General features: G+C 36.6%; 5 protein-coding genes across 7 annotated transcripts; 2 read left to right on the top strand and 3 right to left on the bottom strand.

Annotated features, from left to right (window-relative positions):
- Window positions 1-28,436: 28,436 nt before the first annotated feature.
- On the bottom strand, window positions 28,437-29,814 carry LOC138875742 (uncharacterized). Its single transcript, XM_070154608.1, has 2 exons — window positions 29,063-29,814; window positions 28,437-28,962 (listed from the first exon to the last, which is right to left on the bottom strand). The coding sequence occupies exons 1-2, from the start codon at window positions 29,812-29,814 to the stop codon at window positions 28,437-28,439; spliced, it is 1,278 nt and encodes a 425-aa protein (XP_070010709.1).
- A 5,005-nt stretch (window positions 29,815-34,819) lies between these two features.
- LOC104217072 (GDP-mannose 3,5-epimerase 1-like) lies at window positions 34,820-37,901 on the top strand. Of its 2 annotated transcripts, none has more exons than XM_009767228.2 (7): window positions 34,820-34,910; window positions 35,717-36,127; window positions 36,296-36,389; window positions 36,481-36,610; window positions 36,705-36,837; window positions 37,210-37,417; window positions 37,501-37,901. In XM_009767228.2, exons 2-7 carry the CDS (start codon window positions 35,718-35,720, stop codon window positions 37,654-37,656), a joined length of 1,131 nt encoding a protein of 376 aa, XP_009765530.1. In that variant the 5' UTR covers window positions 34,820-34,910; window position 35,717; the 3' UTR covers window positions 37,657-37,901. The 2 variants fall into 2 exon arrangements, with proteins under 2 accessions (XP_009765530.1, XP_009765531.1); XM_009767229.2 differs by having other exon boundaries at window positions 34,829-34,916.
- An 8,042-nt stretch (window positions 37,902-45,943) lies between these two features.
- Window positions 45,944-51,203, bottom strand: LOC104217073 (uncharacterized). Of its 2 annotated transcripts, none has more exons than XM_009767230.2 (4): window positions 50,816-51,203; window positions 49,418-49,612; window positions 47,380-47,561; window positions 45,944-46,426 (listed from the first exon to the last, which is right to left on the bottom strand). In XM_009767230.2, exons 1-4 carry the CDS (start codon window positions 51,105-51,107, stop codon window positions 46,109-46,111), a joined length of 987 nt encoding a protein of 328 aa, XP_009765532.1. In that variant the 5' UTR covers window positions 51,108-51,203; the 3' UTR covers window positions 45,944-46,108. The 2 variants fall into 2 exon arrangements, with proteins under 2 accessions (XP_009765532.1, XP_009765533.1); XM_009767231.2 differs by having other exon boundaries at window positions 49,418-49,507.
- A 12,070-nt stretch (window positions 51,204-63,273) lies between these two features.
- On the top strand, window positions 63,274-65,904 carry LOC104217074 (uncharacterized). Its single transcript, XM_009767232.2, has 3 exons — window positions 63,274-63,393; window positions 65,299-65,581; window positions 65,672-65,904. Exons 2-3 carry the CDS (start codon window positions 65,310-65,312, stop codon window positions 65,673-65,675), a joined length of 276 nt encoding a protein of 91 aa, XP_009765534.1. The 5' UTR covers window positions 63,274-63,393; window positions 65,299-65,309; the 3' UTR covers window positions 65,676-65,904.
- A 190-nt stretch (window positions 65,905-66,094) lies between these two features.
- Window positions 66,095-68,575, bottom strand: LOC104217075 (ammonium transporter 2 member 4-like). The gene is made up of 3 exons (XM_009767233.2): window positions 67,988-68,575; window positions 66,821-67,106; window positions 66,095-66,651 (listed from the first exon to the last, which is right to left on the bottom strand). The coding sequence occupies exons 1-3, from the start codon at window positions 68,573-68,575 to the stop codon at window positions 66,095-66,097; spliced, it is 1,431 nt and encodes a 476-aa protein (XP_009765535.1).
- Window positions 68,576-72,089: the final 3,514 nt, after the last annotated feature.

Raw genomic sequence — 72,089 nt, 5'->3', positions numbered from 1 at the left:
TTTTCTCATCCTCATTCTCCAGGTGGACGCCTGACTTCTTCAATTCTTTACCAGGTATTTCCTGACACAAATATTGCATTTGCCCCTGTTTTAAATCAAAGAAAATTTCGTTAGTTTAAAGCAGGGTGGTTAGCTGGGGTATTCTTGCCGATGGTGAGGTTTCTCTTCGTCTCTCTTTTATTGCCTTGGAATGGTTGAAAAAGACTTTTTTGTCTTTGTAATTGATCTTTGGACTATAGGATTTCCCTCTGTATGTTTTCCTTCAAATCCTTTTAACTGTAATCATATGTCCCTTCTGACTTTGCTGATCCACTTTTGATTTCACTTTTCTTACACCAATATCTTTTTATCTCCCGCCTTTCATGGCCGTATTTTGCATCATGTAACCTTGAATCTTGGTAGTATACCTTGACATTCCTTCTTATTTGTTTGGAATAAAACTTATCTCAAAGCTTTTAGAAAAGTAAGATTATTAGTGACGAAACACGCTGATTTCGACAATTATAGAATGAAAAGAAAAATCCAAGTTTGGATGACTGTTGGAGAAAGAATAAAAACTTATCTGATTGGAGTTACTGGCACCAATGATCAGGGTATGCATTTCGGATTAATCAACCCAGTCTTTTAATCAATCTCCTTTCAATTGTCTCATTTTTGTTTTTGCCAAAATTTCCATAACCCAACTTCATTTTTCATTTCACAGACCTGTTGGACTTGCAACGTCTCAAAATTTCCATAATCCAACTTCATTTTTCATTTCACAGACCTGTTGGACTTGCAATATCTCAAAGAGTTTTCACCGATAAACCTTCCTCATTTGTTCATTTCTCACTTCCTTTTCGCCTTATGGTGCCTACGAAGGTTTTCACCAATAAGACTCTCTCATTTTTACTTTTCTCTCAACTTCCGTCGCCTTATGGTGCCCGTGTGGGTTTTCACCTATAAGACTCTCTCATTTTTACTTTCTTTTCTTGTTTGTACCAGAGTGTTATGAACCATCTTCATTTGCTTGACTCAGCATTTTTCTAAGATTGGTCGAAAGGTCTTTCTGGTATGGGGTTAGAAATGGAAAAGGTATTAAAAGCTAAACAGTTCTGGTATGGGTTTAAAATTACAACTCTTGGAATCTTTTTCTTATTTCCAATACAATTCTTGCCCCAGTTTCTTGATTGGGTCGCTTGATGTTTCTTTTCGTGCATATTATGTATATTGTGCACCCTATGACCGAGCCGTGAGGCGCCTACGTATCCTTCTTTGAGGAATCAGGTCAAACGTAGTTCACTAAATAATAGTGATGTTTTTTTTTATTATTTTATTTGATTTTCATTGCTTCCAAGAGGGGGTAGGAAAGAAACAAGTATGGCTCAAAGGGGGGAAACAAAGGGTATAGTGTTTGGATAGCAGAATAAATTGCCTTTGTCATTCCAATCTTCGAAATAATGCTAAATACAAACATTCAAAAATTTTATGCATAATATCTCTTTACCGCGTCAGAATTGATCGCCATATCTATGCATTTGCCTTCAATATCTTTTAAACATAGTGCACCATTCGATAATACTCTGGTCACAATGAATGGTCCTTGCCAATTCGGGGCAAATTTGCCTTTTGCCTCGACCTGATGTGGAAGAATACGTTTCAGCACATGCTGACCTACTTCAAACTTCCGGGGACGCACCTTTTTGTTGTATGCTCTTTCTATTCTTCTTTGATATAATTGACCATGACATACTGCAGCCAATCGTTTTTCATCAATCAAGTTTAACTGTTCCAGACGGGTTTTGACCCATTCATCATCATCAATCTTTGCTTCGGCGATGATCCGAAGGGAAGGAATCTCAACTTCTGCAGGAATTACTGCTTCAGTGCCATATACCAACAAATAAGGAGTTGCTCCTACTGAAGTGCGAACAGTAGTGCGGTATCCCAATAATGCAAATGGTAATTTTTCATGCCATTGTTTTGAACCTTCTACCATTTTCCGAAGTATCTTCTTTATGTTTTTGTTGGCTGCTTCTACTGCTCCATTCGCCTTGGGCCGATATGGGGTAGAGTTACGATGTGTAATCTTAAACTGTTGACATACTTCCTTCATTAAGTTGCTGTTAAGATTAGCACCGTTATCTGTGATGATCACCTTCGGGATTCCGAATCGACATATGATATTTGAGTGGACAAAATCGACCACAGCTTTCTTGGTCACTGATTTGAATGTCTTGGCCTCAACCCATTTGGTAAAATAATCAATAGCTACCAGAATGAACCTGTGCCCATTGGATGCTGCCGGCTCAATTGGTCCAATCACATCCATGCCCCAGGCAACGAAGGGCCATGGTGCCGACATTGTGTGCAACTCGGATGGTGGAGAATGAATCAAATCTCCGTGTATTTGGCATTGATGACACTTGCGCACAAAACCGATACAATCTCGCTCCATGGTAAGCCAATAGTAACCGGCTCGGAGGATTTTCTTTGCCAACACATATCCACTCATGTGGGGTCCGCAAACTCCTGAATGTACTTCAGACATGACAGTTGTAGCTTGTCTGGCATCTATGCATCTTAATAATCCAAGATCTGGTGTTCTTTTATACAAAACTCCTCCGCTTAAGAAGAATCCATTTGCCAATCGCCTAATGGTCCTCTTTTGATCTCCTGTGGCTTGTGCGGGATATATCCCCATTCTGATATACTCCTTGATGTCGTGGAACCATGGTTCACCATCAAATTCTTCTTCAACCATATTGCAATAAGCGTGCTGATCGTGGACTTGAATATGTATTGGATCTACATAAGCTTTGTCCGGATGGTGCAACATTGATGCCAGGGTAGCCAATGCATCGGCAACCTCATTATGGATTCTTGGAATATGTTGGAATTCCACTGATTGAAACCGCTGACAAAGATCATGTAGACATTGTCGGTATGGTATGAGCTTCAAGTCTCGGGTTTCCCATTCTCCTTGAATTTGATGTACCAAAAGATCTGAATCTCCCATGACTAAGATTTCTCGGATACCCATGTCTGCGGCTAGCCTTAACCCCAAAATGCAAGCTTCATATTCAGCCATATTATTGGTGCAATAAAATCGCAATTGAGCCGTAACAGGATAGTGATGCCCTGTTTCAGAAATGATTACAGCTCCTATCCCGACTCCTTTCATGTTAGCGGCTCCATCAAAGAAAAGTTTCCATCCAGGCTTTTCAATTCGCCCCACCTCGTCGATATGCATTGTTTCTTCATCAGGAAAATAAGTTTTCAACGGCTCATATTCCTCATCGACCGGGTTTTCGGCTAAATGATCGGCCAGTGCTTGAGCCTTCATTGTAGTTCGAGTCACATAGATGATGTCGAATTCTGTGAGCAATATCTGCCACTTTGCAAGTCTTCCCATTGGCATAGGCTTTTGAAAAATGTATTTCAATGGATCCAACCGAGAAATGAGGTAAGTAGTGTAGGATGACAAATAGTGTTTCAATTTTTGAGCTACCCATGTTAGGGCGCAACATGTCTTTTCCAGATGAGTATACTTAACCTCATAAGCTGTGAACTTCTTGCTAAGGTAGTAGATGGCCTGTTCTTTTCTGCCAGTGAGGTCATGTTGCCCCAATACACAACCAAATGAATTTTCCAAAACCGTCAAGTAAAGAATCAAAGGTCTTCCTGGCTCTGGCGGGACCAACACGGGTGGGTTTGATAAGTACCCTTTTATTTTATCGAACGCTTCCTGACACTCATCGGTCCATTTGACTGCAGCATCCTTTTTTAACAATTTGAAAATTGGCTCGCAGGTTGTTGTGAGCTGAGCAATAAACCTGCTGATGTAATTTAACCTTCCCAACAAACTCATTACTTCAGTTTTGTTTCTTGGAGGTGGCAGTTCTTGGATGGCTTTGATCTTTGATGGGTCTAGCTCGATGCCTCGTCGACTGACTATGAATCCCAGCAACTTTCCAGATGGAACTCCAAATGCGCACTTGGCAGGGTTAAGCTTGAGGTTGTACCTGCGAAGTCTTAAGAAGAACTTCCTCAAATCCCCAACGTGGTTGGCCTGATGCTTTGATTTTATAATCACATCGTCCACGTATACCTCAATCTCCTTGTGTATCATATCATGAAACACTGTGGTCATTGCTCTCATATAGGTTGCTCCGGCGTTCTTTAAACCGAATGGCATTACTCGGTAGCAATAAGTTCCCCATGGTGTGATGAATGCCGTCTTTTCTGCATCTTCTTCATCCATTAGAATTTGATGATACCCGGCATAACAATCCACGAAAGACCATATATCATGCTTGGCACAATTGTCGATCAAAATATGGATATTGGGTAATGGGAAATTATCCTTTGGACTTGCTTTGTTGAGATTGCGATAGTCGACGCATACTCTAATTTTGCCGTCTTTCTTTGGTACAGGAACGATATTAGCCAACCAAACAGGATATCGAGTGACTCGAATGACCTTTGCTTCCAATTGTTTGGTGATTTCTTCCTTAATTCTCACACTCATGTCAGGCTTGAATTTTCTCAGCCTCTGCTTGACAGGAGGCACCGTTGGATTGGTGGGCAATTTGTGAACCACTAAATCAGTGATCAGGCCTGGCATGTCGTCATACGACCATGCAAAAACATCTTTGAATTCTATGAGTGCTTTAATTAACTCCTCTCGGATCTTTGGCTCAAGATGGACACTTATTTTAGTTTCCCGGACATTACTCGTGTCCCCTATATTGATGTCCTCGGTATCACTCAAGTTAGGTTTGATTTTTTCCTCAAAGTGAATTAACTCTTTACTAATCTCTTCAAAAACCTCATCTTCATCATATTCTGATTCATAATCACAATATATTTCTTGAATTAATATTTCGGAACCAGATTGATTTTTAAGACTGGGCTGAGGATTCCTCATGCATGAAGAAAAAGAAAAGAAAACTATCAGGAATGATAATAATAAAAGGGAAACTGCTTTTTATTGGATGATGAAAGATAACAAGGTTTTGCACACTTCAAACAAACTGTAAGATAAGCTTTGGGATTACAACCCTGAAGTAACCCAAACAAACTGAAAGAAAATCAAAATAAACTACCAAGACTCCTTTCGAATGGGGAGAGGAGTGGCTTTCCAATTATTAAGCTTTGTTTCTGGCCCAACGAATTGAACTTCTGCGTTGCTACACCCTTCTCCGCTTTCCAACATATTCACATCATCAAACAATTTCTCGAATCTTTCAATTAATTCTTTTTTAGGAATTGTTGTTGTCGGGCGATTTTTAGCACCGGTCTTGACAAAAGACTTTGACAAATGTGGGACTGGTTTCGGAAGAACCCATGCTTGGTGTTTCAACTTCCTGGCCCTTATCACGTCATTGGCAGTGGGTATGAACCCTAAACCGAATGTTCCCCAGTTCTCGGGGAGAGATACTGGTTGTATAATTCCTTGTAAAGATAAGCCCAGACCTTTGCCGGGTATAAAGCCATTCTTTAACATTTCATAAGCTACCATGACTGATGCAGAGGATATCTTTGGATTCGGAAGGTATTTCCCCTCTGGAATTTTCTCTATCGACACTGTGTCGGACACTTGGTATACCCATGGTTCTTGGTCATTTTCTGTTCCCTTGACCGGTACAATGGTACTGCTGTGAGCATTTAAACTTTCTTCTCCATGCACGACTATTTCTTGATGATCCCATTCAAACTTGACAGCCTGATGTAGTGTTGACGGGACTGCTTTAGCAGCATGGATCCATGGTCGACCCAACAACAAGTTGTAAGAAACAGTTATGTCCAACACTTGGAATTCCATTGTGAATTCAACTGGCCCTATTGTTAGTTCCAACACTATGTCGCCAAATGAATCTCTGCTTCCACCGTCAAACCCCCGTACGCAGATACTATTCTTCTGGATCCTCTCCTCTTTAATTTTTAATTTGTTTAAAGTGGAGAGAGGGCATATGTTTGCACTTGACCCATTGTCAACCAATACCCGGGTTACTACGGAGTTTTCACATTTCACGGTGAGGTAAAGAGCTCTGTTGTGCTCGGTACCTTCCACAGGTAATTCATCATCAGCAAATGTAATTCTGTTTGTCTCAAAGATTCTGTTGGCTATTTTTCCCAAATGATTTACAGAGATCTTTTCAGGAACATGAGCCTCATTCAGGATTTTCATCAAAGCCAGACGGTGCTCCTCTGAATGGATCAGTAATGACAACAATGAAATTTGAGCGGGGGTCTTCTTTAATTGATCCACAACAGAATAATCATGGAGTTTCATTTTTCTTAAAAACTCCTCCGCCTCTTCTTCCGTCACAGCTCTCTTTGTTGGCGTTGGATTATTTTTAGTTTTTCTTAACTCTTCGGGAGTAAAACATCTTCCCGAACGAGTCAAGCCTTGCACCTCACACACTTCTTCCTTGATTTCTTTTCCCTTGTACATTACAGTCACCCGTTCGTAGTTCCATGGGATGGCTTTGTTGTTGATGACCGGCAGCTGGATTACAGGTGCAATAATAACCCGATCTGTACGGGCTCCTTCCACGAATACAATGGGTTTGTTAGCAACCCCTGGTACTATCACTTTCGGCCTTTCTTGTTTTGCGGCAACTTTGCTCGATGATCCCTCATCGACTATCATAGATGGTTCATCACCATTTTTGTTCTGCTTAGACACCGGCTTCTCCTCCATTAACTGCTTATCTGGCTTGGTTTCATGAGACTTGATCATCATGACAGTTTGTGACGGCTTCTTTGTCTCCCCATCAACTTGTATGATTTCTATCATATTAGCCTCTTGATGGGCTGGCATTGGATTTCTATTGATATTTGGGGCTTCGGGGGTTTGAACCTCGATTTTATTAGTATCAATCAGCTCTTGTATTGTATTTTTCAAATGCCAGCATTTCTCCGTATCATGGCCTGGTGCACCGGAGCAATATTCACAGCTAATGGTGTAATCCAGATTCTTTGGAGGAGGATTGGGTAGTTTGGATTGTATTGGTCTCAGCATGTCTAGCTGTCTCAGCCTGTGGAACAGACTAGTGTAAGACTCTCCCAATGGAGTGTAAGTTTTCTTTTTCTGTTCCCTTTCTCCCCTGAATGCTGGCCTAGGCCTGAAACCTGGTCCGGGATAGGCTCGTGGGTAAGTATTTGGTGTGACAGGAGCACGCCAATTGGTGTGAACAGGTGGCTGATTGTATGCTTGAGCATGGTTAATGGAAAAATGAGGCTCTGAAGGTGATAGTAGTGTTGGGATGAATCATGGTGGTAAGCTGATTGGCGAGGTCGTTGTTGATTATAGTAAAGCGGTGAATCTCTGGGTCCCGGCCAAATTCCTGAATCAACTACTACTGCTTCCTCCCTCTTCTTTCTTCCGATTCCTCCTACCCCGCCTTGAATAGCTTGAGTAGTTGCCTTAATTGCTGAATAGCTCATGATTTTATTTGTCTTGAGGCCTTCTTCCACCATACCTCCCATCTTCACTACTTCGTTGAATGATTTCCCAACTGCTGAAACCAAATGGGCATAGTAAGTCGGTTCCAAGGCTTGGAGGAAGTAGTCTACCATTTCGCTCTCCTTCATAGGAGGATCCACTCTTGCTGCCTGTTCTCTCCACCGAAAACCATACTCTCTGAAACTTTCATTGTGTTTCTTCTCAAATTTTGTCAAAGATAATCGATCTGGGATGATTTCCAGATTGTATTGGAAATGGTATGCGAATGCCTGTGCCAGGTCATCCCAGGTGTACCATCTCCCATGGTCCTGGCGTGTATACCACTCCAAAGCTGATCCGCTTAAACTTTGACTGAAGTAAGCCATCAATAATTCATCCTTTCCCCCAGCTCCTCGCATCTTGCTACAGAAACCCCTTAAGTGGGCTACTGGGTCGCCGTGCCCGCTGTATAGGTCAAATTTGGGCATCTTGAAGCCAACTGGCAATTGTACATTGGGGAATAAGCATAAATCTTTGTATGCTACACTGACTTGCCCGCCTAATCCTCGCATGTCTCTGAACGATTGTTCTAGACTCTTGACCTTCCTGAACATCTCTTCTTGTTCAACATTTTTAGCTGGCTTGTCAATTTCGGTTGGGAGATCAAAACGAGGAGTAGTTGAATGAATTTCAGAAGCTTTGAGGGTGGGCTCCGGGGGCAATATTGGTTGTCCTGGGCCTGGAATGTAGGCTCACTAGGAGATTTGTGGAATGTAGCAAGGGGAGGTGCTACGAAAACAGGAGTCATAGGTGGAGGAAAATATGGAACGGGTTTCGGAGGTGGAGACTGCGGTGTCTGAGAGGTGGTGCCTCGGTAGTGCTGGTAAATGGGGAAATTTGGGGATAATTCAGTGGTAATATTATCCTGAGTTTGGGTCATTGATGGAGCAGGGTTATTTGGGTAAGATGGGGGTAACTGTCCTGTAGACCAGGCTTGGTACATCTCAGCCATTTGCTGCTTGAGTTTAAACATCTCTTCTTTCATTTTCCCGACATCCATCTCCTCTAGCTCCATACCTGTGTCAACATCTGGGATAGACATACTTTCGGGTATTGGTCCTTTTGATCTTGTGTGATAGTGATAATATGCCAGTATACTCTTTAGAGAAACTAACTGCTTGAATTCTGGAAATGAACAAACTTGTTAGTTTTGAGAGTTTAACACATATATAATCACACGTTGAGATGCAATGCTCCTAGACAAATAATCCCTTTCTATTATGCATTTGCTCGGCTGCTTGTGTCGTCCCAGCTTTCTTGAAATTTTTATTGTTATTCACTTTTATTTATTATATATGTCTTTTATCGTGGTGGTCGAATCTTAGAGATTGCCTATGTATCATGCCCTTACATGAATCAGACCTTGCGTAGTTCGGACTAAAGGCAATCACTTTTATTCATTACACAAAGATGGAATTACATTTGAAAACTTTAAGAAAATGGCTTGAAACACACACACTTAAATCAAAATAAAAGATACAATTCTTAACATCTCACAACGTGCCCCACTTTCCACTTGTGTTGTATATTATTAGACTATTTGCTCAATGTGGGGCTTGACCTGGATGACCTCCCAGCGTACGATACATCCTTTCCAATTCCAATGCTAGATGACGGGCAAGAGTGGGTGCATGTTCTGTAAACCTTTCATAGTCCATTCCCTGACAGTTTACGTAACTCTAAGAAGTGTAGACCACCAAGTCGTGGATTTGTGCCCTGAAATCTTGGAGACGTTGGTCTTGGTTCTGCAATTGCTGCTAACGAGTGGTGGCTATATCTCTGACACGATTTTCCCGATCTAGAGCTGATTCTAATAGAGCTCGGAGTCTGGCCTGCTCTAATCTTGCTTGCGCTCTTTCCCTGTCGAGGTCTGCTTGTTGGTGTTCTCTGTTGCATCTTCTTGCCTCTTCTAGTTGTGCACGAAGCTGGTCTTCTGATCGCATCCAATAGTCTTTTTCCTTCTTGAATTGTGCCTTGTCTTTTTCGGATTGCCTATCTTGGCGTTCCTTGTTAGATCTGGCTTCTTCGTTTAATTGTTGGATCCTTTCTTTTGCTTTGCTCAATGCCCTTTCGTTTTCCGCAAGAATGGAATCATAATCTTGCATTCTTTCAAAGAGATTGGCGATGGTTTTTTGATCCTTCCAGCTCCTCTTTGGCGTTTCAGAAACTCTTTTCATTTTTTGGAATCGAGCATGAAGATTTTCATTCTCACAAGCTAGACTCTTTTTCTCGCCTTCGGCTTCTTGTGCTTGCAAATCTTTCTCCAAACTGAGGCTTCTTAGATTTTCTTTTAGGGCATGGATAGTTGCTTTGTACCCTTTTTCTTTTTCTCCCCAGATCAACCGCTCTTGGATTTTATCATTGAAGTTTTGAACATGGGGTCTTTTTGTTGGCCTTCTTAGCTCAGGCTCTGGTATATCATCCACGCGAGACCGTTTTTCAAACCACCTTGCATATCCAGGATTTATCTCACCCTTTGTAGCATCTGGGACTTGAGTATCACTTTTCAAGTATCGACATCCATTCCACATCTGCTGAAGTAGAGCCTCGGGAATAGTGGCTTCTGGGTGTAATTCGATTAATTGCACACTCAAATCTTCATCATCAGGAACTATTTGATATCTCCCTAATTGCCTTAGGACTCTTAGTGGCGCATACGGCTGAATGCTTCTCAATCCCAATAGTAGTAGATAACTATTTGAGGTTGACATGTGTATTACTTCCCTCATCGGGAGCCATCCCAGAGTCCATTCAATTTGATTTGCCGTTAAAGCCTTTAGATGAGATACCCATGCTTCTATCCCTTCTGAAGCTTGATAATTTTTTGTTCTTTCCTCATAGCTCTCGATGCAATTATCATTGTTTGACCCATACTGTATGATCTTGGGTTGTTGTTGGAGATGCTCCATCACCCACATTTGCAACAAAATTTTGCATCCTTCGAAGACCTTTGCTCCTGATTTACATAAAGTCAAAGCCCGATAAATATCTGATAGAATGATGGGGACAAGGGTGTGATTTTCTTTGGTCGTGAGGATTTGCACAACTTTCGCGGTGCGAATATCAATTGTTCGCTCTTTGTTTGGGAAGACCATGACTCCTAGAAAAGCCACCATGAAGGCAAAGCGACGGTGAATCTGCCAAGTGTCTTTGTTTTGCTTGTTAGTAAGGCCTTTCTCATGAATTTCGAACCCATCTGACTTTCCGAACCTTGAATACAAAAAGTTGAAGGAACAACATCCATTGATGACATTGCTTTTCCTGATTTGACTGCTGATGTTCAGAAGACCGAAGAATCGATGTACCGAAGGAGCCTTTGTGAATATCAGGCTTTGATTTCTTAGACTTCCATCAAAACCAGCATAGCCAGCTATCTCCTCTAATGTAGGAGTAAGCTCGAAGTCAGAGAAACGAAAGACATTGTGAACAGGGTCCCAAAAAGTTACTAATGCCGCAATCAGATCATCACGGGGTTTAACTTTCATAATGTCCGTGAGATTTCCCAAATGCTTGACGACCCATATTTGACCGTCTTCGCCTAAATCATACCACCACATCTGAAGCTGAAATAGAAATTCTTCTGTACTCGTGGATGAGGGGCTTTGTGTGGTGCTCATTTTGTATCTGAAATTTAATTTTAATAAAGTCAAAACTTATTTTGAAAATTTACACTAAAAAACAAATCATTTTTTTTATTAAATATCTTTATTTCAAGATTTAAAGCTGTTTTTTTTGAAATTTTTTTAAAAAAAAATAAAATAAAACAACCCATTTTATTCCTCGGTTCTCACCATGATTTCATTTAAGCTGGTCAACAAGCATGTTCGAGGCAAATGAATGCATAAGTAGCAAGTAGAATGCATCATGATGGTCTTTTCATTTTGGGTTCACCTGTCCTAGACAGACCCAACCCCTGTGTTGAGTCTCCAAGGCCAAATGCATATGATGCAAATATTCGTTCCTACTAGGGATCCGGTACATGGCTGAGTTATTCTAAGTGTAAAACCTGAGGTTGATTGCTCTAAACCTTGGCTTACCCAAACGGACAGTTTGAGCCGAAGCGGGGGCAACGTACCGGGAGCACGAAAGTCTACCCGGCCTAGTTACTTGTCCCAACTCCGTCTTATTTGGTATGACTTTAACAGAAAGGTGGGTCACGCGCACGTGTACACCATAAATTTAGAAGACTCAGAAAGAAGGGGGTTTCGTAGCAGTTGTATATATTCACAATTCAAATAATATTAAAGCGGTAAAAAGCAACATTTAGCATATTAGCATATAAACAGTTGAAAATCATATAAATAAATAAAGCCAATTAACACAGATATTTTAAGCTCGAATTCTTTAAACCCTGAACCAGAGTTCTGGGTTCGGTCCCCAGCAGAGTCGCCAGAGCTGTCGCACCTCCTTTTTACCACGCTCGCGGGGCGCATGGGGAGTTTTCTCCAATTGAAGGACAGTCGAAACGGGATTTATTTAATTATTTCAGAGTCGCCACCTGGGAATTTTAAGGCGTCCCAAGTCACCAATTTTAATCCCTGAATCGAGGAGAATATGACTCTGTTTATTATTCTGCGAACCAGAAATCCTGAGTAAGGAATTCTGTTAATCCGGAAGAAGGTGTTAGGCATTTCCGAATTTCGTGGTTCTAGCACGGTCGCTTAACTGTTTTTATTATTGGCTTAATTATCTTGATTTTACTAAATACGTTTTTATTGCATGATTATACTACTGCTTTTTACTTATTGTTTACAATTATATGGACGAATTACGCGTACGTATATTCGTATTATATATTTTTTATAATTACCGGGGATTGTGCCACGCGTACGTGTACACAATAAAATTGTCCATGTTATAGTTTTTTATAAAAATATATATTCGAAAATTAAAAATAAAATCAGGAACATCATCACCCTTTTTATTTAGATAATGAACTGCACACCTCGGGTTATATGAAATTATTTTAACATCCTTGGAAAAATCCTTTTCTTAAATATTTGCTCGAAATTGCGCGTACGCATAATCCGAATTTGCTTTTTTTTAAAAAAATATATAATCAGGGTACGCGAACGCATCCCTAATTGCGTAAAATTTTTGTAATAATATTATGGATTTTCCACAAAATTGTTTATTATATCTACACATTTTTTATATGAAATTCCTATAAAATTCATATTTTAGGGGATGCCTTTAAATTCTTAAAAGAATTCACAATTTATTAAGTATTGCCCGTTGACTATATTTTTCGAGTATTAATTATGTTCATCCCAAGACTATTCAAATTCAAAGTAAAATAAGAACATGATTAATACTATCCTTCACAAATACAACATATACATATACCAAAGGATGAATGCCATATGAAACTCACAAAAATAATTTATGAAGGGAAGAAGTATTTTTGAACAATTTTTATTTATTTTAATTAATGCAAATTCTACTTTTATTTACCATTGATATAAAGTGTTGTGATTTGTTCTTATACATATCACCTCATTCTCACATGCTTGTTTTTGATCCAGAATTATAATTGCTCCGTTTATTTATAACGATAAATAATCAAATTGATGAGAATAGAGTTATTATGCAAATTGATTCAATTCGAATTGTATTACATACAACATAGTTGTACGCTTAAACATTCATAATATTCTTAACATCATGACGAGCTATACCAACTCACTTTACTCATATGATTATACCTGTCATCATACCATATAATAACTTATACTAATCTAAACAAAATCATATTTGTTACAAGATATACTACTAATGTAACTTCTTAATATTTTCATTCTACTTTACATTTAGCTAATGGTATTATGGGATGTAATCAATGGCCCATTTTTATGCCTTACTCCCTGTTTTGACAATTCACATATACCTATACCAATGAGATTTCGGAATGGCTAACATTATTACAAAGCTTTATATGAATTTCAAAATAAGACAATTAACTCATAGCTATCAAATTGAATTCACTACTAGTTAACTAACATGAAACAAAAAAATGAAATTTAAACTAATGAACTTGGACAATTGGAAACAGAATTGCAATTCAGGCTTCATGGATTTGTCATGTTGAATCTCTTTTCAACATAAAATTCAAAAGATAAGTACCTGGAAATGAAGGTAGAAGAAGTAAATTTCAGCAGTAACAAAATACTGGCAGAATATCAGTATTTCCACAGATTTGAGCAATAACAAGACCCGAGAAACCCAGATTCACAAGAGTAAAGCTTCTTAAAGAACTTCAGATTTTAAAACCAAATAATATCAGTACACAGACTCGGACAGATTCCAAAAAGAACAACAAAGTTTCGGATTTTTTTTTTCTTTTTCTTTTCTATTTTTTCTGTTTCAGCTTCACTGTGTGTGTGTGTGTGTGTGCGAATACTTTCTTTTCTATTTCTTTTTCTAAAAGAGCTCCTAAATCAGATTTCTTCTCCTTTCAAAATCAGATTTTTTCTTCTTAAAATCTTTCTGTTTTAAAATCTGCCTCTATCAGATTTTTTCTCTTTCAAAAATGTCTCTCCAGCTCTCTCTGAAAACTCCTCTCTTTCAAAATCTCTCTGAAAAACTCCTCCCCAAATCAGTCCCAATCCCCTCTATCTTATACAGGTCCCCCCCCCCCTTTTAAGTGCTGCCCGGACCCCCTTCTTCTTTTAAAAATCAGAAATCCCGTTAAAAATCTGCTTTTACTACTTTAAGTCCCATTAAGTGATCTTTTTCATGATTTTCAGCAGCTCATTACCCTTTGTTTCCCATTATCACACTAAATAATAGCCATTAACTTTCTACTTTCAGCCCACTACTATTATCACATTACCCTACTGTTTCTATCCCAGAAATACCCTTGAAAATCCTACTGTAATTACAGTTTTTTTTTAAACTAAAATTCAGAATCTGATACAAAAAAGATTAAAAATCTGTTCAAACCTAACTATCAACCTGAATTAAAACAGCTAATACCAATTCTCTTAAGTTCTGGACTGAATATTAACTGAGAATGGACTTTTTCTAACACAATGGTATCTAATCAATACTTGTGATATTGAGTTTAAACCTAACATCACAATGACATTACACTGAATTCAGTACAATAATTCAAACTGAACTTCAACTTTTGAACTAACATCAAACAAACAGGAGCATTGTCAATATCAATATATTGACAATGCCCTGAAACTTTAATGTTCAGACAACAACATATATACAACACTTATTTTGACAGATTCATATAAACCAGGATGATTTAACTGACGAGTATTAATTAAAAATGATTATCTACAATATCTGTCAACAAACAGTACATAAAAATAGAAACAGATTGTTTCAATCAGTATTATCATGAATGAGAATTCATAATATAACTAATCGACGAACTTAATCGAGTCGATTACTCACATTGTAAATAATCACAACCAACAGAAACAGTTTCATATTTTGATCATATAGACGAGTATGATACAGTAGAACAACAAAAGATGGGAAAATTACACAGACTAATGAAACAAACATAAAATACACGTAGAATACACAAAAGAAATAGAAAAAAATACCTCTGAATCTTCAAATTTATTCGGACACAGACTTAACTTGAATTCAGACATTTTTGAGGCTGAACAGACTTTATTCGAAGTATTATCAGTTGAGAATACCTCGATTAAAGTCTCTTAGACCTCAGTCCTTCACTCGAATCGGAAAAATTCCAAGATTGGAAAATTTTTAGGGTTTCAGGTTCTTGGATCTTAAATCCGAACATTTCCGGGCAGATTCGAAGGGAACCAAAGATGACACAAGGGTGAAGGAAGCCTAGGGGTCATTTGGTGTTAATTTGAAAGGAATCTGAGTGAGTTCATTTTTGATTCGAACCTTCAAAAGAAGATTCGAAGAGTTCTGAAGGGATTCGAATCAAACCAACACTAGATCCATAGCTAGGGTATCTAGGGGAAGCTGTGGTGTTATTTTGGAGGTCATTGGAAAGGGTTGAGTTTTCAGACCAACCTTCGATTTAATATTCGAAGAGTTGGGGTCTGATTCGAAGGAAACTAAGGTCAGATTTGTGTAGAGGATGTTCAGGGGGTTCTAGGGTGTTATTTTGGTGACCGGCGGCGTTGATGCCGCCGGGTTTCAGGCGGTGGGATTCTAGGGCGGCTAGGGTTAGGAGTGGGGGTTTGGGGACGATGATGAACAGTGAAAGGAGGGGGGTGTTCAGTTCGGGGCCGGGGTAGGGGCTTGGGACTTATATAGGGGTGGGGTGGATTGATCTCATCCGTTGGATCAATTAAGATGCACGGTTGAGATCAATTCATTTAACCAAACGACATCGTTTGGTTTGAGTTGGGGAAAAGGTCAGCCCGGGGTGATATGGATCGGGTTTTGGGTGAATTCCTGAGGCCGTTGGATCAAGATAGATGAACGGTTCAGATCTGACAGTGTAAAACGTCATCGTTTCGTTTAAGCAATGGCTAAACTGGACTGTTTGATTGAAACGAATCAAAGGCCCAGATTTGAAGTGCCCATACGGCGTCGTTTGGATTTGGTTGTATTGGACCGGTACCTGGGCTGCCTGGATTGGGCTGAGGGAGGGGTTAACTCGATTTGGGCCTGGATTTTAATCCATGTCTGATTTTGTATATATATATATATATATATATATATATATATATTTTCATTTTTTCTAATTTAAATTTCTAATTTTAATTATAAAATAATTTTAACTTCACAAAAATATATTAATTACTCTATAACAATTATTTAACACATAGACAAAACATCAATCACACAGTGGAATATTTAAAATAGAACTATTGCATATTTTTTGTGATTTTATTTAAATTATCTTTTTAATGCATAATTAAATCCTATATGCATGCAACATGTATTTTATTTTATTTTTCATTTTATTATGACAAAGTAAACATTTACGGACATAACACAAATATTTAACACCACGCAAATTCAAAAATTACACAGTAAAAGAAATTTATTTTATTTTTTGATTTATTTTGGAGTAGTTTTCGTTAAGGCAAAAATCACGTGCTCACAGCTGCCCCTCTTTGTGCGGAAACTCGAAGAGTTTTCGTGCAAAGATAAAGTGAGCGGATACGAGCGATTTTTGCCCGTTCAAATACTCCGTGGGAAGCATTTTTTGAAAGATTTGACCGAACCTCTGCTTCAAAGGTTTCCTACATATCCTTGGCTATAAAGGAATCAGGTCAATGTAGTTCGGGAAGTTTTGGGTAGCTGGGACTACCATGGGACTGTGATGTTACTGCTGCTTCGTGCTGTTTTTACTGCTTGCTGACCTCCTTATTACACCTTACTTCAAAGGTAATAAAAAAACTAAACTAGATTATGGTACAGGAATTATAAAAATCTTATCTAGATCATGCCCTTGCGTTTCTTGTTGTCTTGATATCTTGGTGACTCTTGGGCATTTGGCTTATTCCGTATTCCTTTTCATTGTGTCCCGTATTTTCTTTTGGAACCCTTGTTGTTTCTTGCTGGGGATTTTGTTGGGCTCCTCTGTTTTATTGATTCTAAATGTGCTCCTTTATCATATGAGCGGGCTTTTGATTTCAACACTTCAATTGCATTCCCTCGTTCTTCAGGTGGGTGCCTTGACTGCTTCTTTTCTTTCTTCATCCTCATTCTCCAGGTGGACGCCTGACTTCTTTTAACTTCTTCATCCTCGTTCTCCAGGTGGACGCCTGACTTCTTTTATTCTTATCCTCATTCTCCAGGTGGACGCCTGACTTCTTTTTAACTTCTTCATCCTCGTTCTCCAGGTGGACGCCTGACTTCTTTTATTCTTATCCTCATTCTCCAGGTGGACGCCTGACTTCTTTAATTCTCATCCTCATTCTCCAGGTGGACGCCTGACTTCTTCTTTTTCTCATCCTCATTCTCCAGGTGGACGCTTGACTTCTTTAATTCTCATCCTCATTCTCCAGGTGGACGCCTGACTTCTTTAATTCTCATCCGCATTCTCCAGGTGGACGCCTGACTTCTTTAATTCTTCATCCTCATTCTCCAGGTGGACGCCTGACTTCTTTTTCTCATCCTCATTCTCCAGGTGGACGCCTGACTTCTTTAATTCTCATCCTCATTCTCCAGGTGGATGCCTGACTTCTTTAATTCTCATCCTCATTCTCCAGGTGGACGCCTGACTTCTTTAATTCTTCATCCTCATTCTCCAGGTGGACGCCTGACTTCTTTAATTCTTCATCCTCATTCTCCAGGTGGACGCCTGACTTCTTTTTCTCATCCTCATTCTCCAGGTGGACGCCTGACTTCTTTAATTCTCATCCTCATTCTCCAGGTGGATGCCTGACTTCTTTAATTCTCATCCTCATTCTCCAGGTGGATGCCTGACTTCTTTAATTTTTCATCCTCATTCTCCAGGTGGACGCCTGACTTCTTTTTCTCATCCTCATTCTCCAGGTGGACGCCTGACTTCTTTAATTCTCATCCTTATTCTCCAGGTGGACGCCTGACTTCTTTAATTCTTCATCCTCATTCTCCAGGTGGACGCCTGACTTCTTCAATTCTTCATCCTCATTCTCCAGGTGGACGCCTGACCTCTTCTTTTCTTTGTCCTCATTCTCCAGGTGGACGCCTGACTTCTTCTATTCTTATCCTCATTCTCCAAGTGGACGCCTGACTTCTTCAATTCTTCATCCTCATTCTCCAGGTGGACGCCTGACTTCTTTAATTCTTCATCCTCATTCTCCAGGTGGACTCCTGACTTCTTCAATTCTTCATCCTCATTCTCCAGGTGGACGCCTGACTTCTTCTTTTCTTTGTCCTCATTCTCCAGGTGGACGCCTGACTTCTTCTATTCTTATCCTCATTCTCCATGTGGACGCCTGACTTCTTCAATTCTTCATCCTCATTCTCCAGGTGGACGCCCGACTTCTTCTTTTCTTTGTCCTCATTCTCCAGGTGGACGCCTGACTTCTTCTATTCTTATCCTCATTCTCCAGGTGGACGCCTGACTTCTTTAATTCTTCATCCTCATTCTCCAGGTGGACGCCTGACTTCTTTAATTCTCATCCTCATTCTCCAGGTGGACGCCTGACTTCTTCTTTTCTCATCCTCATTCTCCAGGTGGACGCCTGACTTCTTCAATTCTTTACCAGGTATTTCCTGACACAAATATTGCATTTGCCCCTGTTTTAAATCAAAGAAAACTTCGTTAGTTTAAAGCAGGGTGGTTAACTAGGGTATTCTTGCCGATGGTGAGGTTTCTCTTCGTCTCTCTTTTATTGCCTTGGAATGGTTGAAAAAAACTGTTTTGTCTTTGTAATTGATCTTTGGCTATAGGATTCCCCTCTGTATGTTTTCCTTCAAATCCTTTTAACTGTAATCATATGTCCCTTCTGACTTTGCTGATCCACTTTTGATTTCACTTTTCTTACACCAATATCTTTTTATCTCCCGCCTTTCATGGCCGTATTTTGCATCATGTAACCTTGAATCTTGGTAGTATACCTTGACATTCCTTCTTATTTGTTTGGAATAAAACTTATCTCAAAGCTTTTAGAAAAGTAAGATTATTAGTGACGAAACACGCTGATTTCGACAATTATAGAATGAAAAGAAAAATCCAAGTTTGGATGACTGTTGGAGAAAGAATAAAAACTTATCTGATTGGAGTTACTGGCACCAATGATCAGGGTATGCATTTCGGATTAATCAACCCAGTCTTTTAATCAATCTCCTTTCAATTGTCTCATTTTTGTTTTTGCCAAAATTTCCATAACCCAACTTCATTTTTCATTTCACAGACCTGTTGGACTTGCAACGTCTCAAAGAGTTTTCACCGATAAAGCTTCCTCATTTGTTCATTTCTCACTTCATTTTCGCCTTATGGTGCCTCCGAAGGTTTTCACCAATAAGACTCTCTCATTTTACTTTTATCTCAACTTCCGTCGCCTTATGGTGCTCGTGTGGGTTTTCACCTATAAGACTCTCTCATTTTTACTTTTCTCTCAACTTCCGCCGCCTTATGGTGCCCGTGTGGGTTTTCACCTATAAGACTCTCTCATTTTTACTTTCTTTTCTTGTTTGTACCAGAGTGTTATGAACCATCTTCATTTGCTTGACTCAGCATTTTTCTAAGATTGGTCGAAAGGTCTTTCTGGTATGGGGTTAGAAATGGAAAAGGTATTAAAAGCTAAACAGTTCTGGTATGGGTTTAAAATTACAACTCTTGGAATCTTTTTCTTATTTCCAATACAATTCTTGCCCCAGTTTCTTGATTGGGTCGCTTGATGTTTCTTTTCGTGCATATTATGTATATTGTGCACCCTATGACCGAGCCGTGAGGCGCCTACGTATCCTTCTTTGAGGAATCAGATCAAACGTAGTTCACTAAATAATAGTGATGTTCTTTCTTTTTTTTTATTTGATTTTCATTGCTTCCAAGAGGGGGTAGGAAAGAAACAAGTATGGCTCAAAGGGGGGAAACAAAGGGTATAGTGTTTGGATAGCAGAATAAATTGCCTTTGTCATTCCAATCTTCGAAATAATGCTAAATACAAACATTCAAAAATTTTATGCATAATATCTCTTTACCGCGTCAGAATTGATCGCCATATCTATGCATTTGCCTTCAATATCTTTTAAACATAGTGCACCATTCGATAATACTCTGGTCACAATGAATGGTCCTTGCCAATTCGGGGCAAATTTGCCTTTTGCCTCGACCTGATGTGGAAGAATACGTTTCAGCACATGCTGACCTACTTCAAACTTCCGGGGACGCACCTTTTTGTTGTATGCTCTTTCTATTCTTCTTTGATATAATTGACCATGACATACTGCGGCCAATCGTTTTTCATCAATCAAGTTTAACTGTTCCAGACGGGTTTTGACCCATTCATCATCATCAATCTTTGCTTCGGCGATGATCCGAAGGGAAGGAATCTCAACTTCTGCAGGAATTACTGCTTCAGTGCCATATACCAACAAATAAGGAGTTGCTCCTACTGAAGTGCGAACAGTAGTGCGGTATCCCAATAATGCAAATCGAAACGGGATTTACTTAATTATTTCAGAGTCGCCACCTGGGAATTTTAAGGCGTCCCAAGTCACCGGTTTTAATCCCTGAATCGAGGAGAATATGACTCTGTTTATTATTCTGCGAACCAGAAATCCTGAGTAAGGAATTCTGTTAATCCGGAAGAAGGTGTTAGGCATTTCCGAATTCCGTGGTTCTAGCACGGTCGCTTAACTGTTTTTATTATTGGCTTAATTATCTTGATTTTACTAAATACGTTTTTATTGCATGATTTTACTACTGCTTTTTACTTATTGTTTACAATTATATGGACGAATTACGCGTACGTATATTCGTATTATATATATTTTTTTATAATTACCGGGGATTGTGCCACGCGTACGTGTACACAATAAAATTGTTCATGTTATAGTTTTTTATAAAAATATATATTCGAAAATTAAAAATAAAATCAGGAACATCATCACCCTTTTTATTTAGATAATGAACTGTACACCTCGGGTTATATGAAATTATTTTAACATCCTTGGAAAAATCCTTTTCTTAAATATTTGCTCGAAATTGCGCGTACGCATAATCCGAATTTGCTTTTTAAAAAAAATATAATCAGGGTACGCGAACGCATCCCTAATTGCGTAAAATTTTTGTAATAATATTATGGATTTTCCACAAAATTGTTTATTATATCTACACATTTTTTATATGAAATTCCTGTAAAATTCATATTTTAGGGGATGCCTTTAAATTCTTAAAAGAATTCACAATTTATTAAGTATTGCCCGTTGACTATAATTTCCGAGTATTAATTATGTTCATCCCAAGACTATTCAAATTCAAAGTAAAATAAGAACATGATTAATACTATCCTTCACAAATACAACATATACATATACCAAAGGATGAATGCCATATGAAACTCACAAAAATAATTTATGAAGGGAAGAATTATTTTTGAACAATTTTTATTTATTTTAATTAATGCAAATTCTACTTTTATTTACCATTGATATAAAGTGTTGTGATTTGTTCTTATACATATCACCTCATTCTCACATGCTTGTTTTTGATCCAGAATTATAATTGCTCCGTTTATTTATAACGATAAATAATCAAATTGATGAGAATAGAGTTATTATGCAAATTGATTCAATTCGAATTGTATTACATACAACATAGTTGTACGCTTAAACATTCATAATATTCTTAACATCATGACGAGCTATACCAACTCACTTTACTCATATGATTATACATGTCATCATACCATATAATAACTTATACTAATCTAAACAAAATCATATTTGTTACAAGATATACTACTAATGTAACTTCTTCATATTTTCATTCTACTTTACATTTAGCTAATGGTATTATGGGATGTAATCAATGGCCCATTTTTATGCCTTACTCCCTGTTTTGACAATTCACATATACCTATACCCATGAGATTTCGGAGTGGCTAACATTATTACAAAGTTTTATATGAATTTCAAAATAAAACAATTAACTCATAGCTATCAAATTGAATTCACTACTAGTTAACTAACATGAAACGGAAAAAATGAAATTTAAACTAATGAACTTGGACAATTGGAAACAGAATTGCAATTCAGGCTTCATGGATTTGTCATATTGAATCTCTTTTCGACATAAAATTCAAAAGATAAGTACTTGGAAATGAAGGTAGAAGAAGTAAATTTCAGCAGTAACAGCAGCACCAAAGTACTGGCAGAATATCAGTATTTCCACAGATTTGAGCAATAACAAGACCCGAGAAACCCAGATTCACAAGAGTAAAGCTTCTTAAAGAACTTCAGATTTTAAAACCAAATAATATCAGTACACATACCCGGACAGATTCCAAAAAGAACAACAAAGTTTCGGATTTTTTTTTCTTTTTATTTTCTATTTTTTCTGTTTCAGCTTCACTGTGTGTGTGTGTGTGCGAATACTTTCTTTTCTATTTCTTTTTCTAAAAGAGCTTCTAAATCAGATTTCTTCTCCATTCAAAATCAGATTTTTTTCTTCTTAAAATCTTTCTGTTTTAAAATCTGCCTCTATCAGATTTTTTCTCTTTCAAAAATGTCTCTCCAGCTCTCTCTGAAAACTGATCTCTCTTTCAAAATCTCTCTGAAAACTCCTCTATTTCAAAATCTCTATGAAAAACTCCTCCCCAAATCAGTCCCAATCCCCTCTATCTTATACAGGTCTGTCCCCCCCCTCCCCTTTTAAGTGCTGCCCGGACCCCCTTCTTCTTTTAAAAATTAGAAAATCCCATTAAAAATCTGCTTTTACTACTTTAAGTCCCATTAAGTGATCTTTTTCCTGATTTTCAGCAGACCATTACCCTTTGTTCCCATTATCACACTAAATAATAGCCATTAACTTTCTACTTTCAGCCCACTACTATTATCACATTACCCTACTGTTTCTATCCCAGAAATACCCTTGAAAATCCTATTGTAATTACAGGTTTTTTTTAAACTAAAATTCAAAATCTGATACAAAACAGATTAAAAATCTGTTCAAACCTAACTATCAACCTGAATTAAAACAGCTAATACCAATTCTCTTAAGTTCTGGACTGAATATTAACTGAGAATGGACTTTTTCTAACACAATGGTATCTAATCAATACTTGTGATATTGAGTTTAAACCTAACATCACAATGACATTACACTGAATTCAGTACAATAATTCAAACTGAACTTCAACTTTTGAACTAACATCAAACAAACAGGAGCATTGTCAATATATTAACAATGCCCTGAAACTTCAATGTTCAGACAATAACATATATACAACACTTATTTTGATAGATTCATATAAACCAGGATGATTTAACTGACGAGTATTAATTAAAAATGATTATCTACAATATCTGTCAACAAACAGTACATAAAAATAGAAACAGATTGTTTCAATCAGTATTATCATGAATGAGAATTCATAATATAACTAATCGACGAACTTAATCGAGTCGATTACTCACATTGTAAATAATCACAACCAACAGAAACAGTTTCATATTTTGATCATATAGACGAGTATGATACAGTAGAACAACAAAAGATGGGAAAATTACACAGACTAATGAAACAAACATAAAATACACGTAGAATACACAAAAGAAATAGAAAAAAATACCTCTGAATCTTCAAATTTATTCGGACACAGACTTAACTTGAATTCAGACATTTTTGAGGCTGAACAGACTTTATTCGAAGTATTCTCAGTTGAGAATACCTCGATTAAAGTCTCTTAGACCTCAATCCTTCACTCGAATCGGAAAAATTCCAAGATTGGAAAATTTTTAGGGTTTCAGGTTCTTGGATCTTAAATCCGAACATTTCCGGGCAGATTCGAAGGGAACCAAAGATGACACAAGGGTGAAGGAAGCCTAGGGGTCATTTGGTGTTAATTTGAAAGGAATCTGAGTGAGTTCATTTTTTATTCGAACCTTCAAAAGAAGATTCGAAGAGTTCTGAAGGGATTCGAATCAAACCAACACTAGATCCATAGCTAGGGTATCTAGGGGAAGCTGTGGTGTTATTTTGGAGGTCATTGGAAAGGGTTGAGTTTTCAGACCAACCTTCGATTTAATATTCGAAGAGTTAGGGTCTGATTCTAAGGAAACTAAGGTCATATTTGTGTAGAGGATGTTCAGGGGGTTCTAGGGTGTTATTTTGGTGACCGGCGGCGTTGATGCCGCCGGGTTTCAGGCGGTGGGATTCTAGGGCGGCTTGGGTTAGGAGTGGGGGTTTGGGGACGATGATGAACAGTGAGAGGAGGGGGGGTGTTCAGTTCGGGGCCGGGGTAGGGTCTTGGGACTTATATAGGGGTGGGGTGGATTGATCTCATCCGTTGGATCAATTAAGATGCACGGTTGAGATCAATTCATTTAACCAAACGACATCGTTTGGTTTGAGTTGGGGAAAAGGGTCAGCCCGGGGTGATATGGATCGGGTTTTGGGTGAATTCCTGAGGCCGTTGGATCAAGATAGATGAACGGTTCAGATCTGACTGTGTAAAACTTCGTCGTTTCGTTTAAGCAATGGCTGAACTGGACCGTTTGATTGAAACGAATCAAAGGCCCAGATTTGAAGTGCCCATACGGCGTCGTTTGGATTTGGTTGTATTGGACCGGTACCTGGGCTGCCTGGATTGGGCTGAGGGAGGGGTTAACTTAATTTGGGCCTGGATTTTAATCCAGGTCCGATTTTGTATATATATATATATATATATATATATATATATATATATATATATTTCATTTTTTCTAATTTAAATTTCTAATTTTAATTATAAAACAATTTTAACTTCACAAAAATATATTAATTACTCTATAACAATTATTTAACACATAGACAAAACATCAATCACACAGTGGAATATTTAAAATAGAACTATTGCATATTTTTTGTGATTTTATTTAAATTATCTTTTAAATGCATAATTAAATCCTATATGCATGCAACATGTATTTTATTTTATTTTTCATTTTATTATGACAAAGTAAACATTTACGGACGTAACACAAATATTTAACACCACGCAAATTCAAAAATTACACAGTAAAAGTTTTTTTTTTTTTTTGATTTATTTTGGAGTAGTTTTTGTTAAGGCAAAAATCACGTGCTCACAATATGTTTGTGTCTTTTATCATGAATTTTAAGTACATTTTTTGTTTGAAAAAACTTAAGCATGACTTCTGCTTTTTGAGCTGAAATTTTGTTTAAGAGTCATAAGAAAACTATTGAATCCGACACAAAAACTTCTGCTTATCAGGTGCTGAAGTTTTTGGAAAGATACTAAAAAACTTCAGCACATTGGGCCGAAATTTTTTGAAAAAACTTTAGGACAAAAACTATTGAATCCAACAGAAAAACTTAGGCTGATCAAATACTGAAGTTTTTGGAAATATACTAAACAAATTCAGCACAATGGGCCGAAGTTTTTCGAAAAAGCTTTAGGACTAAAACTAATGAATCCAACAAAAAACTTAGGCTGATCAAGTGCTGCAGTTTTTGGAAATATACGAACAAACTTCAGCACATTGGGCCGAAGTTTTTCGAGAAACGTTTTAGGAGAAAAACTATTGAATCCAACAAAAAACTTCAATTGACCAAGTGCCGAAGTTTTTGGAAATATACTAAAAACTTCAACTTATAGGGCCGAAGTTTCTAGAAAAAGCTTAAGACAAAAAAATTGAATTCAATAGAAAAACGTCAGTTTATCAAGTGCCGACATTTTTGGAAATATACTAAAAATTTCAGCCCATAGGGCCGAAGTTTCTTGAAAAAGCTTTAGGACAAAAACTAATGAATCCAACAAAAAACTTAGGCTGATCAAGTGCTGAAGTTTTTGGAAATATACTAAAAAACTTCAGCACATTGGGTCGAAGTTTTTCGAAAAAAGATTAAGACAAAACTATTCAATCCAATAGAAAAACTTCAGCTTAACAGGTGCTGAAGTTTTTGGAAATATACTAAACAACTTCAGCACATTGGGCCGAAGTTTTTCGAAATAGCTTTAGGACAAAAACTTTAGCATGTTTTGGTATTTTTTTTAAGTTGATACTTATCTTTTTTGCATTTACTATCTACTTTTTGTCTTTTGTCAACTACTTCATCTTTCATTTAAATTTGTTTGACCATATAGTAAATGATACGAAAAGTTATTTTTCAGGCTGAAGTTATTTTTTTACTATAGAAAAACTGTGGGTTTTACTAGGGCTGAAATTACATTTCTTTTTGCATTTACAACATACTTGTTTTTACCACCTACTTATCTTGTTTCATTCAATTTCTCTGAACGTAAAACAGTAAAAACAGCTGAAAAGTTACTTTTACATTTATAGATATTAAATTGATTAGTTGAACTCTTTGTCTATATTAACAACCTCTTCACTTGAAAATTTCATAGTCATTCATAGAGTTCTATCATATTTCTTTAAAATTGTATTCATCCTTAGTCTTTCAGCTTTTGTTAAAGAAAAAATGTCTGGTGCAAGCGGAAGTGGGAAGCCTAATATGGATGAAATTATGCAAAAGTGGGAGATTTTGAAGTGAGAGTGGTACAATAACAAATCGATGTCTAAGCTTATGCTTTTGTGGGATCAAATAAAGGCTAATTGGGAAAGAATCAGACCACAGTTTTTTGCCAATCAATCATTCCAGAACAGGCTTAACATGGAACGTAGTTGTGGAAGTTATTCAACCTCGTTTGACAAGGTTGTGCATCAGTTTGATAGTTTCAGTTTCCCAGCTAGAACGACTATTCCAAGCTGCAAAACAACCTGAAAACTCTTCTTTCTCTTATAGACAGAGTAATCGTCGAACAAAGTCAGCTGCGTGATCAATTCAACAAATTAAAGATTGATCTTCTTGGATTCAGTGGTCTTTTGCCCGACTACCCTATAGTTATCTCATATAGTGATGATGATGAGATATTTAGAGAAATTGAGGAGTACTGTGATGATGACGATGATGATGGTGATGATTGTTAGTGTTTGTAATCCTTTTTTATGTTTTCAATGCTATGCTTTTTGTTTACTTCAGCCCATAGAGCTGAAGTTTTTTAGGTTAATTTTGTATAACTTCAGCCCGGAGAGCTAAAGTTTTGTTTGTAAATGTGTGTTGTTCTGACCTCTTTTTATATCAATGTAATTGTCACCCTCTTTGTTCTTAACTTTCTATTGCATTATCCTTATTATTTGTTGGTATTTGCTTTATACTTCTTAGTTGCTTAGAGATGCTACAACTTTTGTTTGTACATGCGTTTCTTTTTATGTGTTGTACTCATATGTGTATGTGTGTGAGTGTTTATATGTGTGTGTGTGTTTGTTTAAGGATATGTATTTCACATACTATAACCTGAAGTTTTTTCTCGCAGAAGTCATTGCGTACTTTTTAAAAATGCAACAAAATCTGTAAGCCTGCACAACAAAAATGAGTGATTTGTACTTTATCAGTATATAAAATTGTCCAAGAGCTTATTTTTTTATTCTTATGAAAAAAATCACATTTGAATTATGTCATACAATAAAGAAAGTCTAAATTCAGACTAAGGATTATTGAAGCTTGGAGTATTTTTCAGTGTGTTTTTTGGAATATGGATGAGGTGCTAGAGAAGACAAGCAAGTTGTTCTATTATGCCCAACTTGTTTACATCGACTGCATTTGGTAGACTTGAATGGTACTGATGATTCAGTCGCAGGTATATGCCTCTTCTTTTGTCTTCTTCCTTGTAAAATCTCTACATCGGGAGGTTTTGTGATCTCAGATTGTACATTTTGTGGTATTTCCCATGATTTTTGATCTCCCACGGTATTCACATGTCCTTCATATGTTTTCAACCATGTTTCCCTTGAATACCAATTTGAGCAGTAATCAGATTTCTGCAAATATCTCTTATTAATAGCAGCAATTGCATGTGGACAGGGCAATTCATCAAGTTAGAATTCCAGGCAGTCACAAGTTCTCTTCTTTAAGTCCACAATGAATTCAATTCTTTCACTATTTATTTTAAACAACATTGAGTCAAGGTTGAACACCTAACAAGGAATAAAAAATTAAGACAAATTATATTAGTGTATTTTTGCTTCAAAAAGAAAAAGTATAATTTTTTTTAAATGTAAGCAGTAAATCACTGCAACAGATATAAAAAGCTGAAGTTAATAAATATACTCACAAACATTTTGCAAGCCAAGTCCATCTTCTTAGCCATCTCTTCTTCTGCACATATTGATACTCTGTGAAAAGTTTCATTTGCCTTTTTTCTCCGTTCATAAAACCACTCTCCTAGCTTTTCTTGGATGAAATCTAACATTCTTAAAATAGGCATTTCTCTCCCTTTTAGTAAACGGAATTCATTGATTCTACCACGTTTGTTGTTAGCATATCATAACGTCACCGTGGGAACCACGATCGAGCCCATCTCTCGGGAGGCTCTTCCATTATGTAATTGTATGTTTTCTTGTCAATACTTTTGAGTTGGGACATTAACTGATTAAAATCTTCACGTTTGTATGACCTTGCAGCACTTTGAAAAAGATTTATTACCATGGCTTTTGCATGTCTTTGCTTTAAATTTTTCTCAAAGTGATAGAGGCAGATACCATGGTGAGCTTCAGGAAAAACTTTTCTAATACCATTTGCGATCGATTGGTTTCTATCTGACAAGAAAACCAGTTCACGACGGACTTGAATTTTTTTTCTCATTTCCCCGAAGAACCAAATGTATGCCTCATTGTTTTCTGAATCTGCTACACCAAAACATAGAGGAAAGATTTGATTGTTTGCATCCTTTGATACAACAACAAATAGAACACCACGATATTTTGACTTCAAAAATGTTGCATCTACTGCAATAACGGGTCTACAGTAGGACCAACCAGGTACTGATGCCGCAGGAGCGAAGAACAAGTAAGCAAATCTATACATTGAAACACAAAAAAAATAAATCATAAGGTGTGAAGTTTTTCAAATAGTAACATTTGAAACTTCAGGCTGATGGTTAGTATTGTTTTGATTACCTATTCTGCACATCTCTTTTTATGCTTGTGTATGTTCCTGGGTTTTTGGCCACCATCATGTGTAGGTATGAAGGAAGAATCTGGTAGTTCTCTTCAGGTGTTCCCCTTATGCAAGCAACAGCTTTTTGAATAACACGCCATGCCTTGTGGTAACCAATGTCAATTCCAAATTTCTTTTTCATTTCATTTTCTACAAACGCTGGTGTAACCTCTATCTTTTTATCTCGAACATATTCTATAATTTGTTCACTTATAAAATTTGATGTAGCATGCTTCTGATCTGATTTTCTTGCATCAACGGAGCATTCATGGATGTTATGATATTTTATCACCCTGAACAGTGTGGAATTTTTTATTCTGGTAGCACGTACATTCCAACCACATTTGTCCACGATGTATTTCAGCTCGTATCTCTTGGAACATGATCTAACAACAGTGAATTCAACTTTTTGATTTATCTCCAAGCTGCAGAAAAATTTAGTCATGTTTTGTTTGTTCTCAAAGATTGATCTAACTCTTACTTCCTCAGGCAACGCATCGTGCCTAAGTATTTTACATGGTGGAGATTCTTTCACCTTTCTCCTCACTCTTTTTCTTGATTTCTGATAAGCACAAGAACTTTCATCAATTTCTTCAATTCTATGTGATGTTATCGGTAAAAGCTCCATGTTTACTTCATCTTCATTGTTGTTTATCATTGCAGAAGGTGAAAAAAAGCTTTGTTGGATTGTGTGTTGGTTGTCAATTTGCATTATTAGATGTCCTTCTTCTTCTTGGTCATCGACAAACTGGTATCAATTTATTGGAGTAGGGAGTAATTGTTGCAGCACTATGTATTCTGAAGCAGCTGTAATGTTAGAAGGTTGTTGCCCGTTGTCTACTTCCATTATTGGCACTCGTACTTCATGTTGATAGTCAGCAAAAGGTTCTGAATCTATCGCATAAGCAAGAGATTGGTTGAATGTTGCTGATTCTGAAGGTTGTATTTCTTCGATGACGAAATGGCAATTCTTGTAGGCTGAATCAGTTGTAAGCAAATGTATACACGTACTGAGTTCTTCATCTGAAGTTACAAGCATTCCTTTGCTTGTATTTAGTTTGATATCAAACCATACTTTTAATGCATATCTGGTTGAATCAATATTTGCAACTTCACTAATTTTTTTCAGGAAAGTATTGAATGATATGTCCTTATTAAGTAGAACAAGTTTTGTATCATGATCCAAGTATTTAAAATCAGGAGTCCAACTCCCATTGAAAGGTATAACAATGCAAATCGAACTCATCCTGCAGATTCATGTTTAGTGGCAAGTATTAGGAAAGTGAACAGAAGAATTTTTAGGTTGTTTGTGCTGAAGTTTTTACAAATAAATTAAATCACTTAGGTATCTACTGCTGAAGTTTTTTTTGGAAAAAGATGTATGACATAATTAATGAATCCTGCAAAGAAAACTTCAACTTATAAGTGCTAAAGTTTTTAGAGATAAGCTTAATAACTTCAGCATATTAGCTGAAGTTTTTTTATGATGGTGATTCATCAATGCATGGGAAAAAAACTTCAGCACCTAGGCCGAAGTTTTTTTGGTGCAATATGATTTTTTAATTTAGCCAGTGTAGGAGGAAAACTTTAGCCCTCCTGCTTAAGTTTTTAAGTAATAACTATAAAACTTCAGCACCTAGGCCAAAGTTTTTTTGGTGCAATATGATTTTTTAATTTGGCTAGTGTAGGAGGAAAACTTCAGCCCTCCTGCTTAAGTTTTTAAGTAATAACTAAAATACTCCAGCACCTAGGCCAAAGTTTTTTTGGTGCAATATGATTTTTTAATTTGACCAGTGTAGGAGGAAAACTTCAGCCCTCCTGCTTAAGTTTTTAAGTAATAACTAAAATACTTCAGCACCTAGGCCGAAGTTTTTTTGGTGCAATATGATTTTTAAATTTAGCCAATGTGAGAGGAAAACTTCAGCCCTCATGCTTAAGTTTTTAAGTAATAACTAAAAACTTCATCACCTAGGCCGAAGTTTTTTTGGTATAATATGATTTTTTTAATTTAGCCAGTGTAGGAGGAAAACTTCAGCCCTCCTGCTTAAGTTTTTAAGTAATAACTAAAAAAATTCAGTACCTAGGCCGAAGTTTTTTTGGTGCAATATGAAATTTTAACTTATGTTTTATAGTTTTTTACCTAGTGTACGAGGAAAACTTCAGCTTTTAATTATTGACAAAAAAACTTCAGCAACAAAACAATCATATAAAATTTAATATAATTTCTTCTTCATTGTGTCATTTGCCAGCTCGTTAACTAAATAACTTCAGCTTAGAATGTTAGAATTCATCGTCAAATAGATTTAGAATTGCAAATTCAGCATATGAAGTTTGTCAAACAACTTCAATCAATCAATCAGAAAACATATAAAATTTAGTATAATTTCTTCTTCGTTGTGTCATTTGCCAGCTCGTTAACTAAATAACTTCAGCTTAGAATGTTAGAATTCATCGTCAAATAGATTTAGAATTGCAAATTCAGCATATGAAGTTTGTCAAACAACTTCAATCAATCAATCAGAAAACATATAAAATTTAGTATAATTTCTTCTTCGTTGTGTCATTTGCCAGCTCGTTAACTAAATAACTTCAGCTTAGAATGTTAGAATTCATCGTCAAATAGATTTAGAATTGCAAATTCAGCATATCAGTGAAGTTTGTCAAACAACTTCAATCAATCAATCAGAAAACATATAATTCAAAAATTATTTTGAATTCTGGAGATGAATTTGAATACTTACAATGTATTTGAATTTGAATTTGAATTTGAATGCGAGACGCGTTCTCAGGAGAGACGGACTGATGGAGGAGATACGGAGGAGATCTGGAATTTGAATCTGGAATACGGAGGAGAGACAGACTCTTATATGTTTTGGAAGGGGTATAATTGTCATATTATTACTGATTTTTTGTTAGTTGGTTAGGAAATCAATAGTTTTTTAAAACAGGGCATAGGTTAAAAGGTGGCATAAAAATAGTGTACGACTGCAAATCCCCCCAAGTTGAGCTGAGCCAGTCCATTGCTTTAATGGGCCTTAAAATGATCAGCCTAGCCCAGTCCTACATGGGTCACGGGCTCCCATCGGCCGATCCACTATTTTTAAAAATTATTTTTCATATATATATATATATATATATATATATATATATATATATATATATATATATATATATTAGTTCCATATATTCTTTTATATTTTAATTAAATACGTAATTAAGCCCACAGTAGGCTCAGCCTAGCATCGGTCAAGCCTCATAGGCCACGGGCTTACTTGGGCCGGACTTAAAAGCCTTATTTTTTGAATGGGCTCCAAATATCTTAGCCCAACCCTATTGAATCACGGACTGGGTTGCACCGGCTCAGCTGGCCAAGCCCATATTAACGGCTCTAACGTAAAGTCAATACTAATTGTTTTCAAATTTTGTATATGTATAAAATAATTCACTAAATATTTATATATATTTGATTGAAAATTCAATTATTATAGCATAAGTCGTTGTTAGGGATCCATTAGTGGATCCACCTTTGCTTCAAATGGCTCAACAAGATCCATACTAGCTTAATGCAATTTCCTTTTTGTTTTTTAATACATTGAGAATTATTGGCATCTTATGTGAGGAATTTTCTTTGAAGCTTCTTAGGGATCTTATTATGTTGGGAACCTCTTTCCAGGGTACCTTCTTTTATAATGATTCCTCAATTCATGCTTTGGTCTCTTTCTAAGGAGTATATTTTCCACTTTTGCACGCCTTGATCATGAGAGGACCCCTACTGTGATAGTACCAACCGTACTTAATAATTTAATTTGTCGTGGCTGTAACATTAAATTAACAAAATAAGAATAAAAACTTACTTTTCAATATAAAACAAGTTTACATGATTTAAAATAGTTAATGATTCAAATAAAGAAAATTATATGATTAAGATATAGTTAATGATTCAATTAAAGGAATGACTTAAATTAGTTGATGATTCAACTAATCCACGACTTGCACCAGCTAATCATTCACGTTCTATTATTGCTTTTGATTGATTTGCTAAACATTTTACGCACTGAAGTATTTTATACCCTTTGCCCCCAAAGATTATGTTATTGCCAAATACCCTTTTATTAATGAAAAAAGAGGACAGCTGACGTCCAAACCCACAATAAATAATAATTTAGGACTATCCCATTTCTGGATACGACAACATAATTGAATAAGCATATGACATGTGAATTCTGCATTTTTACAAATTTATTATGTGCTCCTTCCATTTTCTAAATATAGATATGTACATAGTGTTTTTTTATTTTAAGAATTGTAAAATTTCGAAAAAAGTGAAAATAATACTTGAAAATTAGAGTTGTGTTTGGATATAAATATAATTTTAGATTGTTTTGAATTTTTGTGAGTAAAAATTTTAAAAGACACCTTTTTGCAGTTTTTCAAATTTTTAAAAAATTCATGTTCAAGTGAAATTAAAAATTTATGACCAAATACTAATTTCGAAAAAATGTAAAAAATATTTTTTGAAAAAAAGTGAAAAAAAAAAATTCATGGCCAAACGGGCTCTTAGTATCTAATATTCGAAGTCTATTGATTTCACTAAATTAAATTTGCGATTGAAAAATTCACTAAAAGTATAAAATGTTTCATACTGAAAGTCTTTCATTTTCACGACTCTAATTTGAGAACTAATTAAGAATGAAATGAACCTTATTATATATATGTCCACGGACGTAAATTTATAATTTATTTAATTTTTACTAACACTTTCCTTTAAGTCCTGTTTGGGATAGTTTTCAGAAGATTTTTTTTTCCTTCTAAGCTGATCTAATTAACCCTTAGCAAATAATAAGATATTAGCATAGTAATCACTATGACGTAGAGTCTTATCATTTGTCAATTCTAAAACCACCAATATGAAAAAAGAAAATCAGAAAAAACAAAAGATTATGAATAACAATTTTATACCATTAAATTCTTCCCCTAGTGGGACTAAGGTGGTTGTGTGAAGAAGATATCTTTGATAGAGATATTTCGAGTTTTCATATGTTGTCATTCTCATTATTGTTGCACGTTAATGGTGTCATATTATCATCCTCTAATTCGCTGACACAAAAATTGTAAAATTACATTAGTTGAAATTTGAAAAAATGAGTTTTTGAAGATGAGGTAAAAAATAATTTCTGAAAGTAAAAATTATGTTTGGATATGCATTTTACTTAAAACGAATTTAAAGTTCTGTAAATAGAAAATTTCAAAATTACTTTAGAGCTGTTTTTGGGATTTGAAAATTTTGTTTTCAAACTCTGCTAAAATAGTTAAAATCTACAAAGAAACAGATCTTTAAAAAAAAAAAACTCCCAAATTTTATGGCCAATCGGGAATTTAGATATTTGATAGATGAATGAAGGAATTAAAACTCGCTTCTTTGACACGTGAAAATTCCCTAATCTAACTACGATGCAATCTCCACGTAATAGGCGGATTCAATAATTTTATTTGACAAAAATGTTATTTCCCTTGACAACATTTTTTTTAAAAAAAACAAAGTTTAAAACAGGATTTTAAGAAAAAAGAGACAATCTCCTCGGTAAATCTGCATTCTGTGTACACATGATTTCCATAATTCAGAATTGGATGGATGGGGTAAAAATAAACGGGTGGTCTGGTTTTTGTAGTGTCTCTCATCTTTGCACGTTCTCACTCTATATATATAAACCCATATTTTCGTTATCATCATTGTCTCTCAACCGTTCACCTCTCTTTCTAATCTCTCCACTGCCTCACTCTTTTTCTCCTCCTCCAAATTTTTTAGAGGTAAAGGTCTGAAAACTCTCCCTTTTACCCCCTCTGTGTTTGTGCTTTTATTTTATGAATCTTGAAAATGCCTTTTGATTTGTCAATTTGGATGTTTTTGTGTATTTGGGCTCTGTGTTTCTTGAAAAGTTTCAATCTTTATGTTCTAATTCATCTACTTGTATATCCACCCAGGCACCCATTGTGAACTATTTGTTTGACCACCTCTTTTTTTTGTTTTTGTTTGTGTGTGTGTGTGTGTGTATTTGCTTTGTTGGTGCGGTGGGTTGGGGAGGTCCTGCTAGGGGAGCTTTCTAATTTTTATTTTTTGGATGCTCTGGTCAGAAAAGTTTCATTTTTTGTTTACTGCCCTGTGAAATGAAAGAAATGCTAAACAATGCTGATTTAGTTGTAATTTTCTTATTTTTCTTAGCAGTATGTATTACTGGGTTTATTGGAACTTGTAGTTTGCAAAATACATGAATCTGTTCAGTTGTTTAATGCTCTCACTTAACCACTTAACTATAGTTTGTGCAGAAAGTTTATTGAATTTCAATTGTCATATCTTATGCTTTTCTAGCTAAAGATATTATGGAGTTTAATTGTTTTATTTGTGTGTCTATGTCTATGTTAGTTTAGGTTTGCTTTATATTTATAAATTCCTTGGGCTGAAGAATAATTTCACAACTTTTTACTCACTGTGGTAGTAGTGCCTCATCCTTTGAGTAGAAAACATGGTTAACATTTTCAACATTAGGGTGTTCATTTGTACCGATATTGCCTGCTCTTTTTGTGAGCGCCATTTGACTGACTTTAATTGTTTTTAGAATGGGAAGCTCAGGTGGCATGGACTATGGTGCTTACACCTATGAGAATCTTGAGAGGGAACCTTACTGGCCAACTGAGAAGCTTCGTATTTCCATTACTGGGGCTGGAGGATTTATTGCTTCCCACATTGCTCGTCGTTTGAAGAGCGAGGGCCACTACATAATTGCCTCCGATTGGAAGAAGAATGAGCACATGACAGAAGATATGTTCTGTCATGAGTTTCACCTTGTGGATCTTAGGGTTATGGATAATTGCTTGAAGGTTACAAAAGACGTTGACCATGTCTTCAACCTTGCCGCTGATATGGGTGGCATGGGCTTCATTCAGTCTAACCATTCTGTTATTTTCTATAACAACACTATGATCAGCTTCAACATGATGGAAGCTGCTAGGATTAATGGTGTCAAAAGGTCTTTATCATGATTTGTTGTTTTTTCCGGTTTTCTACTGTCAGTAATTCAAGTCTAATTTAAAGTAACTGGAGTTGATGCATTACAATATATCTTTGTTTGTCAATTTGGTTCAGATACATTCATTTGTTTTGGATTAGTTTGGTGTCTGACCATCGTGTTGTTCAGGTTCTTCTATGCATCTAGCGCTTGCATTTACCCCGAGTTCAAACAGCTTGAAACTAATGTGAGCCTTAAAGAATCTGATGCATGGCCAGCAGAGGTTTGTTTCCTAAAAATACTATGTTTCCTTACTTTGCCATTAAGTAATTCCAAAATAACGGTTTTAAACTTATCCTTGGTTTGGAGTTTAGCCCCAAGATGCTTACGGCTTGGAGAAGCTTGCGACTGAAGAATTGTGCAAGCATTACAACAAGGATTTTGGAATTGAATGTCGTATTGGAAGGTTCCATAACATCTATGGTCCATTTGGAACTTGGAAAGGTAATTTATTGAAAGTTGTTGCTAACTGGACAAATTCGTTGTCTGTCTTTATGTGGATTACGATTTCTTTTTCTTAACATTTTCTGCATCTCAGGTGGAAGGGAAAAAGCTCCTGCCGCTTTTTGTAGAAAAGCCCAAACTGCAGTAGATAAGTTTGAAATGTGGGGAGATGGACTTCAAACACGTTCATTCACCTTCATTGATGAGTGTGTTGAAGGGGTTCTCAGGTGAATACAACCGGATCTTCGTTTCTTAATACAATTAAAACAATCAATCAAGAGTTATACTATGGATAACCACTTATTGTGAATTATTGGTAGTGTTATGTTTTGAGGTCCAGATACAATCATGATAAGACAATCTCTTATTATGCTTTGAACATGTTTATTGACTTTATCGTGAAATTTTTACTTTTTTACTTCGGACTAGAAATAAAATAAATGTAGCTTTAGCGTAGTTTAAATAAATCTATTTAGTTACTAAGTATGAAATCTAATAAAGGTCATTGAAGAAGCTCTTGTCTAAATGGCATCGTTTCATTTATTTCGTCCATTAAATGTTGTCTTAACTCGACATTCATGTTTAATTTCTTTATATAGATTGACAAAGTCCGACTTCCGGGAGCCAGTGAACATTGGAAGTGATGAGATGGTGAGCATGAATGAGATGGCTGAGATGGTTCTTAGCTTTGAGGACAAGAAGCTTCCCATCCACCACATTCCTGGCCCAGAAGGTGTCCGTGGTCGCAACTCAGACAACACCCTTATAAAAGAGAAGCTTGGTTGGGCTCCGACAATGAGATTAAAGGTACTTTGATCATTTCCATTTGTCAAAACTGTGTGTTTCTGCACGCGTATAAACTAAAACTAATGATCATTGTTTGAGTGCAGGATGGTTTGAGAATTACATACTTCTGGATCAAGGAGCAGATCGAGAAAGAGAAATCTCAAGGAGTTAATATTGCAAACTATGGATCGTCTAAGGTGGTGGGCACTCAAGCTCCAGTTGAACTCGGTTCCCTTCGTGCTGCTGATGGAAAGGAATAAGTTCATCCCTCCTATTAATTGGAAGCCAAATCACTGCTATGACATTGCTGCTTTATTAATATGGTTGTCGTAGGTGAATGTGTTAAATTTTAAGTTAATGTTGGCTTTTCTTGGTTTTGAATCTTGTAATTTAAGTCCCTTGGCTTGTGAGGATGGTTTAATGCTTCAGCTGTATTTATCAGTTGTTTTAGGATATCTCTATATGATAATCCAATAATTGGCAATAGATCTTTTTCCCAGTTCAAGATCTTGCTGTTCCCCTGTTGGTGATCATGTCTATTATGTAATCAGATTGTTACATGAATAAAATATTTACATAAGGGAGACTATGTGGAAGCAACCACGAACCCTTGCATTAGGGTAGGCTGTCTACATCACACCCCTAGGGGTGCAGCCCTTTCTGGGACAATGCGAGAAGTTTTGTGCATCGGGCTACCCTTAGTATGAAAGGTCAACTTTTTTCCTCTTTTGCACTAACTATATGGCATTCTAAATCTACTAGCCCGAGTAATTCAGATTCATGTTGGATAGTCACACTACGGAGATAAAGGTACTTTCTAATGAGAACTCAAATTCTCGAGTTTGAAATTAAGACCTCTGATTAAGGCAGTAAAAATTCCAACCACCGCACTACATTCCTTTGATGGTATAGGGTATATCCCTACCATCGCACCACACTCCTTAATAGTGTAATTTTTATCTAAGAAACAATGTGAAAAGGGCAAATTTTTGGCCGTTTACACAACACGAAAACTCCGCAATGAAAGCATTTTTGTAACTTTCATTATCTATTCAGTGGTTCACGTATATCATAAATATATGGATCACAATTTTCCACATGTCACAACTCATACACTTTTCAAACTTGTCCTATTTCCTACAATAGCCAAATATTCAAACAAACAACCCAAAAGTAGAAAAGGAAATATCACTAGCAAGAAATATGGCATCTAGCGATCCGTATAATTTGGGGTGATTAATAGGAGAAATTCAAAAATAGTCAGATTTACAACTGGTCGTTCAAAAATAGTCCAGTTTTAAAAGTAATCGAAATTTAGTCATTTTTATGTAAAGATAAATCTGAGCGAAAATACTGTTCAAAACCCGAAAAATACACCATTATATTATGCTGGAGTTCCAGCATAAGTATACTTGAACTCCAGCATATTATACTGGAGTTCCAAGATAAGGATGCTGGAACTCCATCATAATAAGTACACTAGAACTCTAGCATAATATACTGGAGTTTCAGCAAGTATACCGGTCCAGCATAATATACTGGAGTTTGGAGCACCGATGCTCAAGTCTCCAGTATATTATACCGGAGCTAGCAAAGTATATCGGTCCAGCATAATATGCTGGAGTTCATACACAGGTGCACTGAACTCCAGTATATTATGCTGGACCGGTCTCTGTTGCAGCAAAATAGTGACTATTTTTCATTGACTTGGTAAACGCCGGCTATTTTTGAATGACCAGTTCGAAAACTGACTATACCGTGTTATTCTTACGTGATTAATTTGTTTCTGAATAAAGACCGTCTCAACAAATTCCAAAAGCTCATACAACCAAATATGAAAATGACTTAAAGCAATACCCTAAACTACAAACCAACAAACACAAAATGCATATGCAAATTGGGTTCGTCTCTAATTATTGAGATTCAAAATATGCAAATTGGGTTCGTCTCTAATTATTGAGATTCAAAAACATGTGATTCCTGGCCTAAGACAGGAGATATGACTATGATATATTATCCACAGTACGATATGGTCTCTTTTTATGTAATGTGTGGGTCACATTTTTACAGATTTGCTTATCAACTTTTTCTTAAAATAAGAGAAGGAGATTATCATAAGAAAAAGCGCCCAAAAGTGATAGGAGGGTCGAAATTATTTTATTTGGGGAGTGTCGGCAGGGTAGGTGAAAATACAATGCCCTAGGGATATTCTAATTTTGAAGCGGTATTATCACTTTTTACATGCGATAGAATCTATTTATTTTTTTAGTCGAAAAAGTGTATAAATTTTGTATAATATTTGTATATAATATATAATATATATATATATATACAAAAAATATTTTTTCGTTATTATTTTAAGAACGACTGTGTCATTTTACTAAAAATATATCATCCAGCAGGTGCTACAACAGAGCATTGTAATTGTGCATTTATCTTGAGATTACAATCAGATATATAACACGTGCAGAAGAATAAATTGACAACTTTTTTGGGAACATCTAACAGACAATATGGAGGTCGAAGTAACATGGATGAGCTAGTTAAATATAGATATTTTTTTTGAATTAAAAACGTGATGTATTTAGATTTTAAATAGATGGCACATAGGTTAATTGAATTTCGTATTGGGATCTTGATTAATTAGGATCGGCGGGCGTGTTGGATCCAGATCCATTATTGCTCGCACTTGGTCGAAACCTCTAATCCAATATAACGGAGCGGTTCGAACCCGAACCGTGGTCAGAGCCCGAATCAATCCTATCACCACCACCACCATAATACTCGGAGCTCCTGCCATCCCTTGATGAAGATCCAACCCACCTAAACTCAAACCTAAACCAAAAACCACCATATTGATTATCAGGGCCGAATCCATAAATGGAGCAACGGGGACCAAAGCCCGTGACCCAATGATAACTCCAACTTCCACTCGGGTCTAACCCGCATCCATATTTGAGGTTCCAAACTCCATTTGGACTTTAACTCTCTCCTAATTTACTTGATACTTCTCTTCTAGGAATATTCTGAAAACAATGAATGAGAGATAATAGAAGAAAGAGTTCACTAATAGTAAACAAGCCAACTACATTAATTTTTTTCATTTTCTCTTTTGTCCTTAGGCCACTGAGATGGTAACCACTTATTAGTTGTGAGAATAAAAGTGTGGAAAGTACTCTTAAATCACCTCAAAACATCATTCATTTCCTTGGTATGACCCACATATTTGAATCATGAAAAATTTATTGAGCATTCTCTAGCAAAAAGGTAGCTTTGATTATTATACTGACAACCACTACTTAATTAGTAAAATATGGAGTCGAGAAACTTTCTCCATCCGTGAAATACGGCAGAAATTTTAAGTAGAAGAAATTTAATATAAGTTCCACGTGTAAAAGTTTAAGATAAACTTCGAGTTTCTTTGTTTACGTACAATATATATTATTATCTTAACAAAAGCAAATCCAGATGTAACCAACCAAGACAGGCAAGATATTTCGTTATTCTTAAATCATAACACTAATTTTGAAAAAGACTGAGAACCCGTCAAGGGTTGACCACGATCTTTTGTGACATGCACATAAATTTTACCTGCTTTTTCTATTAGGTTTGGGTTAATTTATCTTAATTGTAGATCCAGATCTAAACTTGGTTTATTTATTGGCTAAGTACTCTTACTATTAACTACGCATTTCCAGTCTCGTGTTTCGAAAATTGGCACCTCGAGAGCATATGTCAGACGTATTTTCTGGCGACTGTTAAGTAGGCTAACAACTCTCTTGTCAATTTATATGATCAGTCCCTCCTCCAAATTGTAATTTATTTTTATTCAAACTTGGAAATGTAAGAGAGTATTAAACTAATTTCTACCCATAGAAAAGGTAAATCTAACTAAAAAGTCATTCCTGCTTTCGCGACATTTTCAATTTTTCGTGGGGTCAGAAAATATTTGAGACAATAATTTAGCCTCCTTCTCCTGCTAATGGACTTTGTAATTTCTGTCCCCCAATGATTGACAAGGAGTTGGAGGAAAATTTCTTGTAGTGGTTCATGGGATGAGCTTGTGAACATTGAGATGGGGTAGCTGAAAGAGTAGTTGATGTAGATGGCAGTAGTAATCTACATCTACTACTACTAGTAGATGACTACCAAGTTAACACAACAACGACCCAGTAAAATTTCACCGGTGGAATTTGGGGAGCACAATATATACACATACCTTATCTCTACCCCCTAGGGAGTAGAGAGGTTGTTTCCAAAAGACTCTCGACTCAAGAAGACACAAAGAGACAATATCAGTACCACACCATATGAACAGCAACAACATCATAAAGACCAGAAAATAGAAGAAACACAAAAGCGATAGCCATAAAAAGACCCGGCACTATGAAAACGAAAGAGTAGTGAGCACAACATTAACCACTAGCAGTCTAAGACAAAAATTCTATCAGACTAGTTTTCCCCTAGGCACGAAGTAGAAATAGACTCAACTATCTTCTAACCTACAACCGTAATACTCGACCTCCACTGTTTCCTATCAAGGGCCATGTCCTCAGAAATTTGAAGTCTCACCATGTCCTGCTTGATCACCTCGCCCCAATACTTCTTAGGTCGCCCTCTACCTCTTCTTGTGCCTTCCAAAGCTAGCCGCTCACACCTCCTTACCTGAGCATCTAGGCTTCTCTTTTGTACATGCTCGAACCATCTGAGCCTCGTTTCATCAATGGGAGTCGCGCCCACCTTCTCCTAAATATCATCATTCCTAATCTTATTCATCCTAGTATGCCCCCACATCCACCTCAACATCCTCATTTCGGCTATTTTCATCTTCTAAATATGTGAGTTCTTAACCAACCAATACTCAGCCCCATACATCATGGCCAGTCTAACCACCGCTCTATAAAACTTATCTTTGAGTATCAGTGGCACTCTCTTGTCACACAAGACTCCAGATGTTAACCTCCACTTCATTTACCCCACCCTAATACGGTGTGTGACATCCTCGTCTATCTCCTCACCTCATTGGATAACCGACCCAAGGTACTTGAAACTGCCATTACTTGGGATGACCTATGATTCAAGCCTCACATCCACGCTCGCTTCTCTCAGCTCGGCGCTGAACTTGCACTCCAAGTATTCCGTCTTAGTCCTATTGAGCGTGAAACCCTTAGACTCAAGGGTCTGTCTCCAAACCTTCAGCCTCTCGTTAACACCTCGCGTCTCATCAATCAAAACAATATAATCAACGAATAACATACACCATGGCACCTACCTTTAAATTTGGTGTGTTAGTGCAACCATCGTCAAGGCAAATAAGAACGGGCTGAGTGCAGAACCTTGATGTAACCCCATAACAACCGAAAAATGCTCTGAGTCGCCTCCTACTGTCCTAACCCGAGTCTTATCTCCATCATACATGTCCTTAATCGTCCTAATGTAGGCAACCGACACATATTTTGCCTCTAAGCATCTCCTGAGAACCTCTCTAGGAACCTTGTCATACGCTTTCTCCGGATCAATAAACACCATGTGCAGATCAGTCTTCATCTCCCTGTACTATTTCACCAACCTCCTAATAAGGCGGATAGCTTCGGTAGGGGAACGACCCAACATTAACCCGAACTGATTGTCGGATATAGACATTGTCCTCCTCACTCTCAAATCAACCATCATCTCCCAAACTTTCATGGTATGACTCATTAGTTTGATACTCCTATAGTTGTTATAACTCTGGGTTATCACGTTTGTTCTTATACAATGGGACCACCACACTCCACCTTCACTCATCCGGCATCTTCTTCGTCCTAAAAATAACATTAAACAGTCCATCAGTCACTCCAAGCATGCTCTTCCCACACACCTCCAAAATTCAACCGGGATCTCGTTTGGCCCGGTCGCTCTGCCCCTACTCATCTTACGCACAGCTCTCACAACCTCCTCAACATTACCCAAAGTCCTGGCGACTCTCGGAATGCTCCAATTCACCCAGCACGATATCCCGATCCCCTTCTTCATTCAGAAGATTATAAAAGTAAGCCTGTCATCTCTTTTTAATCTGAGGTTCTCCCATCGATACTCTACCGTCCTAGTCTTTGATGCACCTCACTTGGTCCAAATCCCGAGCCTTCCTCTCTCTCGCCTTGGTCAGCAGAAATAACTTCTTCTCCCCGCCCTTGTCCCCCAGTTCCTCGTATATACGACTGAAAGCCGCATTTTTAGCCTCCGTGACCACCAACTTAGCCTCCTTCCTAGCTACCTTATATCTCTCCATGCACGCTCTCCTCTCCTCCTCACCTGTGCTTCCTACTAACTCCAGGTACGCCATCTTCTTCACTTCCACTTTACCTTGGACCACCTCATTCCACCATCAATCTTCTTTGTGGCCGCCAGAGTAGTCCGTCGAGACCCCTAACACCTCTCTTGCAGCCTCTCTTATACGGTCTGTCGTCGTCGACCACATAATGCTCGCGTCCCCACTGCTCCTCCAGGCCCCCATAACTGATAACCTCCCCTCCAACTGAGCTTTATCCTTAGTCAATGCTTCCTACCTTATTCTCGATCGTCCTCGGACAGACCTTTTCTTCATCTTTAACATAATACCGACGTCCATCACCAAAAACCTATGTTGCGTCGCAAGGATCTCAGTCGGATAACCTTGCAATCCTTGTACAACCCTCTGTCACACCTCCTGAGGAGGATATTGTCAATCTGAGTGTTCGCCACCGCATTTTGAAAAGAAACCAAATGTTCCCCCCCTTTCGAAAAGCTGGAGTTCGCAATCACCAACTCAAAAGCCTTAGCAAAATCCAACAGCGAAGTACCTCCTCCATTCCTCTCCCCAAAATCGAAGCCGCCATGCACCTCGCCATAACCACATGCGGTCGACCCAATATGACCATTGAAATCCCCTCATATAAATAGCCTCTCAGCAGGCGAGACGCACAATCTCATCTAACCCCTCCCAAAAGCGCCTTTTAACCTCCTCATCCAGGCATGCATGCGGCGCAAAAGCACTAAAGACGTTTAGGGAGCACTCTCCAACCACCAACTTAATAGCCACTTAATCTATCATTCACCCATCTAACCTCAACTAAAGACTCTCTAAGATCCCTAACCACCAAGATACCCACTTCATTCCTACCCTTCCGAACTCCAGAGTACATCCGCATCCCTAGCCTTCGATCCTACCCACCTAGTCTCCTGGACATACGCTATATTGACCCTCCTCTTTTGGAGGATCTTCTCCAACTCTATAGACTTACCCATTAATGTTCCTATGTTCCGTGACTCAATTCTCAACCTATAGGCTACCTTGTTCCCCTTACCTCCCATGCCTCCCGACCCACCACCCGCCCTCTGCCCCCCGAGGACATGACCTTACTCTACCATCCCAGACCACAACTACTATACCTACGACAGACTAAGGAAAGTTTCTAACACACACTAGGCAACATACCAAACTAGAAGAAGACAATTGTAACTACATGCACGCTAATATGGTGATTAAACTAATGCGAACTAAAATGGCAATAATCTAACTAACACAAAGAAAAAACAAGAAAATGGTGCGATTAGAACCTGAGAATTGTCTTGGTGTACACGATGGTGTTGTAACACCTGGCACGTTCACGTCCAACTCTCATCGCCCCTTGCTGACACTCGCCCGGGCTACTCTCGGTTTGCACACGCACGCCTTGCTCGTCGCCAATAGCCACCGACCCTAACCTGAAATACACACAAAATTCCACGGACCCAAAAAAGAGGGGGGTTGTCATCGCCACCACTGGTGAAGCCCCAACAATAGCAAAGAAGCGAAAAGAAAGAGGAAACAAAGAGAGAGGAAACAGAGAGAAAAAGAGAAGAGAAAAGTTGTGTGTGTGTGGGGGGGGGGGTTACATGCAATTAAGAATGAAGAAGAAAAGAAAGGGGGAAAAGGGGGCCAATGGTGTTGTCATTGCCAGAAAATAGGTGGTCGACGGTCACCAGAACCGGAAGTGTTGCCCTGCAAGGTTCGGGAGTGGGGAAAGAGGGGAAAAGAGGGAGAGAGAGGGGGGAAGGGACGCGAGAGAGATGAGGGAGAGGGGGAGGGACTAATTAACCTGATGGGTGGTCACCGGCGTGGGGGTGGTCGTCGGCTGGTTGTACGGTGACCGATGGGGCTGGGTTGGGTGAGAGATAGCGTAGAAAGAGAGACGAGGGAGGGGGATGGGGGCGACAGAGAAGAGGGCGTAGAGGCAATAGAGGTTGGGGGGGCTTACAGCCGGTAGGGGCGGTCGCCGGCCGGAGGCTTGTGGCTGTTGGGGCTTGTGACCATTGGGGCTGGGAGCTTATGACTACCAAGTTAGAATAAACGTTTTCCGAAGTACTAGAGAAAAGAGGAAATATAATTGCCTAATTGGAGGCTGTTTTGGATTACCAAACTATTTCTTAGATGTTACAACATGACACCAATATCTGGAGTTCACTGCATTTAGGAGATTGGACTTATTTCTTTTCCATAGATATTTAGAATAAGTGCTACACTAAAGCTCAATCAGAATCTAATGATAGAGATGCAAATGAAATGTGTTTGATTTATCTGTCTCATGAATACTTGTTATTCTACAATATAAGAATTAAACACTATAAGTTGCCTTGGCACCAAAAGCAAAGGCTAAGATACATATATATGATCTTTCTGGAATAACTTATCTTGAGAGGGTGTATATAACTTCAATTGTCAAGATCATGGAAAGTTGGGTTAACTTCAAGTTGAGCTGCAAATTTCTCAAGGATATCCTTCAGGAAAACCAAGATTTCATCCTTATCTGATGCTGCATCGGTCTTTCCATTTTCTATATCACCTAATACAATGTCGTATAGAAGAATCACCACTTCATCATTCTTCAGAGGTGGCAAGCCCAATGATGCTCCATTTTTCTCGAGATAACACCGAATGACATCTTTGTTACTTAGACTATCCTTCTCATCCTGCTTTTCCTGCATTATCTTCTCTACTGTCTCACTTAGTTGCTTTTCATCAGCCAAAACCTGAATCACATGACCAGTTGAGAAGATTAGAACAAACAGGCGGAAAGTTAGACAGATCCACTGGGATTACGGAAATACTCCAATTGAAAAGTCTGTGCCACTGGTAGTGCCCACTATTCAACCAAGCTGCTGAGAAATCCTGCTTAGCTCAGAAACTACAATTACTGCTTTTGTACATGTTTTTCTGTCCACGTTGACTTTTATAGAGACATGTAATTGTTGGAAAATTCAAACTTCTGCAAGATAGTATTCCATCCGTTTCAAAAAGAATGAAGAGATTTGGAATACAAGTATCAAACTGTTTAATTTTTACTCTCAATTCAGACATCAATTTCTTAATCTTATTCAAAATAAAATTTACATAATCAGAAAATAGATAAGAGGAACTTTAAGTTACAGCTTTTTATAATTAAAAATATATAAAATTGTAGTATATAGTCAAAGAAAATTCTGTTTGACTCACAAATGAAATAGTACTAGTGTCATATAAAGAGGAATGGAGGGAGTACTTTTTCTGTAGTTCTTCATCTGTTCTATAGTCTCGAAAATTGAGAAATCCAGACATAGATAGATTTGATGAAAGATTAACTTGACCACTGAAAATCAAATATGGGGAAAGAATTAAGAGTCATGGGTAAAGTTCAAATTAAAAGTCTAAACATACTTCTGTTTGAGGTTCACCCACAAGGCCACAAGGCTTAAATCCTTATAATGTATGTCTATTTTTTTTTTCTATTTGATAAGGATTCTTATGTCAAAATTTACGTTGGAAGTACATACCTTCATCCCAGTCACCAAGCTGTTCGAATATTAAAAATGCTAAAATGAGGAAGAAATATAAAGGAGATATGAAGTGCCATGTTAACAAAATGTGCATGGATCACAGTGAGTGCAACCTATGAGTTGTTTCCTTCAACACAGATCGAAGTACATAAAACTGGGGAAGTAGCTACCTTTCTTAATTTGGAACCATTATTGATCTTGATTTTCTGCACTACAACCACAGGGTTCTTAGCAAGAGCATCTGCCAGCTCCTGAAGCACAGGCTGAAGTAAATGTGCAAATTGGGCTTGCCCCAGTTCGTCCTCTCCTTCAGCTCCATGCCTCTTTAAAATGTCACTTAGTATAGGAAACTCTGCTCAATACCAAAGCTAGGACTTAGCACAGAAATAAACTGTCGATAATATTTGATTGAACTGCAAGCTACGACCAAGATTATAGATTCTGAATTAGAAAAACAATACAAGAAATGGTCCACTATACGATGATTCTGATAAACAAGACAATCATGAGGTAATCATAAGAGAATGTCCAGTGTAAGATGTGTGTGTGTATCATGAGATGATCATAATAAATTGTCCAGTAGAAAATCTATCTACTGTCTATCTATTTACTGCCTCAAGGTTCGTGTCAATCCTGTAGCCAAATTGGCCAACCAACAACACTTAGAGCTTCATCTTGACGAGACAAATACAGCATTCCAAATCGCACTCAGTTTCACTGTCAAATGTGCTGTTACTGCCACTAGCAGACACATAATTCCACATGCCAAAGCTTGTCTCTGTCACTACAACGTGTGAGCCACGTTAGCGACATAATAACTCTGTCAGATCGCCAACAAAAACGTAGGCTAGCCAGTGTGTCCAGTTCAGTCAGTCTACTTCCATGTGTCATTCTATCACAGAGATACATCCAGTCAACAAGTCCAGTCTTCATGTCAACATTATTATGTTAGTAATATTTTCCAGTAAGTCCTTAGGGTTTTTCAGCAATCAGATCTATTTATCTAGTTAAAATCTCCAAATTCCACACCTAAACACCAATAAAGAGCGAGAACTCCGTATTTCTAAAGTTGCTAGTGTGCAGATGCTGTGGAGCTCTGGCTCATAGTTGAGGTTATATTTTATAATGATCACCACTATATTAAGAATACGACATTCAAGAAGCCAAATAGAAGAGAAAGTTAATGCCCATTTGTGCAGTAGAACGGAAATTGAAAATTGCTATCAAATGCAGACCTGCTAGAGAACATGGAGCGCAACAAAGACATAACATAGCATTCAGTGGTACACTGGTACTACAGGCAATTGGTGTATTTGTGAAACTCAACCAGGGGATTCTGGGATGTCCACATGTACAGCGTGTTGAAAGAGAAAGAAAGCGGTTAAAGTCATGTCGTTCATCAAAAACAATGAAGAGTGGAAGTAACAAAGTGAAAGACTCTTTATGATTCCATGTCTTTTATCCATTCGACTATATTTTACCTGGCTGAAGAATCAGATTCTCGTTGAGTCTATCGTATCAAATTTTGGAGGATATCTATGTATATTTATTCTGTTTCCTCACAGCTAGCGTTGAACCCTGAGCTTCTTAATGTGAAGCCCTTTGTCCCGGCCTCCCAGCTGGCTAATAGAGGAATTTCTACGGCAAGGATTGAGAAGGATGAGGCCATTCTTAAGGAACCAACTTAGGTGTATCATGTCTGGTAAAATGAACATGACAGGGAGACATGCTGGGATCTACCGAACCTCAGTCTTGCAATGCTAATGTAGCCCAAAACGCACAATCCGGGATCAGACCATTCTGGTTTCTGGTACAGATTATGAGCTTTTGAACTTTAAGAGAGTAAAAAGAGTTTCCAACTACCTCTACTGCACGTACTGGTAACTAAATTACGTGCCTTAGTCGCTCATCAACTCTGCACCCTATAATGTCAAAGCGTTTACCTTCCATAAAAATAAAAAAGTTAAGGAGCACAAAGTCAAAGTGTAAATGTTAAGGGGTATCTGCTGCATTTTCTCCTAACAAATAATATTTGCAGAATTTTGCAAATGCAGAGAGGAAATAATATCAAATGATGTTACATAAGAAAAAAAAGGTTTTTGAGTAAAGCTTCATCATTTAAACACATTTAAAAGTATCCAGCGATGCAACAGAAAAACCAGCGTTTTGGTGCTCTTTATTCGGGAGAAGGGAAGGCTGGGAGCAAACCTGAAAGAGGAGGAATTCCCATTTCAACACCCATATGAATGAGAGCATCCCGTATTTGATTTCTTCTGATCTTTCCTCTATCTTCTGTGTCTAAATCAGTGAAAAGATTCTCAGCCAACATGGCAAAGTCGTCTTCATCTTCCAAAAACATACAAAGAGTTTTCCCATCCAAAATTGCAATGACTATAGGATCATCTGAACGTGCAAATACGAAATCAGTATGCTTTTCGTTTCATCTAATGAAACCGGTTCCCCGATCGAATGAACAGAAAGTCAAGCATTGCACTTAAATATCTAAACCAGCATAGAAGCAAACAAAAGACACCTATAGCATACACAGCCAATTTGAAACAACATGAAGTTCATGTAGTCATGGTTTGAGTATGTCTATTGTCCATCTTGCAATTGCAAGGCCATTAAATACATCATCTGCTTTTTCAAACTGCAACATTTAGTTCAATAACCGAAGTACTTAGTTCTTTTAACAGCTAATTGACTTACAGTCTCCAAAGACAGCAGCTTTATAAAAGTTCAAATACTTGAAAGTTTAGCTTATCTTTCATTCAGAGTTTAGGTAGTCCTAGCGCAAAGGAATGCACCAAAAACCAATTTCTAGAACATGTTTGCAAGACATGCCATCAATCTGTCTCAAGTAGTATTTGGAATATTGAAGCGAGAGTGTAACAAATTAGTCATTCTTACAGAAGCATCAATTATATTAGGATGCATCACACTGGAAGCTAGCTTGTAGCAGTGGGAGGCTGTTACTGCAAAAGAGTTGTGAAGTGAATGTTTTTAAAAGCATCTCCTAAACCTTCAAGTAACAAAATAACAACAGCACCATTTCCCTCATAATTATTAACTGGGGGCTTCAGTGAGACCATCAGCTCACCAATTCCGTATGTGAGAGAACTGAGAGCATTGAATCCTGTTTACAGCTTTTGTGCAGTATAAGAAACTGCAATTTTGAAAATGCCAAATGCATAACAAGTTCGAGAAGGTGAAAATGTAGCTTTTAAATTTTCATCACAACATGTAGATCACTATACCAGACATCAGTTATATTGATATAGCATTACCTATCAAAAAGACCTTTTTTAGATATGTCCATGAGGCAACCGTTCCAATTTTTTATTTTTTTTGATAAGTAAGAATTCTTAGATATTATTTGCTATGTGAAAGAATTAGTTTTTAATCTTACTGAGTTAAGGAAATTTATCAGCTTAAATAGATCAAGGAATTATTAGAGCAAAGATGACTAGTTCAAAATTTTCTCTTCAGTGTTCTAATTTATATCAATTACCAATAATTTCATGCTAGAATAATATATTAGTAAATACGTTAAACTAATACGTACGGCACAAATATTAGTACTTCTGAACAAGTCAAAACACTTACCTTGGAGTTCGTCTGCAATGGCAGCGACGTAATTTCGGAGAATGATCGAGGCATTTTCACGATCGAGCTGTTCACGGCGGAAATTAAGGTCATCGGCGACGCTGAGGCGTTTGAGAGCGGCGGACTTGAGAGTATCCGGCAATGAGAAGCCGAAGAGCGACTCTGAGACTTTGGATTCAGCGAAATCGAGAAGCTGAGCTCCGGTGACTGAGCTGCCGTCCGATGACGGTAACGATAGGCTGACGGCTCTCAGCTGTGATCCGTCCAAAACCGTTAATCCTCCGTCGGACATTTTGCTTTAGATGAGAAAGTACTTTGAGAAGTCTTGAATTGGCGGAGAGTAAAAGAAAAGAAAACACGTCAAGTAACGCACCTTTGTTTGAAAATTGAGGAAAAGGTAGTCTATTTATTTCCTTTTAATTGACTTTGAACGCTTTTCCTTATTTTTTGTTTCAACGGTTTTCTGCATACGTCTTAGTTTTGGCACAAAATCAACATTTTCTTTTAAACGGGTCTTATGCATTCAATATTTATGTTAAACTTATAAATATATTCTTGTTATAAAACAATAAAAGAAGAAGAAGAATATTGTAGAGAAAGAGAGAGTAATTCTTATTGAATTTTAGGATAAATTACAATAGAATAGAACTCTCTATTTATAGGGAAAATGTGACTTAGCCACCAAGTAACAAACCCTAAAATCTCTCTAAAATATAGGCATTCACCATAAATAAAATACTATTTATAACACTCCCCTTGAATGTCTATTCAACAGATAATGTGTCTCGTTAAAACTTTAACTAAAATTAAACCCAGTGGAAAAAAAATCTAGTGAAGGAAAAAGCGTACACATGTTTAGATTGGTTGCCTCGTTAAAAACCTTGCAATGAAAACCCAGTGGGACAAAACCTTGTAAGAAAAAAAGAGTACAACGCGTATTAACTCCCCTGATGAGAGCATCAATTCACATCTTTAAGTTTTTGCATTCTAATCTTGTGCACCATCTTCTTGAAGGTTGACGTCGGCAGAGATTTGGTGAATAAAATAGCCATATTAACTGCAATGAATATGTTGAACCTTGAAAATCCTCGCTATCACATTATCATGCTTGTCACACCTCCTTTTTCCGCCCCCGCGAGGGTACAAGGAGTTTTTCCAATTAAAGGACAATCGAAACGGGATTTGTTTATTTATTTCAGAGTCGCCACTTGGGAGATTTAGGGTGTCCCAAGTCACCAATTTAATCCCGAATCGAGGAAAAGAATGACTCTGTATTACAGTCCGCGAACCAGAAATCCGGATAAGGAATTCTGTTAACCCGGGAGAAGGTGTTAGGCATTCCCGAATTCCGTGGTTCTAGCACGGTCGCTCAACTGTTATATTTGGCTTATTTTATCTGATTTTTAACAATTGAAAGCTTATATGCGAATTTTAACTCTTAACTGCTTTTATTATTTTTATTTTAAAAAATGTGAACATCGTTTAAAACATGTCTTTGGATTGCGCCACATGAAATGCACCCGTAATCCGGAACACATTTTATTCAATGTTTTGGGACTTGGATTTGGGTTACATGAAATGCACACCCGAATTTAAGGATGGTAAAATTATTAACACGCGCCTAAAAGAGCTTATCGCATTATTATTTTAGAAGAGACTGTGAAACTCGTTAAACGGTCTATCCTGAAATCTAAGTATTTTATAAAAACAATTATTGAGGGCCCCACGAATTGCGACTTATTTTTGGCGAGGCACATCTTATTTATTTTAAGGATATCCTAAAGTGACTACATTTCTATTAAAGTTGGTCTCTAAAATAAAAGAAAATAATCCTAGTTAATTACATGCTAAAGACGTAACATATTAATTGCTAGATTATGACCAATGTTATTGGAAGAGAAGATTACTAAAATTGAAATTATAAATAAAATATGACATCGACAAATAACATATTCAAAAGAAACTAACTAACCTATAGCTAGATTAAACTCGCATTGTTAGACGAATTGATTCATTGGGACTAAATGCTTTTCAACTATTTGAAACTAAACCCACCTTAATTACTGGTGCTTACAAAAGTTTGTTGAAGCTAACTCGTTAATTTGGATAACCTATCAGATTAAGGTTCTTATCCTTTCTACATTGAATCGTGCTTTGGATACGTCAAGCCTACAAATTCTACAAAATTAATGGCCTTTTATTTCTGCCTAAAACCAGCAGAACTAAACATATTCAAACACTTACCCCTTCAAACCAAACAAATCCCCCTTTTAAACAAACGAGCTGTCTGAACCAAACCTTAATACCTAATTCACACAATTAGTCCGATTTTATACCTTAACTACGTTTATCGGCAGGTTCATGATTAACTTGTTATTTCAGATCGATACTGCTCCAATTAGGATTACCTAAACTTGTTTAATTCCAACAACTCAATATACTTATTTCGAAATGAAATAGCATTCTAATTAACATACACTGGAGAACTATTAATAGTTTACAAATTACAGTTTATAATTAAAGCAAACTATTCTAGCCGAATATAAATTCCATCGTCCATATTCTTAATTTGAATTACAAAGATAGATTGTACATCTGCCTATCATGTGACTATTAGACATGCAAATATAATTTAACTACTTGACTACTTAGAACATTTCTTTTCACTATAACAGCCGCGTCACAATGATTCGAAAATGTACATGGTAGTAGAAACAGAAAAAGAAAGTGAAAATCAGCAGACCAGTAGCTATCAACAGTGACAATCAGCACCAGGCAGTATAACAACAATCAGTTAAACCCAGCTCAAACCAAGCTGAAAACCCCAGCAATACCAAAATGAAATACAAACAGATCCAAGGAAACAAGAGTTTCGGATTTTCAAATACTTCAAGAAAAACAGTCCGACAGCTCTTAGTGCAAAAATTCCAACTCAACACTCTAACTCTTAATGTAAAAGTTTTGATTCTTACTTTCTAATTTTTTTTTTCTCTCTCTCTTTTCCAGTATCTTTTTTTTTCAGATTTTTAGTCCAGTTTTCTCTTTCCCCTCAAATTTTCTCTATTTTTGCTCTCCGATTTCTGTCCAGATTCCCCCCTCTTTATACAAGTCTGCCCCCCTTTTTAAAACTCAGTGCTCGACCCCTTTTCTCTTTTTCAAATCTGAATTTTTTCTAAAATCTGATTTTTTGACTTTAAGTTCCACTAAGAAAGTTTTTCCTTATTAAAAGCCCCCCCATTTTCTTTTGTTCCCCGGTATTCTTTAAACAAATATATTAGTGAACCCTACCATTAGTTGTCTATTATCTTTACACAAACCCACTTAGGAATGTCTCAAATCAGTCCACTAACAGGTTTAAATATTCAGCAGCTCTTAAACAAGTATTCATGTAGTTTGTTTTCCCCAAACTAACCCTTAAACTACCCCCTATAAACTCTCAATAATACTGACCCTAATACAAAAATCAGAATCCAACCCAAAACAGATTTTACAATCTGTTCAAACTTAATTATCAACACTAGTTTCTGATTGAACAGCTATAACCAAATCAGATCGAGTAGCATCAGAATAGGGATCAATGAATCAGGAAATAACCATATTGAATTAACTAGAATAACAATTGGCATATATACAGGGAATAAACTAACACAAATCCTAAATACAGAACATTGTAAATACATTGAACGGAAATATATGCAGCAAGATGATGACTAATTAAGAGAAAAAGGATCAAACACCACACACATGAGACCACTCGGACACTAATATCAACAGGATGCCAAGTGACTCAAATTATATGAACGACCTATTCAATTAATTGATTACATATTACAATTGACACTTAAACAAATCAGTAACAAAGCAACTATCAAACAGTGCTATTGACGAACTTATAGACTAATAGGGAATTAATTAAGCGACGCAATTTAGGACTTGATTTCACAATTCATAACACATATAGTTAAGGCGACTATAAATAACAGACAGAATCGGACCAAATAAAAGGTCGTTTGAAAATGAATAGAGTCAATTTGACTAAAAGCAATCAAAATCATCACAGTAAATAAACAGATACGTAAATAATGAAAACAAACACGAAGGAAAGAAAGAAAATACCTCATAATAACAGAATTATACGGACCCAATCTTCGAAACTCTGATTCAGGCACTTTGAAATCAAACAAACCTTAGTCGAAGTATTCTCAACTGAAAATACTTCGATTAAGGTCGATTAGACCCCAACCTTCTATTCAATTTGGGCAGATTCCAAGATTTGGGATTTTAGGGTTCTTGAGGGTATGATTTAGGGCTCAGCCACTTCTAGTCAGATTTGAACCAAACCAAGTTTGGTTTGGTTACGAGTGAGGTTAGGAGAGTGATTGGTGTGAGTTTGGGGTACATTGGGGTAGGTTTAGGTCATGCTCGAATCTTCGATTGAAGATTCGAGACGCTGTAGGGTGATTCGAGGTGAACAACCAACAGATCTATAACGAGGGTGGTTAGGGGGTGCTGTGGTGTTAATTAGGGACTGGTTGGTTTGGATCTGAGTTTGGCTCAAATCTTCAAATGAAGATTCGAGAAACTCCAGGAAGATTCGAGCTAAGTGGTTACCAGATTTGGATAGAGGGTGGTCAGGTGGTCTTAGGGTGTTGGTTTGGTGACCGACAGCGTAGTTGCCGCCGGGTTTCAGGCGAGGGGGAGCTAGGGCGGCTAGGGTTTTGGGGGCATAGTCTTAGGGACGATGATGAACAGGAAAACAAAAGGGGTTTGGTTAGGGGGCTGGGGTGAGGGATTGAATTTATATAGGGGTGGGGTGGATGGATCCTGGCCGTTGGATCAATTGAGATCAATGGCCTGGATTAATTCATTTAAATAAACGGTGTCATTTGGTCTCTTTGAGAGACCGGGTTCACCGGGTAAAAGTGGACCGGGTTGTGGGATCGGGTTTGGTCAAAGCTCTGGGGGCCATTGGATCAGAAACAACGAACGACCCCGATCAAATTTAACCATACAACGTCGTATGGTTTATTATTGAAGTTAACTGACCGGGCACCATCAAACGGCGTAGTATTTGCCCTATACTACGTCGTTTGATGGTCTTTGGGTTGACAGACCTGGGCCGGGTAAATGCTTTATTTTGGGCCTGATGTTTTTTTTTTCAATTAAAATGGCCCAGTCCAATTTTCTTCCTATTTTTGTTCTTTTCTTCATTTTCACTAATTAATAAAATCAATTAAAAATTAATTAAAATGCTCAAATATTCCTAATAAGTATTATCACATAATATTAAACACTAATTAGAAGTAATCTCACACAATTAGACATTAAACGCCGAAGAAATTATATAAAAATATAAAAAATCCTAAATGTATTTTTGTATATATTTGTTATTATTTTTTTTTATATAAGCCCATGATTTCTAAAACGCCACATTAACTCCGAGCTGCATATGCACCTACATTACTATTTTTTGTATTTTTCCCTATTTAAAATAAAATAATCATGCACAAATAAAATGCCACGAAAAATTCAAAATTGCATACAAAGAAAAAAAATTATTTGTGATTTCTTTTGGAGTAGTTCTTGTGAGGCAAAAGTCACGTGCTCACAATGCTTATAGTTATAGTAAAAGACATATGTGCGCAAATAGCACTTAGGATATGGTACTTCAGGACCAAGAATTGTATATGCTTCAAGCGATTTAAATCCTTTAAGGATTGTCATATAAGTTAAGTCATATAATAGACTTTAGTTAGATGCATATCAAGTTTTCATGTCATACTAGACAAATAAGATATCGAAAATTGATTGCACATGCCATTGATTTTATACTTTCAAGTATTTGAACTACACGTTCAAAACTGCATGGCTTTCATATGAAACCAATTCTATTCGAAATTGTTTCTCCAGACTTAAGATCCTCATATATATTTAGCGCTATCATAGATGTCGTCGACAAATATTTTATATCGGTTCCAACCTCCTTATTTTCATCTAAACATAACATAGAGATCTCTTCATTCATATATTCAGGTACCTGAATCTCTCCTGAGATTTTATGAAGTGTTATGCCATGTGATCTTCTTGATCATTTGCTCATATTCTTTATCAAGAATTTTATTTGAACCGATTTGTCTATACGTTTTAAACGTATCATAGACTTATTCTAATAGGAGCATTTGTAGTGAGAATACAGTTACTTTCTCTAGGTTAGCAAATGCGTCTGGAATGCTTTGCAATATATTGCAGATGAATTATCTTTTTATGAACTTCAAGTTCATATTATTTTATTCGAGGATCTAGATGTACACATGATAATTCATTCCATGTAACTTTTTCTCAACTGTTTATCGTGTCTCCCTCTCGTGTTAGAAAAACTAACTTGTTTCCTCAACGTTGAGAACTTATCTTTGTGCGTTATGGTGCTAATCAAAATATACACCGCACATCAATAATAATAAAATAAAATTATTTGGTTCCTAACCCTGAACCACTTGTGAGGGGAGAATGTAATATACTTTCGTTTATAATCTATATCGAACTGATATAGATATATTTGTTCTCATAAGCAACAATTTAGTTATTAAGTAGAGGCACTCAATAAATTATCTTGCTAAATCAACTGTGATGTAAACCAACTTATCAAGATGAACTGTCTTGAATAGAAATCTGGAAATTATGCTCGAAATTAAATTATTGAGCAAGTTACCTCGTAAACACCGGCCAGGTTGCGGGTTAATAATAATCGCACATATAACCATCTCATAGATGCATCTTATGTAGCATACATGGCAGGTGAATGAGCTTATATTCACCTTTGATATTTCCAGCATTCATGAGATTCAATCCCAATTTTAATTGGTCTATTTATTCGTAAAGAACTTTCTAGTTCTTTAATATTTACCCATGTGAATTCTCTTTTATTTTTGCACATCATATTTAAACTGATATGGCTAAATTGGTTATGCCACCTGGATGAATTCAATATTGATAACCTTCAGGTTTATACCATGACGTGTGCAATTATCAATAAAATTCAAGTTTATTATTATATGGGTTTTTATATTAATAAACTTCTATTTTATTGTTGCATACTTTTATTTAAGTAGTACAAACTGAAGAATAAAACGAGTAATTTTTTACATACATATTACCCCGCTACATATTTATCAACATCCATATGGTGAATATCTCTTTCAAGAAGAAAATTATACCATTATGGTCATGGTCAAAATCATTATAGGAAAGTTATGTTGCTTCTATTACTTTTGCCTTGTAATAATTACATTGCCATAATATTTTGGCATAATCACAATAGGTACGTGATCAATGATAATTCATGCCATAATAATGAAATTATTTTCTTATTTCATCTCAAACCTCCTTCTAGAGGTGAGTGTGGTATATTCACTACCACTAGCACGTTCATATTCTTCCAAGAATGAATATGTGTTCATAAATCAGATGTTATCACATTCACATCATGAATGGACTATAATCATCTACATGTGCTCTATAAAATCTCATGTCAAATCGATGACAAATATTACTTTCACATAGTGACAGATTATTTTGAGAATCCTTATTATTCTCATTACCAGAATAGACGATTATAATTTCGTCTATTACCACGTCCACATCCATTAATACCTTCACGGTAATAATTTTGTCTTCTTTCAGACTTATCATATACTGCTATCATATTCTCTTAAGGGAATGAGAATGAAGAAAATTCAATTGGACGGATTTTCACTTCTTTGCCCACAATCATACATGAATTTGATCATGACAAGGCATAGAAATTTTACCACTTTGGGTGGTTATAATTTCTTTCAAACTCCATTAGAGTTGTAATCAAAATTTATTGTTTTTGCTTGTATTTAAAATCAAATTATAGAAATTCAAGAATTTAAAAGAGAATAATAAAGTAAAATACTTACCTTAAATCCAGAATTTAATCATGAAGGAAGTTCATGGAACAATTGACAATCATCATGCTCAATCCCAGGGCTTCTACTCAATTGGTTAGAGTCTCGCGCTGATAATGTGTAATAAAATAATAAAATAAGAAGAACGATATTGCAAAGAAAGAGAGTAATTCTTATTGAATTCTAGGATGAATTACAATGGAATAGAACACTCTATTTATAGGGAAAATGTGACTTAGTCACCAAGTAACAAACCCTAAAATCTTTCTAAAATTTAGACATTCACCATAAATAAAATACTATATAACAATTCTTATATAATTGTTTTCACTTAATTATAGTTAATCAGAATATATTTTAATTTTATTAATAAATTTTTTAATTATAATAAAGTTATATAGTTTATTAAGAATACTCGATATAGCTAAGTTTTCTCTACTAAATTAATATCCGAAAAAAATACCCTTTTACCTACTCAATGCTTGTACTGTAGTAAATTTAATTAATTAAATTCAAGCCTCTAAATTATGTCTACCCCATATGGTTATTGTACAATAGCCTCATAATCTCCTTGCAAGCCAAAATCGTAATAGAACAGTTAATTTGGGATGGTGCGAGTGTAATATTGTATCTCATGTTAATTATATGGCTCTAACTTATTTCTACCTCATACAATAGTGTTTATTTTTTGGCCTGAATAAACATGCCCACTTATTATGTGTCACGGGGATAATTATATATAAGATCAAACAAGAAAATCTCTTCATTGTACCTCACAAATACCAAAAGTTCTCAACTTCTTTATAGTTTTAAGTTTGTGATATTACGTGAATAATTTTTTAAGAAAAAGGTTTTGAAAAAGTAATTTTTCGTATTTAATTGGCATTAACTATTCTTGCTTATAGACATTAGTTAATTTTTCTGTAGCTATCTTAACTTTTAAGTTTTGTACGTTATTATCATTCTTATTAATACTCAAACTTTTTTTATGAAAACATTATCTGATTTGTTAAAATGTTATTAATGTTATAAATAGAGTTTTATTTAAGGTGAATATCTATATTTTAGAGAGACTTTAGGGTTTGTTATTTGATGACTAAGTCACTCTTTCCCTATAAATAGAGAGGTCCTATTTCATTGTAATTGATCCCAAAAATCAACAAGAATTCTCCCTCCCTTCTTTTTTATGTAATACTCTCCTTCTTTTATTATTTCATAACACGTTATCAGTACGAGTCTCTAACCAATTGAGTATAAGCTTTGGGATTGAACATAATGATTGTCAATTGTTCCATGAACTTCCTTCATGATTAAACTCTGGATTTAAGGTAAGTATTTTTCTTTATTTTTCTCTTTTAAATTCTTGACATTCTATAATTTGATTTTAAATACAAGTAAAGACGATAAATTTTGATTGTAACTCTAATGGAGTTTGAAAGAAATTATAATCACCCAAAGTGGTAAAATTTCTATGCCTTGCCATGATCAAATTTATGTATGATTGTGGGTAAAGAATTGAAAACTCGTCCCATTGAATTTACTTCATTCCCATTTCCTTAAGAGAATGTGATAGCAATATATGATACGTCTGAAAAAAGACAAAATTATTACCGTGAAGATATCAATGGATGTGAACGTGATAATAGACGAAATTATAATTGTCTCATTGTGGTAATGAGATCAATAAGGATTCTCAAAATAATCCTTCACTTTGTGAATGTAATATTTGTCATTGATTTGACATGTGATTTTGTAAAGCATATATATAGAGGATTATGGTCCATTCATGATGTGAATGTGACACCATGTGATTTATGAATACATTTTCATTCTTGGAAGAATATGAACGTGTTAGCGGTAGTGAATATACCACACTCATCTCTAGAATGAGGTTTGAGATGAAATAAGAAAATAATTTCATAATTATGGTATGGATGGTCATTGATCACGTACCTATTGTGATTAGCCAAAATATTATGGCAATGTGATTATTACATGGCAAACGTAATAGAAGCAACATATCTTGCCTATAATGATTTTGACCATGACCATAATGGTATAACTTTCTCCTTAAAAGAGATATTCACCGTATGGATGTTGATGAATATGTAGTAGTACCAAATTAATTGAGACCTTTGAAAGAGCCAATTATTACTATTTTGGAGGAATAAAATTGATTATCAATAAGATATTGTGTTGTAGTAAGTCTCAAAGAAACTTAATTGAATTTCTAAAGTATTCGCGAAAGCGATTGGTTATATTGAGACTATAAATAAAAGAAAGATTTAATATCTTCTATTACTACAACTTGTAGCGGGATAATATGTTGTGAAAAGTTACCCGGTTTACTCTTCAGTTTGTACTACATAAATAAAAGAATACCACAATAGAGTGGACGTTTATTGATATAAAAACTCATATCATAACAAACTTGAAGTTTATTTATAATTGCACACGTCATGGTGTAAACCTGAAGTTTATCAAAATTGATAATTTATCCAGTTGGCATAATTGATTTAGCCATATTAATTTAAGTATGATATGCAAAAAAAATAAAAGAGAATTCACAAGAGTAAATATTAAAGAACTAGAAAGTTCTTTACGAATTCTCTTACGTTGCTTGTTCTTATTAATTAATAGGCCAACTAAAATTGGGATTGAATCCCATGAATGCTGGAAATATCAAAGGCGAATATGGGCTCATTCAACTGCCATTTATACCACATAAGATGCATCTATGAGATGATTACACATGCGATTATTATTAACCCACAACCTGATATTTGCGAGGTAACTTGCTCAATAATTTAACTTAGAGCATAATTTCCAGATTCCTATTCAATACAGTTCATCTTGATAAGTTGGTTTACATCACAGTTGATTTAGCAAAATAACTTATTGAGTGCCTCCACTTAATAGTTAAATTATTGCTTATGAGAACAAAAGTTATCTATATCAGTATGATATAGGTTATATACGAAAGTATATTACATTCTCCTTTCACAAGTGGTTCGGGGTCATAAACCAAATAATTTCATCTTATTATTATTGATGTGCGGTGTATATTTTGATTTACACCATAACGCACAAAGATGGATTTCCAAAGTTGAGGAAGCAAGTTAGTTTTTCTAACATGAGGGGGAGACATGATAAACAATTGAGAAAAAGTTACGTGGAATGAATTATCATATGTACATCTAGATCCTCGAATAAAACAATATGAACTTGAAGTTCATAAAAAGATAATTCATCTGCAATATATTGCAAAGCATGCTAGACGCATTTGCTGACCCAAAGAAAGTAATTATATTCTCACTGCAAATGCTCCTATTAGAATGAGTCCTAAAAGTACAAAATTTATGGTACGCTTAAAGCGTATAAACAAATCGGTTTCAAATGAAATTTTTGATAAAGAAGAGGTCTAGAAGAGTACATGATATAACATTTCATAAAACCTAAGAGAGGTTCAAGTAGCTAAATGAATGAAAAGGTCTCTATGTTATGTCTTTATGAAAAAATATTAGAACCGATATAAAATGTTCGTCGACGACATCTATTATAGAGCTAAGTATAGATGAGGACCTCAAGTCTATCTAATACAGACACAAAAATATTGGCCAAATAGAAGAGAAACAATTCAAATAGAATTGGTTTCATATGAAAGACATGTAGTTTTGAACATGTAGTTCAAATACTTGAAAGTATAAAGTCAATGTCAGTTTTCGATATCTTATTTGTCTAGCATGACATGAAAACTTGATATACATCTAATTAAAGTCTATTATATGACTTATATGACTTAGCTTATATAACACTTAGAAGGATTTAAATCGCTTGAAGCGTATACAATTCTTGGTCCTGAAGTATCATATTCTAAGTGCTATTTGCGCATATATTGATCTTGCTATAACTATAAGCATGATAACGTGATAGCGAGGATTTTCAAGGTGCAACATATTCATTAGAGTTAATATGGTTATTTTATTCATCAAATCTATACCGACGTCAACCTTTAAGAAACTAGTGCACAAGATTAGAATGCGAAGGCTCAAAGATGTGAATTGATACTCTCGTCAGGGGGAGTTAATACGCGCTGTGCTCTTTTTCCCTTACAAGGTTTTGTTCCACTGGGTTTTCCTTGCAAGGTTTTTAACGAGGCAACCAAAATGCGTATTTCTAAACATGTGCACTCTTTTCATTTTCTAGAAATTTTTTCCACTGAATTTTATTTTAATTAAATTTTTAACGAGGCACATTATCCGTTAAATAGACATTCAAGGGGAGTGTTATAAATAGAGTTTTATTTAAGGTGAATATCTATATTTTAGAGAGATTTTAGGGTTTGTTACTTGGCGGCTAAGTCACTCTTCCCTATAAATAGAGGGTCCTATTCCATTGTAATTGATCCTAAAAATCAATAAGAATTCTCTCTCCCTACTTTTTTTTGTAATACTCTTCTTCTTTTATTATTTCGTAACAATTAATTAATTTTTAGTAATATATATATATATAGTTTCACTCACCAATCAAATTCCTTAAAATCATAAAAAATTAACCTTTTTAGGAGAACGTTTTAATAAATTCCCCCAAAATCCCCAACTCGCCGCTCCTCTGCCGCCTCTGTAGCTCCCAAACGCCACTTACAATCAGGTAAATTTTCGTCTAATCTGTAAGCACAAATTGCTTCAATACAACTTATAATCGCTCAATTCATACTTCTTTAACGTATTTGACTGATATTATCCTTCTTTCCCATCTTAAGATATAGTTTTGAACTTCATGCTTAGCTCGTCTCATACTAAGTTCAGTTCTGAGCTTTTATAGCTTTGGGGAACTTGGAATCGTTTGAGATTCGTTTCTGCAACGTGGATAATGATTTGTAAATGTCTGTGAAAAATATTTAGTGGAATTTGATTTTAGGCTCGGTCAGGACGGTAATTGATTTCCCATGTATATGACATGAGTATGGATACTTCGTTTTACTCCTTCAAAATACATGACAAAATGACTGATAATTGAGAAAACTGGGTGGTGAGTACTTATTCATACTGATGCTGGATACATACTTGCCCGCGAGTTCATATGACATAGTTTATAATTAACTCCATTATTATTGTTTGAAGTTGTGTCAGATATATATATTCTTACCCTTCTTGTCAATGAAATGTAATGATTCTAGGCTAGCGTCGAGGGAAAAAATGTCATCTGTATAGGGGAAGGGGGAAGTTTTGGTTCACGTTTGGCGAGTTGCTGGTTTGTATATGTGGTCTAATGAGAAGAAATGGTTAATACTGAAGGGAAGAGAAAAGGTAAACTTAAGCATCACACTCTTTGGTATTATATCCGGGGGAAGATCCTATAAGTAGTTTAGAGAAGGCCTAAGTTCATTTCATTGGTTGCTTTAGTAACACATGGTTCTACAAGTATTTGAACAGAATGTACTAGTTGGAGTATAGGCGCCTCTTGGTTCTGTAGTGAAATTTCTGACTTTGTGCTGCTGGGTATCTGATATATAATAGAGAAGCAAACTTTGTATATATTTGTAGTACTTAGTGTTGGATCTTTCGAGTATGTGGGTTCTGTTTGAGGCATTAAGGCTTGAGCTACCATGAAATTGGAAACAATATCCTGGCCTACATTCTCATTTAGGATGTGCATTGCTTGTCATGTTGCAGAAACGGAAAGGAAAAAAGTTTCCTGTACTTTTTTCCAGGTTTCGTGTTGAACTGTTTGTGATGTATTCTTATATAGGAGGAGAAGTAAATTTTGTATGCAACTTATCGAAAAAGTAAATCTTGATATACATGTTTGAACAAATTCTGTTCAGTATGTAGGATGGCCTAGTCTTAATTTATGGGAAAGCGGACAGTTTTGACTTTTGAGTTCCCTTTTACTATAAATTGTGTTAACGCAGAGCTGTGCCTATTTTTGGAGGAGCAGAAAAGGGGAAGTGATATTGTACTTTTAGCAGCTGGGAAATGGTTCTTCATGTTCCTTTAGTTTAAGAACGAAAAGAAAAAAAAAACGAATCTCTTATTTCATTGAGTTACATGATGTCCTCTTGTCTGGGACCTTCAACCTACCCAAGCCCTGCTCCTTCAGGCCTCTTCAGGAACAATTATCCTTCATAGTGGAGGAATATATTCTACTATTTCCTTTTCCTTTATTTGTAATATAAGACCACCTCCCATGGGTTTCGGCCGGTGTGTGAAGGCTAGACCACAAGAAAGGAATTTGGCATCAGTGACGCAAAGAACATGAAACACCTTCTACTCCTTTCAACAATTTTTATGGTGTGTTTGCCATTTTGCATTTATATTATGCAACTTGTTTGACGAAGAATGCCCATTTAGATGGATTCAGTGCTCAAGTGTTTCATCTAAAGGTAGTCATGCACTTACAATATGTCCAAATGCTTGATATCTGTCTTTGTTGAGTGTTTTTATGGGATGTATGCTCGAACATTAACTTTCATAGCACATAATAATCTGGCTTTTTTCTTTTGAATGGTGACACTAAATAATCTGGATTGAGGTGAGGACTGAAATGATGCAGGAACATAGGATATGATGATGGATGCTCAAATGCAAGAAGCATTATCCCCTCCTCAAGTGAAAGCCACACTCCGCCTTGGATCAGAAACATACTCTGTTGAGGTTTGTAAAGGGATTCTTTCTGAGCAATTGATCTCTATGAAAGAGCAAAGCATGACTATACTGAAGGACTACATTACCAAGCATAATGTTCCAAATGAGGTCCCTGATGTACCAGAAGAATTTTCTTCAGAAGATGATGGTGAAATTCCTGAGCAGCCCTCTGTAAAATCCAAGAAGCGCAAGTAAATCTATTTTCTCCGTTTATGCTTATGTCATTGTAGGTTTCCTATTTTTATGATGGCTATTAACGCTCTTACATGGTGAAATTGTAGTTGAAAAAGATGTGGAATTAATTGCCAGTTGCCATAACTTGAGATAAGCGGAACTGTTTTAATAGTTTATGAGAGTGAGATGTGAATGCTTGGGGAACTTATGGACAATATTTCGTTCGAATGGAGTGTAACATAGGCCCTTTTTTTTGTTAGAACTTGTAATATTTTGAAGAATGTATTCTTACTTCATATCTGTCTTTTTAAATGATTGATCAAAAGTGATTACTATGTTATGGTTGTGGACAATTTCCTCATTTCTGACTCTATTTCATCTGTTTCTCCCCTGCTACCAACGTACGAAGACTAAATTGGAGCATGCAATATGTTTCTTTACAACATATTGGATGAAAGAAGACTTAGAAGTTCTACTCAGGCTAGCAGCAAACTATACTGCAACCTTGCAACCTAGCCATAGAGAGCACTTCATACCATTTGGAATTCACTCACAGTCTTTGAAACAACTGATGGATACTCATCAGCATCATATGCAGAATTCACCTGGGTATTCTCATACTTCTCTTCATCATCCCAGATTGCATATGCTTCCTCTCCATGAATAGCGTCATCTCCAATTTTCAGCACCTCTTCCTCCAACCTAAGGGGCACAATCAACTTGATGAACAAGCAGACCAAGCTTGTCATGACAATATTTAAACATACGATAAATCCGATTCCAGCTAGTTGAGCTCCCATTTGCCGTAGCCCAGCTGAAGTCCTGCCCGTCTGCAGACCGTAGGCTAGGCCAATATACCTTTCCCATTCAGGTACAAGGTAAAATAGCCGACAGAGCTTTGGCACAGCGAAAAAACCAGTGAGAATACCTCCTAAAATTCCAGCTAGGGCATGGGTATGAAAGACGGCAAAAGTATCATCGACATGCCTTAGGAACTTGATCTTCTTGTGAAGGACTGTCATTGTGTACCACGGTACACTTCCCGAAGTTAAGCCCATCAGGATGGCCGCCCAACATTGAACAACTCCTGTATTAGGTGAATGTACCAGTTAGTCTAGAATGGAGAAAATCATCTTGGATTCTATCTAGGATTTAAGTTATGTGCATGGATAGCAGGTTATTACTCTATATTCTAGGTTACCATATTCACTATATACTGTCAGTGTACAAAATTAAAACTTATCCGGAGAATGTACCTGCACCAGGAGTGATGCAAACAAGGCCAGTGATCATGCCATTAACAGCTCCGATCACAGAGGGTTTGCCAAAGACAGACATGTCTAGGACTAACCAAGTAAGGAGGCTGGTGGCAGTGCAGACATGTGTATTCAATACGGCTAGCGAGGCGTCGGTGCTGGCGGTATAAGGTGCTCCACCATTGAACCCAGTCCAACCCATCCACAAAAGGCCAGCGCCGGCCAGCATCATCAGAATGTTGTTTGGTGGAAACCTCTCTCTGTCTTTGTCCAGTCTTGGCCCTACCTGTTAAGTGTTGACATTGCCATTGAACGTCCCAAGTCTTGATCAGGATAAAAAGATGATCTCAAAGTAAGATTCTGAATAATTTAGGGAGAGTTGAAACTTTCAAGATTAATATTCCAGCTTAAAGAATGTTTTATAATATGATTTTATGATTATGGATTGATTATAGATTAAACATTTCTAAAACTCACTTTTTTCTTCTTCAAATCTAGTGCTATTTAGAAAATCTATGTAATAACGAAATGTCCGCTTCAACCGCTGTTTCACCTCAGAATGTTTTATAATATGATTTTATGAAAGGTATATGGATTGATTATAGATTAAACATTTCTGAAACTCGCTTTTTTCTTCTTCAAATCTAGTGCTATTTAGAAAATCTATGTAATAACGAAATGTCCGTTTCAACCGCTGTTTCACCTCCCAAAGAGCAAAGTTGGCTTGATGAGCGCGGATGAGGAAAGAAGAGCTTCCTTCATTCATTACTAAGCCCTTTAATTATTTATATCTATTCAAAGTGTTTTTTTGTGTGGGGGTAGTCTCAATATTATAACCTTAATTTATACAAAAACACATCAACCATAAGTCCAGGGCTTTGGTCCATAAGACCATACCAAGCTAGTGTCGATACTGGTATAATACAATGTCAATAAATATATCCCGACTTTGGTCATCATCCATCTGGAGAAAGTTTATATTCCTGAGATAGAAGAAAATGAGTCTGATCCTATTTCCACCAATTCCAAGTTGTGTTTCTCACTAAGGACCGGTAAAATACTACATCATATACTTACCAAGACCCCAGAAATTTATGAGAAATTTAACTTTTGAATGACGAATAGGAAGGGGGAATTAAGTTCATAGTGTTGCGTTAAATTACTTACCCAATAAGCCGCCGTGAAACCAGCTACACCAGAAGAAAGATGAATAACATATCCTCCTGCAAAATCAATCACTCCTAGCTTGGACAGCCACCCTTCTGGACACCAAATGCTAAATGCCCCAATGGTATACGAAAAAGTATGCCACAAAGGCACGAACAACATCCAAGCTATAAAATTCATCCTCCCAAGAAGCGCCCCAGCGACCAAGATTGGCGTAATCGCCGCGAAAACGAATTGAAAAAACACCATACTTGCTGTAGGAAAGTACCCCAAGAATGCTTGTCCAAGAAGGTACTTCTCGTCCATGGCGACAGCCGGTTTTCCCCAAAAGGCCACAAGCTTGTCACCAAATGACATCCGGTAGCCCCATCCTACCCAACATATGAGAACAGAAGCAAAGGCATAGAGTGCCATGAATGCTGAATTGATTGCCCATTTTTTCTTTACCATCCCACCATAAAGGATGACCAAGCCGGGCACACACTGGAGCCCGACTAAGGTGGCAGCCGTGAGCTGCCACGCGTTGTCACCTTTGTTCATCCATTCTGGACTTGCCTCATCTGTTGATAGATTTGAGGGAAGTTCCATTAGTGATAGTATCTCTTGCAATAGCTAATAGTGATTCAATTACTCGAGAAACAAAGATTCAGATGAGTTTAAATGAAGCAATATGAATTATGAGAGTTCTTATATAGGACCTCAAACCGCTTGGGACTGAGACGTTACTGTTGTAATGGAGCAACAATAAGCAGGAAATTTAAGGGTAAGAGTGTCTATGTTATGCTTAAGAAGGGTTTAACAAGTGTTACTTTTTTTTCTTTGGTTGTTTTTTACAATTGTCACCTATTAGGATTCAGAATATAATTGAGATAGTTACTGTCTAAGAAATTAATGGACAAATGGCTTTTGTTGTTAATTTAACAGGAGTATGTGATTGTGTCATTTCTGAAGAATGTAAGTGATGTCATTGCCGGCTTTGGTAGCTAGTTGGCCTGTTCTTTGAAGTGTTTCAGTACGTATTTTAGAAAAGGAATAGAATGTACTATTGGACGCATTTTCATAATTTCCGAATCATTTTCTTAAAAATACTCATTGCTCAGAAACAAAAAAGTTACTAACTATTTGGTTGAATTCCTTTTAATTTTAAAACCAATAACTAAGTTATACAAAATGATCTGACTTGGGCAAGAGATAATAGAATGCATGGGGCCATGAGACTCTCTAATTATCTTCATTACTGTTCAATTTTTTAAAGCATTCCTTGTTGCTTTTGATTTAGGAGCTATTGCTATATAGCTTTAATTTTTTATTAGTCATAAATTTAACTAAATGTTAGCTAATTAAGTATGAAAATCTCATACAAGTTTCTACCTGATTCTAAGCCATTGGATTGGAGGTTAGCTTCCAAATATCCTTCCCCACTCTTTAGAGGTTGAAACAATTGAATAGGAAATAACTCATGCACGACATTTTAGTATACAAATTTCACGTTGTCAGCAAGCTACCAATAACAAATCAACTTCCAACACATTCAAATATATTCAAAACCTTAAGATTTTGAGAGGGTGCTTTAATTAACTTTTGCAATTCAGACGCATGTATAAAATCTGTCTTTTATGGGATTTTCATTACTTCGTTTCCAATTAAACAATTAACTCTCTTTTTTATGAACTGATGATCATCAATTTCCTGTGTGTGAAAGAGTTAATCATCACATATATCCACTTTGCTCTATCATATTTTATTAATCCTTCAATTCTCTTCCATAAATATAACTTCATGACAAAGGGAATGAATCACATATTTTGGGTTGCAACCGCATTCATAATTTAATTTATAGCCCCTTCTTAGAAATCAACTTCATGAGCCTTCTCCCATTAAAGAAACAAAAGAACAAAATGCGAACTTCTCAATTAGTAAAAAGTTCTAATGAGAAAGTTTTGTTTTCTTTGAAGAAATTGTAGTCCAAAGTAAGTATTATAATATGATTTGAGAAATTTGACGCAGTCCCCTGCCCATTCAGTTAAACATTCATTTTTCCCCTTCTAGTTAAAGTTAAGTCGAATTTACTCCCTATATTTTCGACAATTTTAACTCGAAAACCTAGTAGCTTATTTTGTCAAGCTAATAAATGGAACTCAAAATACAATCTCATTTTGAAAAGAATTAAAAAATTAATGTCCAATTTCATAGTGATAAAATATAGGCTTTGACACTCGTTATCCAAAAGCCACCATTTTTTGGGATGGATCTCGGGAGCTATACAAAATGTATTGTATACGGTACAAATCGACGGTTCGATTTTACGATCATCGAGGCAACTCGGGGATTTTTAGTGTTCGACTCCGAGGGTTCTCGGTGGTCGACTTCGAGGTAGCGTAAATGACGACCGACCTCGAGGCAATGCAAATTAGTGGTCTCGGCGGATCAAGGTGAAGTTCCCAAAGCGCGTACATATAGCTGGCCAAGTCTAGGGGACTAGCCAAAAAAAGCGAATCAAGGCATTAAATGGTTGTACCAGCTCCATATCTTTGTAATTAATACCTTTTGTACTATGTTAGGATTCCCCCTCATATGTAAAGGAGATCCTTGTCATTTTGTAGACACCTATTGCTCAATACTAAATGCACAAGAACATTCTCTCTGCCCTCTAACACATTCTCTTGGTCTCATCACTTCATTTATTGCTTATATTTATTGTGTTCTATTTATTGCTCTTCATTTATTGCTTATTATTGGCTATAAAGACCCATAATTGATTTTATTATAACTGTTTGTCTCCATCGACCGCCCTTGGCGAACATCGGACTCGACCCCGAGGCCCCGAATAAGCAAACTCGAGGCCTCGATTGACAGCGATTCGGTTTGGTTAACATCTTGTCTTAAGCTCATATCTTGATCCCAAATATTTCACTTAGCATCTATTGCCTTAACAACTAGCATAAAAATAGATCATGTATTTTTAGAACCACAAAATCAAATTTAATTGTTATTACCATTTTTACGATAAACAGTTTGGCGCCCACAGTGGGGCTAAAAATAATAATGATTATTTTCTTGCTGGTTTTACTACATAACACAAGTTATCTTTCACACTTTTTCTTGTCCAAGATCTTCAATTTCAGGTCAAAATGTCTGACTCGGTAAATGGAGGCGGAAACAACAATCTTGAGGACCATGGAGAAAATGGTGTGGATGTTCCAGGTGTCGGTGTACCACCACGAAACCCGAGAACGCACCAGAACCAATTCCCGCGAATGCGGTCTCACGCGATGCCCAACACGTCGATATAAGCTCCCACACTAGCAGGAGTGTGCACCAAGGAGACTAACAAGAAGCTCAGAAAACCCCGACTAGGGAAGAATAGAAGGTTAGCCTTCACGTTATCTTTGAAATATTGCACGCACAACAGCTAGCGATTGCTTAGCTGCAAAGTTACCAGAAAACTCCCAACACGATAGCGCCGGGGACGGCTCCCCCAGTCGAGCAGGTACCAGAGAGATCAAGCAACAATGGGTCGGCAGCCGAGGTCGCCATCATAAAGATGCTCGAGGACCTCATAAAGAAGATCGAATCGGGCGAGAAGAAGATAGAAGTCAACGACAAAAAGTGCGAGACCTACAACTCCAGGGTCGACCAAATTCCGGGTGCACCCCCGATCCTGAAAGGTGTAGATTCAAAGAAGTTCATACAAAGGTTGTTCCCAGAGGAAGCGGCTCTAAAACCCATTCCAAAGAAGTTCAGAATGCTAGACTTTCCGAAATACAATGGAACCTCAACCCTAACGAGCACGTTACTACTTACACTTGTGCAGAGAAGGGCAACGACCTAAAGGACGATGAGATCGAATCCGTCTTGCTAAAAAAGTTCGGGGAAACGCTATAGAAAGGGGCCATGATTTGGTATCACAACCTAGCTCCTAACTCCATAGACTCATTTGTCATACTAGTAGATTCTTTAATAAAGGCGCATGTCGGTGCCATCAAAGTAGCAACAAGAAAATCTGACGCCTTCAAGATCAAGCAGAGGGAGAATGAGATACTGCGAGAGTTCGTATCTCGCTTTCAAATGGAACGAATGGAACTACCACCAGTCTCCGACG

The sequence above is a fragment of the Nicotiana sylvestris genome, chromosome 1 (genome assembly GCF_000393655.2).
Source record: "Nicotiana sylvestris chromosome 1, ASM39365v2, whole genome shotgun sequence".
Classification (NCBI taxonomy): Eukaryota; Viridiplantae; Streptophyta; class Magnoliopsida; order Solanales; family Solanaceae; genus Nicotiana; species Nicotiana sylvestris.
Note: the sequence above shows the minus strand (reverse complement) of the source record. Positions and strands in the feature narration are given on the sequence as shown.

Coding starts and splice junctions, on each gene's coding strand:
- LOC138875742 (XM_070154608.1), bottom strand. CDS start 29,814: ATGCAAATTGACAACCAACACACAATCCAACAAAGCTTTTTTTCACCT. Junction 28,963..29,062: donor AAAAGAGATGTGCAGAATAG/GTAATCAAAACA, acceptor TTCAATGTATAG/ATTTGCTTACTTGTTCTTCG.
- LOC104217072 (XM_009767228.2), top strand. CDS start 35,718: ATGGGAAGCTCAGGTGGCATGGACTATGGTGCTTACACCTATGAGAAT. Junction 36,611..36,704: donor TCCATTTGGAACTTGGAAAG/GTAATTTATTGA, acceptor TCTGCATCTCAG/GTGGAAGGGAAAAAGCTCCT. Junction 36,838..37,209: donor TGTGTTGAAGGGGTTCTCAG/GTGAATACAACC, acceptor TTCTTTATATAG/ATTGACAAAGTCCGACTTCC.
- LOC104217073 (XM_009767230.2), bottom strand. CDS start 51,107: ATGTCCGACGGAGGATTAACGGTTTTGGACGGATCACAGCTGAGAGCC. Junction 49,613..50,815: donor CATTGCAGACGAACTCCAAG/GTAAGTGTTTTG, acceptor TTGCACGTTCAG/ATGATCCTATAGTCATTGCA. Junction 47,562..49,417: donor GGGAATTCCTCCTCTTTCAG/GTTTGCTCCCAG, acceptor GGTATTGAGCAG/AGTTTCCTATACTAAGTGAC.
- LOC104217074 (XM_009767232.2), top strand. CDS start 65,310: ATGATGATGGATGCTCAAATGCAAGAAGCATTATCCCCTCCTCAAGTG.
- LOC104217075 (XM_009767233.2), bottom strand. CDS start 68,575: ATGGAACTTCCCTCAAATCTATCAACAGATGAGGCAAGTCCAGAATGG. Junction 67,107..67,987: donor GTTTCACGGCGGCTTATTGG/GTAAGTAATTTA, acceptor AACACTTAACAG/GTAGGGCCAAGACTGGACAA. Junction 66,652..66,820: donor TTGCATCACTCCTGGTGCAG/GTACATTCTCCG, acceptor CACCTAATACAG/GAGTTGTTCAATGTTGGGCG.